This window comes from Chiloscyllium plagiosum, unplaced genomic scaffold, assembly GCF_037043375.1.
Source record: "Chiloscyllium plagiosum isolate Xiang-an unplaced genomic scaffold, Cpla_swu_hap1 HiC_scaffold_42, whole genome shotgun sequence".
Taxonomy (NCBI): Eukaryota; Metazoa; Chordata; class Chondrichthyes; order Orectolobiformes; family Hemiscylliidae; genus Chiloscyllium; species Chiloscyllium plagiosum.
Genome location: NW_028270180.1, coordinates 83,169,538 through 83,241,626, shown reverse-complemented (window position 1 = coordinate 83,241,626; position 72,089 = coordinate 83,169,538). Strand labels below are relative to the sequence as shown.

General features: G+C 47.7%; 1 long non-coding RNA gene across 2 annotated transcripts; it reads right to left on the bottom strand.

Annotated features, from left to right (window-relative positions):
- Window positions 1–38,029: 38,029 nt before the first annotated feature.
- On the bottom strand, window positions 38,030–51,777 carry LOC148137966 (uncharacterized). Of its 2 annotated transcripts, none has more exons than XR_015754131.1 (3): window positions 51,095–51,777; window positions 48,967–49,090; window positions 38,030–38,146 (listed from the first exon to the last, which is right to left on the bottom strand). It is a non-coding gene; the product is annotated as an uncharacterized LOC148137966 (long non-coding RNA). The 2 variants fall into 2 exon arrangements; XR_015754130.1 differs by having other exon boundaries at window positions 51,296–51,777.
- Between the last annotated feature and the right edge of the window lie 20,312 nt (window positions 51,778–72,089).

Genomic DNA, 72,089 nt, shown 5'->3' with positions numbered 1-72,089 from the left:
ATGGTGGAAATAATAAAAGCTAAACATATAATTGACCACACCGTTATCGATCTGCCTGCTGCAGGTACACCTCTCCATTTCATATATCAGTAAGAATGGTCACTCCACAATGGGGAGCAAGGGCTACCTTCACATTTTGCAGACCCTCCTCACCATGATAAGTAGCCCCTTGAGTACTGAATGGGACAGACTTTATACAGATCAAATAACCAATGATGATGCAGCCATGAGGTGCAGAGGGACATCGGCAGCAAAAGAATCATAGTTTGTACAGCTCATGCAGTCTGCAACCTCACAGCCAGACATAGCTCCCTCTGTACAGTAACCATCACGGCCCAACATACCTCCCACTGTACAGTAACCCTCACGGCCCGACATACCTCCCACTGTACAGTAACCCTCACGGCCCGACATACCTCCCACTGTACAGTAACCATCACGGCCCGACATACCTCCCACTGTACAGTAACCCTCACGGCCCGACATACCTCCCACTGTACAGTAACCCTCACGGCCCGACATACCTCCCACTGTACAGTAACCATCACGGCCCAACATACCTCCCACTGTACAGTAACCCTCACGGCCCGACATACCTCCCACTGTACAGTAACCGTCACACCCCGACATACCTCCCACTGTACAGTAACCATCACGGCCCAACATACCTCCCACTGTACAGCAACCATCACGGCCTGACATACCTCCCACTGTACAGTAACCATCACGGCCCGACATAACCCCCCACCCCCCCCCCCCCACACTGTACAGTAAATATCACAGCCAGACATACCTCCCACTGTACAGTCACCATCACGGCCCGACATACCTCCCACTGTACAGTAACCATCACGGCCCAACATACCTCCCACTGTACAGTAACCATCACGGCCCAACATACCTCCCACTGTACAGTCACCATCACGGCCCGACATACCTCCCACTGTACAGCAACCATCACGGCCCGACATACCCCCCACTGTACAGTCACCATCACGGCCCAACATACCTCCCACTGTACAGTAACCATCACAGCCCGACATACCCCCCACGGTACATTAACCATCACGGCCCTACATACCTCCCACTGTACAGTAACCATCATGGCCCGACATTCCTCCACTGTACAGTAACCATCATGGCCCGACATACCTCCCTCTGTACAGTAACCATCACGGCCCTACATACCTCCCTCTGTACAGTAACCATCACGGCCCGACATACCTCCCACTGTACAGTAACCATCACGGCCCGACATACCTCCCACTGTACAGTAACCATCACGGCCCGACATACCTCCCACTGTACAGTAACCATCACCGCCCGACATACCTCCCACTGCACAGTAACCATCACGGCACGACATACCTCCCACTGTACAGTAACCAGCACAGACCGGACATACCTCCCACTGTACAGCAACCATCACGGCCCGACATTCCTCTACTGTACAGTAACCATCACGGCCTGACATACCTCCCACTGTGCAGTAACCATCACAGTCCAACATACCTCCCCTATCGCGAGGGGCATGGTAGCTCAGTTTTTAGCACTGCTACCTTACAGTGCCAAGGTCCTGGGTTCGATTCCGGTCTTGGGTGACGAACAGTGTGGAGTTTTCACATTCACCCCGTGTCTGCATGGGTTTCCTCCCACAGTCCAAAGATGTGCAGGCCAGGGGAATTGGCCATACTAAATTGTTAAGTGTTTTAGTCAGAAGGAAATGGGTGTGGGTGGCTTACTCTTCGGAGGGTTAATTGGACTGGTTAGGCCGAAGGGCCTGTTTCCATACTGTATGGAATCTAATCTACTCTCCAAGGTTCATGTGAGGAATATGATGGAATAATCACTTGTCTGAATGATTGCAGCTCCAATAGTAGTCTAATCTGGATTTACTAGCAACAGGCAACACAGTTGTGTGGGGAATATCCTGTCTCGCAAATTTGATTGATTATTTTGAGAAAGTGACAAAATTGATTGATAAGGGCACGTGGCTGGATGTTGGCCGTTTGGACCTTAGCAAGGCCTTTGATATGGTTCCTTATGCAGGGCTCATATAGAAGATGAAGTGAAAGGGGATCAGCGGTCAGTTAGTAAGATGGATAGAGAACTGCTTGGTCATTGAAGACAGAGTAGTAGTGGAACAGTGTTTTTGTGACTGGAGATCTGTAAATAGATTGGCGGAGTTGCAGATTTTGAGGATGATTGCCAGAGAATATAGCAGCATACAGGTCCCCTGCAGACTTGGGTAGAGAAAACACAGATGCAACTTTATCTGGACAATTGCGACGTGATGCGTTTTAGAAGGTCTAGTGCAGCAGAGAAGAATAAAATGGATGGAAAAACTACTGATTGCATCAACATCCGAAGGGATCTTGGTGTACAGCTCCACAGTTCCCTGAAAGTGGTAACTCGGGTGGATAGGGTGATCAAGACAACTGACGGCAAACTTGCAGACAGGCATCGGAGCATGCAGTATGAAAATTAGCAGGTCATATTGCAGCTGTAGAGAAACTTAGTTCGAGGTACATTTATAATATTGGGTACAGTATTGGTTGCCACATGAAGTTGAAGTTTTGGCGAGAGTATGGAAAAGTTTTACCAGGATGTTGTCTGGTTTGCAGGGTATTAGCCAGAAGGAGAAATTGAACACACATGGTTTGTTTCCACCTAGGCATCATTGGCTATGGGGCTACCTGATAGATATTTACAAAATTATCAGAGGCATAGATAGAAGGACAGTTAGAGACTTTTTCCCCCCAGAGTAGAAATATCAATTACTCAGGATTGTAGGTTTTAGGTTAAAGGGAGAAAGTTCAGGAGATGTGATAGGTAAGTTTTTTTTTGCTTTTGGACAGAATGTGAAAGTGCCTGAAGTGCATTGATAGAGGGGAAGAAGCCAATTAAGAGGGATCTTGGCACAAGTATGAGTAAGTAGAAAATAGAATGACATAGAGGGTATTGGAGCAAAAACTTTTGTTTTAACTTTAGAAAGGCATCATGTGTCAGTGCGGACTTGCTGGGGTGAAGGGCCTGTTCCTGAACTGGACTGTTCTTTAAGTCAATATTTGAGTGCGGAAGAGGCGAGATGCTTACTGAATGATTACTGATGATCAATAGCCACATTATTGTGGATCCCTCCCTCCCAACTCATCAACTTGCAGCTTCATATCCTCCCCCACTGTGGGGGAAACTCAATATGGAGAATTTGACATGAATGTCAAAGCTGGTACCAGGTGACTCCATCTCACCGCTCGCTTCTGCAGACTTCTAGCCTGGACACCAACTTATCGGGGGGTGCCGCATGAACAGAAGCTGCATGTACTCCACACCCACCAATGCTGGTATCTGTCATATGCCAGCCTCACCATGCCATTCCAGCACATCTCCAACCCACTATCAATACGCTTCTGTACTTCAATGCTGCAGCTCAGGGTGCACTGACAACTCTCATTACAATGCTGCTGCAAGGACACTGTGCTCAGGGACACACACCCAGCTCATGCCCTATCCCGCTGGGCTGCTCACTCCGTGTTTGTACACACTCAATGCTGCTGCAAGGACCCTATGCTCAGGGACACCCACCCAGCTCATGGGCTGTGCCTCTGTACTGCTCATACCGTGTTTGCACACACTCACTTTGAGCTGACTTGAATGCTCACAGAATTATTGCCTTGCCTTACCCTGCCCTCAACTGTGTTTCCCCTCAGCCAAATCTACCAGACTCACCCGCCTGCTGTATTGTGTTGGTGTTTAGCACTGACACAAACTCAGAAAGCTGAATATAATTGTCAACAGTCAGTCACGGTGCCCAGCGCAGTGAGTCAGGGGGAGTCTCAGATCCCAGTCCGGGAGCTTGGACACGGTCAGTCAGCCTCTCGTGGTTGTTAGGGTCAGGATCCTTCTCCTGTTAGGGAGTGGGGAGCTGAATGTTGGGCTGTCTCATACCTCTCTTGGCTCTTTCTGCCCTTCTGGAATGAGAGAATTATCAAGAGGTATTAGGGAGATGGAAGGGTTGGTACAGCTGTTAGTGCTGGAAAAGCTGAGGGAAAGGTGGGGAGGTGTCCTGAGTGAGTGAGTAGGCAGCACAGACACCAGGCAGTGTTGGCGAGCGGGACAGAGAAGAGGTTAGAGAGAGACCGAGAGGAGGTGCTGCATTCAGTGAGAGTGGGAGAACATGAATCTTGGTGGGAGGTGGGTGCAGTAACAGAGAGAGAGAGAGACACACACACACACACACACACACAAACACACACGGGGGGTGGCAAGGTCACAAACTGCAGATGGTGGCACTTACCCTGGTCACTGACATCCATCCTACACTGTTGGGCATTCACCCAGAAGGCTGGCACCTCACTGGCCCACGGGTCAATCTCAGACAAGATAGCAGATATGGTTTCATGGCTTCCCTTGCCAGTCATAGAGTCATAGAGATTTTCAGCATTGAAACAGACCCTTCGGTCCAACCCGTCCATGCCGACCAGATATCCCAACCCAATCCAATCCCACCTGCCAGCACCCGGTCACTATCCCTCCAAACCCTTCCTATTCATATACCCATCCAAATGCCTCTTTAATGTTGCAATTGTACCAGCCTCCACCACATCCTCTGGCAGCTCATTCCATACACGCACCACCCTCTGCGTGAAAAAGTTGCCCCTTAGGTCTATTTTATATCTTTCCCCTCTCACCCTAAACCTCTATTTTCTAGTTTTGGACTCCCCGACCCCAGGGAAAAGACTGTCTATTTATCCTGGAGGAAGATAATGTCCCTGTCCTGCAACATGCCATCCACCAGAACCTCAGAGGCTCAGCCACAAAGTGGGGCCCTCAGTTTACTACCTTTCCCAATCACCCCCACCCCACCTCTGCCCTGATGTCATGTCCAGGGCAGTTTCTGATTGTCAATCCAAGAGTGTAATGACTTTTTTAAAATGGCATCTGTAGCAGGGAATCCGGTGCATTCTGGGACATCTGGGCAGTGGGCAGTTTTTATACCTATAACAAAGCGAAAATCAATCATTGGGCTCGTATCAGGTGAAAGAATGGACATAGAGGCAGGGAAGGTAGTTAATGAGGCAGATTGAGGATGTTGTTATTATGAGAACATTCACTTAGACTTGGGGAGACAAACCCTCCATGAAACTAACAGAAATGAGATTGGCCAAATCAAAAGATTCAGGCCCTTGTCTTGTGCAGATTTTGTTGTGCAAAATATCGTAAGTTATAAACTTAAAGAGAGAGAGATAGGACCTATAAAGGAGATTCACATCCTTAAAAGAAGCTGTGAGAAAAATCCCCTGCCATGCTTTCACATTGTTCATCATTTTCGGTTCCTCACTGAATAGAGGCAAAGTGTATTGTAGCTTATTTTATTATGAAACAATGGGCTGACTTAATACTTACAGATCGGAATAGGGAGGCAGGAAGAATGGACCCTTAGAAAATCCCAAAGGAATCCAGGGCTGTCAGCCTGAATTTCTGCAGGGAAAGCTGTATGCAATTAATCTGGCTGTTTGGTTTTCATGCAGAGAATCGTACAGTTGATGTGACTTACTTGATTTGATGAACGAACACATAGCAGTCTGCTTAAAAATGGAAGCTAGGAGGTCCAGTTGAATGTACCAAGCAACCTGGAGAAGTGCAAGTCATTTAGGGATAGCAATCAATAGAAAGAATACACAATAAATGAGTATACTGTCAGTGTGGACAGATCCTAATATAAATAACTCCCTATTTCTCCCTTGTTTTTGATTTGACAAAGGGTCAGTTAGACTCTAAATGTCAGCTCTTTTCTCTCCTTACCAATGCTGCTTCACCTGCAGAGATTTTCCAGCATTTTCCCTTTTCGCTTCAGATTCCAGCATCCACAGTAATTTGCTTTTACACTGAAGGTAGCTGGGCTGGTCAATAATCTAGATAAGGCAGCAAATGACACCATTGCCTGTCTCAGTTCAAGTGCAGAATGTAAGAGCAGAAGCGTATACAAGAACTGTATAAATAATTAGTTCAGTAACAGCCTGTGTGCTGCATGCAGTTCTGGTCACTACATCACATGGAACGATGGAATTAGAATGGAGAGTGTACAGGAAGAATGTGAGGATTGCAGGTGCTGGAAATTAGAGTCAAAGAGTGTGGTGTGGGAAAAGCACAGCAGGTCAGGTAGCATCAGAGTGCCAGGAGAATTGACGTTTCGAGCATTTTTCACTCTTGGAGGTGTACAGAAGAGATTTGTTATCCTGGGAAAGTGATAATGCAGTTATGAGGAAAGGTTGAAGTCGAGGATGCTGAGAGGAGATTTGATTAACCTGCACATATTGTCAAGAGCCTGGATAGAGAGGGAGAGACTGTCTTGTTCTTATTGGAGAGCCCAGTTACCAGCAGCAAATATTTAATGTAATTGGTGGAAATATTAGAGAATTAGTGAGGGAAGTTGTTATTTCACCCAGAGTAAGGCAGGGATCTGGGAGTGATGCATAGAAGCGGATTCGAGGCAGATACTCTGGAAAATTTTAAAAATGTGCCTAGATCTGAACCTGAAGTCCTACAGTCTCTGTGGTACCATAACAATGATTGTTTTTTTTTTAAAGGATGAAGCGGGTGGCACCTTCTTTTTAATCAGTGCGGACAATGTCGAGAGTAATCTCCTCTGTATTGTAGAAATTTCTGATATTTAGACAATATCTATAGAATCAATGCAAAGGGCTCAGGGAGAGGACAGAGAGGAGTAGTGTGTAAATTAATTAGCATCACAAAAGTACTGATCCCTGCCTTTATACACCATTCTCCTTCACTATGGTGGTCTTTTTATCCTTCTTGTATAAATGCTGAAAGCCTTTGATTATTCGGTTCTCAGTCTTGGTCATATTGCAGTCATATCTGTCTTATTTCATTCTATTTTTTCAACTGTTTCATTGGCCTTGTTCAAAAAGCAGGACGGAATTTGGGGATGACAGCAAGTACCAGAAACCATGATGAATGTAAATTTGGGGAAAATTTACAGAGATAGGAAGGTGTGCGAAGACAGCAGGATATTACAGAGATATGGATTGTTCTAGGGGCTGAAGGATATTACAAGGACAAAGATAGTTTTAGGTTTTAGTTGAAGTGAAACGTGAGCTGGACCAGCCTGATCAATATTTTGTCGACAGTAAACTTGCAAAGAAAATGTCTCCACGAAACCTGATGAAAATGATACCATCTGTCTGTATCAGAAAAAGAATCCAACGGAGATGGGAGATGGTGGGAGGGCTAGGTTGTGTTGTGAGATGTGGTTAAGGCACAAAAGGCCTACAGAAAGAGCCCACACTGTGACAGGTGAACTGATCTGTCCTACCATAGAGATATGGCTCAATGATGCAGACTGAATTCACACCAGATGAAATAAGAAACAGATGAAATAAAATACTTTTCAATTGTAACATTTCAGGAAGTAAGAACTTAATCTTATCTGAGGCTCTGTTGAGTACACCCTGGTCAAGTATTCCTACCTGGGAATTGCCGTCTTTCAGCAGTCACTTTTGCTGGAACAATGTAAATTCGGAGTCACATGCAGATATGGATACAGAATAGGTAAGTACTTTCAGAACTGGACCAGCCCAGTGCGTTAGGTATTTATAGCTACTCGCATTCATTATTGAAATGAGTCCCACAATCAGATGAGGAAAATCTCATGCTTCCTGCCTTGCCTGAATATTGTCAGCTGCTCTCACCTATCCTGGAAGTGATCTCCCAAATATGATTTGGAAGATTACAGACTATACCCAGCCTTTGCGGGGTCAGCTGCTCGCACCCATTTCGGTATGGAGTCCCACAGTTAGAACAGGCAGATCCCAAACTCAATAATAGGCCCATACATTTGCAATTTAATAACATTTTACTCTTCAAATTATAGCCAAACAGGCAAACCACAGATTATTTTCTCTGAGCCTACAAATATCAGTCTCTTTGACACCCCTCATGTTCTGTCACCCTTCCCATCTCTGAAAATCCTCTACATTCTACAAACAGTCATACATTTATGACATCCTTCTAACACAAAATCTCCCCCTACTCCCGAAAAGCCGTTCCTTCTCCTGGAGAAGGTCACAGACATACAGGCCGATCAAGTTTTTGAATGAGATTAGAGATAATAAGGACGTTATATGTGAAGGGGTTTGTGATAGAGAGCTTGCAGAAGACAAAAGAAAACCTTGTCTTGGCACTGCAGGAGATTCATAAGAAGAGGTTCTCCTGAAAAGAATGTGACTTTTCTTGGAAGATTTCATAAAGAGCATTGCAGTAGCGGGAGGAATTTCAGAGACAGTGATATTTGAAGGGGATAATGAAGGTTTGAGATATATAGAGTGTTGTTTTGATCTGGTGGAGATTTCAGAAATAAGGAGAGCTGGAGGTATTTCCACAGATAGGGTGGGATTAAGAATGTGGACACTGTAGAAATAGAGAGCTGTGTAGGGACAGAAGGTGGTTACAGAATCGGGAGTGCTGAAGAGACTAGAGGATTTTACACAGCAGATCACACATTGTAGCGCGTCAGACACTAGGGAACATTGTAGGGACATGAGGAATTTTAAGAGATGGGCAGAGTTGTAAGGGACTGCGAAAGGTGCACTGCATAATGAACAGTTTAATGGCTGGAGGAGGTTATGGTGATCATGAGATTTGTCAGGGCGGGAGGGAGTTAGTGACATTGATAGACCGATGATTGTGTGAGCTGGAGGAGATTGTAAAGATTTGGAGCTTTCTATGAATCGGAGTAATGACGGACAAAGGGAAAGCTGTCAGGCCTGGAGAATTATTACATAGAGAGGGAGTGTTTAGAAGGCATTGTAGAGAAAGAAGATTTATAAAATGGCCTGCATGAGTTACAGAGATAAGGAGGGATGCTTTGACTGATGGATGTTTCAGAGGTAAGAATGGATCGCACAGGATCCATGAGGTTATGGAGACACAGTATCATTAGAGTTGGAGAACTCTTGAGACATCGCTTCAATCCATACAGAAGTCTTAAGGCACAGAAGGATGTAATTTGACCTATGATGTTTGCACCAGCTCTTCATCTGAGTCCATTACAGAGTAGTGATCTCCTGCTTTCCCCCATATTGTTACAGATTTATTTTATCGCAATAATCATCCAATCCCCTCTTGAACATTTCCATTGAATATCCATTTACAACATATCCAAGTGTAACCTAACTACTCGCCAAATGAAAAGGTTCTTACTCCTATCATATTTCTCCTGCTGTACATAACCTGAAATCTGTGCCCTCTCGTTTTTGCCTCCTTTTGTGAGTGGGTAAAGTTTTATCCAAACTAATCTATTCAGTCTGCCTATCAGTTTGAAAAAGTGCATCCGATCTCCTCTTTGCCACCTTCACTTCAGTGAGAACAGGTGCAACATTTTCAGTCTGACTTCATAACTGATCTTACTCATCCCTGGAAATATGCTTTCAGATCAGTTCGTCATCCTTTCTAATGTGTTCATATCCGTCAGATCATATGCAATACTCCAGTTGACGTCGAATTTATTTGATTCAAGTTCAACATCACCTCCTTACCCTTGCACTATCAGTATTTATAAAGATAGGAACACTGCATGCTTTGTCTATGTTTAATGTCCGACAAACTTCAATGATTCGTTGCACATCCTCTGCTCCTGTATTCCGGCCTATTTTATATTATGTTTGAATGCTCTTGCTGGAAGTTTGCATTGTCTTATGATTCAATGTGCCAAACTTCATCAATCACTTTTCTACCCTTTCTAAGAAGTTGGCAATGTAAGTTTTTGAGTTCTATAATGTTTTCCTCACAGTTTACAATTTATTTAAGTGCTGTGTGAACTGTAAACTTTTAATGGGTTCCTGCACATCAGATGTACATCGTTCATATATATGAAAATCAATGAGGTCCCCAAAACCGAATCCTGCTGAACTTCACTGAAAATCTTTCTCCAGCCTGAATTAAAAATCTAGTGACCATTCCTCTCGATTTCCTATCAATCAGTCAATTTTGTATACAAATTGATACAGTCCCTTTTATTCCATGAATGAATGAATGAGTGATTTAATGTCACATACATTGAGGAAAAAACAGCGAAACATATTTGTTCCCTGTGGCTCAAAGATATTCCTCATCAATGTTGTACCTTTCTAGTGACAGTGTTTCCTCCTCTGTCACCATGGCCTGGGTGGGTTTGCCCACGTTGGCAAAGACAGAGATGAAGGCTTCAGCTCACACTCTGCCATTCCCCTTCTTCTCAGTTTCAATCATCTTTCAAGTGTTGAATCAGCCTTACTCCACCTTTTCGCACGCTCCCTTAGAGGTGTGACAACTTTATGTTGTCTCTCTGTTTTCTCATAAATCCCTCCGCTCTACCATCTCTACCCTAAACCTTCAGCATTTCTCCTGGTTCACAATTCTGTTCTCTATCTGACAGCTATTCAATTGTTCTTCTTCATCTTAACCTTTTGCTCCACTGTCACCGAGGCAGCATTGGGCTTGTTTACCCTGGTCTTTCCTGTGTGAGGAAATATTCCTCGACTGGTCCCAAACCATTGAAGGGAGCCCATTGTTCTTTTTTTCTATTTCTGACTAACTTGGTGTTCCGGCCATACCTTCCCAGATTCATTCTTGGCCCACTGAAGGCAGCTCTCAGTTGATTGATTTTTCTCAAACATAGTCAATGCATAGCATTCTCTGTCATCATCCTGAGCATTACAATAAAATGATCATCGTGCCTGAACATGTTCCCACATGGATCCACTTTCCCAATCTCCTTTCCAAGGTTCAACAGTACATGGTCCCTTGGGGGGGCACATACTCCTGCAGTAAGCTCTCCTCCATGCAATCCGTCACTGCCCAGACACGGTCAGTATCCCAGTCTGTATCTGTATAATGCAAGTTTCTCAACATTATCATTTTCCATCTCTGTACCCTTTTCACTAGTTGGTAGCCCATAGACGGCCCCTCACAGCGTAACCTTATAGTTTTTGTTCTAAAGCTCCAGCTAAATTCATTCTGAACTTGGAGGCATCCACTTTCTCTCAGACTCATTAACTAACACTATCCTGAACCAATACTTCTACACTTCATCCTTTGCTTTCCTTTATATCATTTCTGAATGCGTTATACTTTGGGCTCCACACTTTAGGTAGGATGCATTGGATCTGGAGCAGGTCCAGAGGAAGTTCACAAGAAAACACACCAGGAATGAAAGGCGTAACAGATGAGGAATGTTTAAGGGCTCTGGGACTATACATGATGGAGTTTAGAAGGACAAGGGGGGATCTGATTGAAACTTACAGAAGACTGAATGGCTTGGATAGAGTGGACGTTGGGAAGATGTTTCCATTGACAGGAGATACGAGTAACCAAGGGCACAGCCTTCGAGTAAAGGGAAAACCTTTTAGATCGGAGATAAAGGGAAACATCTTCACCCAGAGAGTGGGGAATCTGTGGAACGCATTGTCACCGAAGGCTATGGATGCAAAGTCATTGAGCAGATTTAAAACACAGATAGAAAAGTTCTTGATTGCCATGAGATCAAAGGGGGAAAGAAGGAAAACGGGCTTAAAACACCGATCAGTCAAACGTGAATGGTGGAGCAGACTTGGACACAGTGACATTCTTGATACCACGATCCTGGAATTACATTGACAGTCACAGAAACACTGACACCTTCTTCAATTTCCTGACTCCTCTGTGACTATCGCCCCTCCTTCCTTCTCCCTCCCCTCCTGTACAGTCAGGCTGCTTGTGGTGCCACAGATATGGCTCTGACTGCACTCCCCTGAGCAGCTCGCATCTTCATCAGCTTCCAAACTGGGAAACTTAATGGGGAGGGAGGCTCCCCTCCCCTCCCCCCCAGAGTAATCTTCTATTCCCTGACTGTATCTCTTGACTGATCACCCATTCCCTTCCTTCTTTCAGGCCGTTATGACAGCAGTGTGATCCCCTCCCTGTATGTGTTATCCACCTAACTCTCAGCATCATAGATGTCTCACAGAATCTCCAGTCATTAACTGAGCTGCATGACCCGGTGATCGTCTCGAACACCGGCAGGGGCTATGACTTCTCCCAATGTAACAGAAAATGTTTTCCATTTGACCAACCCACTGTTCCTTAGAAAGACAGCAATTCCAGGTGCACGGGAACATCATCATTTCCAAAGTGCCCTCCAAGCCACGCTCCATGCTCCCAGCACTTTGTCTGTGCCTCCTGCTCTGCTGTTTCTCCAACTCCAAGTCCCAGTCGGCCTCGATCCTCGCTGCTGATTCTCCCGCTCTTTGCTGCTCGCTCTCAGGTTCTCTCCCTTTGTGAGTCCCAAGTAATTGTAATCCTCAAGCCTGAGCTGAGATTTATAATATCCCATTCCGCACTGCTCCCTCACAGGATCGCCGCTGAGCCTGGTAAATAGTGAAAATGAGGAGGATTAGAGGCAGCAGAAGGTGTTACAGTGATTGAGCGAGCTGTCGGGGATGGAACAGGCTATCTGGACAGGTAGGCAGATCTGCAGTGCCTAAAGCAGGTTACTGGAAGACACAGCGAGAGTTGCAGGCACTGAATAAGGCAAAGGAAATAGAAAGATGGTGGTTTGTTGGTGACGGAATTTTGTCGAGTCTAAAGGGCTTTTTGTGAGCTGCTTACAGAGATAGAAAGACTTCAATGAATGCAAATTGACAGCCAGGAAGTGTGGTAAGGTACTGGACACTGTTGGATGTCACAGAGTTAGAAGACTTGCAATAACTGGGGTGGGGGGAATATAGATCATTGGAGCACGGGTGGTCTTCAAGGACCTTCAGGCCATGAGGTGGTGCAGAGAATGGGAACATTCTGAAATGGTGGGATTGTAGGAGATGGAAGAGGTGAAATGGATAAGGAGGGTGAAAAGTGTGAATTAAACACATCCAGCCGCTGTAATTCATAGAGATTTAGGAGCTGTAATTTGTAACAGTGATATGGAGGGATACAAATACTGAGAGTTTGCAAATTTAAAAAGGAAGAGTTGAATGCTGATCAGAAGTTTAAACAGGAATAAAAACAATTTGCAAGATCAACAGCGCAGATGGGAATGGAGGAGGTGAGATATTGTGAGGAACTATAAGAGTTGTACATAGAGGAGTATGTCACCTATAAAGGGAGAACTGCATTGTCTGTACGCAGTTACAGTGGCACATGTGGGATATGTTACAGACATGAGGAGTGTTGGAGCGCCTGCAGGAGGATACACAGACAACAACAGTTCCAACGGCTGGTGCAGTCACTCAAGAAGGCAGCTCACTACCACCTTCTCAGGGACAACTCCAAATCAATTTTTAAAAAATGTTGACTCAGCCAACAATGCACATGTCCGCGAATGAATGAATGAAGGAAGGTATATGTAGAAGAATCAACAAGCAGCACTGAAGTCACTCAGGAAGGCTCTTTCAGCAGCCCTTCACAAACCCGGAACCACTATACCCTGGAAGGACAGCAATTCCAGGTGCACGGGAACTCCAGCATTTCCAAGGTGCTCTCCAAGCCACGCTCCATCCTCCCAGCACTGTGTCTGTCCCTACACCGAAAGGACTGCAATGCATCAGGAAGGCAGCTCACCGCCACCCTCTCCAGGGAATTACTGATGGAAGGTAATGATGGTCGAGCGAGAGACGACCACATCCCATCACTGAACTTTAAAAAAGGGAAATTCACAGACTGTTCATGTTCTCTTTGTTTTCCCCATACAACCCACATTCACAGCTCATTTTGTGTCACCAACAAATGTGAAACATTAGATTTTGTCTGACCATCAAGTACATCAAATCCATTTGAGATTAGTTGGATGTCAAGCACTAATCCATTTTCTTCCACTTAGTTTTCTGTCTGTTAAAGAATTCTCAATCCATGCCATTACATTCCCTCCATTCCCACATGTGCCAATTTTGCTTATCCACCTCTTCAGTGGGACCTTGTTAAAAGGTTTCTGAAAATCCCAATAAACCATTCCTCGGTTTTATCTACTCTGCTGTCTACAGCCAGACAGGAAAACAAAGCCAGCAATGTTTATGAAATGACATCTCGCTTTCAGAGCAATATGCTTGGCACTGTCAGAAAACAGAGAGCAGATATAAAGGAGTCAGCCAGTGACAAGTGGAGTTCCACAGGGGACAACGTTGGGATCACAATGTACATGCTACACATTAACAGTCTGGACAAAAGATGCGAGGGGGTACGGGAAACAGATTTCTCTGAAACATCCCAGAGATGAAATGATTGTCACATGAGGAGCAGTTGGAGATTCTGTGTCTGCACTCGATGACGTTTAGGCAGAGGTGGCAGAATCTGATTCAAACGTACAGAATACTGAGGGACCTGGATAGAGTGGGCATGAGGAAAATGTTTCCCATGATTCGGAGAGACTCGGGCCCAAAGAGAGAGCTTCATAGTGAAGGGACACCCCTTTAGAATGGAGATGTGGAGCAATTTATTCAGCCAGAGAGTGATAATCTGGGGAGCTCGCTGCCTACGGGGGGCTGTGGATGCGAAGTAAATTAGTGCATTAACTCAGAGGTAGATAGGTTCTTGTCAGGGGTGTGGTGCTGGAAAAGGACAGCAGATCAGGCAGAATCCGAGGAGCAGGAGAATCAATGTTTCGGGCAAAAGCCCTTCATCAAGAAAGGACTGATGAAGGGCTTTTGCCCGAAACATTGATTCTCCTGCTCCTCGGATGCTGCCTGACATGCTGTCCTTTTCCAGCACCACACTCTGAACTCTAACCTCCAGCATCTGCAGCCCTCACTTTCGCCTGACAGATAGGTTCTTAATGAGTAAGGGGATGAAGGGTTACAGGGACTAGGTAAGAGAAACAATTCTACCATCATCGAATAGTGGAATAAACTCGATGGTCCAAGTAGCGTACTTCTATATATGATCACAGAAACCCGACAGTGTGGATAATGTCCCATGGCCACCTCACTTAACCTGCACATCCTTGGACTGTGGGAGGGAACAGGAATACCTCGAGGAAACCAACATAGACACAGGAAGATCTCCACACTGCCAATCGCCAGAGGCTGGAATCGAAGCCTGATTCCTGTTGCTGTGAGGCAGCAGTGCTAACTACTGAGCCACCGCGTTGCCTCCGGGGGGCTGTTTACGAGATGGGTTTACGAGACGTGCTTATTCATCTGCTTTCGAATTGTGCAGTTATCATTTCTGTCATATCGCTTACCATACATTCCAACACTTTCCTGATTAATACCATCACCTCTTGGATTCAGATAGACTGCAAAAAGCTACATCACAAAGTAACTTGGGAATTCTTGTGTATAAATCTCAGGAAGGTGGTATACAGGATCAGCAGGTCATAGAAAGGGCAAATGGAATGCTGGGATTGACTCCAAAGGGAATGGAGAATAACAATAGGGAAGGCTTGTAATAACTAGAGAGGGTTATAATCAGCTCACAATGAAAATACTGTAAACAAGCTTGGTTCCCTATCTAGAGGGATATGTTCTTGCTTTGGAGGCTGATGTAGATTGCAGAGACAGTGTGGACTGATGAATGTCAGAAGTTCATACTGAGAGGGAGGTCTGTAGGAGAATGAGAAGGTAACAGAGACAGTGAAGGTTTCAGTGTTGGAAGTGGATTCAGTGTGTGGGCTAATGTCACAGAGGCAGGCGCCGCCATAGTGATTGGAGGAACACATAAACGGAGGGATGCTATAGGATATGATGTACCATAGATAGGGAGTGTTCCAGCGGCTAACGGAAATTACGAAGATAGGCGGGGTTATCGGGCTGCAGGAGGAATCAGATTTGGAGGGTTGGTGAGGCTCGAAAAGATTGGACAGTTGGGGAGTATTCCACGGTCTGAGAAAATTCCAGTGATTGGTGATAGTGTAGTTTAGGAGAAAGTGAGGACTGTAGATGCTGGAGATCAGAGCTGAAAATGTGTTGCTGGAAAAGCGCAGACGGTCAGGCAGCATCGAAGGAGCAGGAGAATCGACGTTTCGTGCATGAGCCCTTTTTCAGGAATAGTGCAGTTTACACAGTTAGTGGGGATAGTGGAGACTGACAGTGATACAGAGCCAGGGATTTCTACACAGAAATATAGGAAATCAGAATCAAGAGTGTGTTGCTGCCTGACCCACTGTGTTTTTCCAGCATCCGAGGATCAGGAACATTTTGAGCCGGAGCCCTTCATCAGGAATGAGTAGTAGGGAAAGGATGGTGGACAGAGATAGGGAGGAACTGGAAGAATTTACTGCGATAGTGAGGTTTGTGGTGATGGTTTTTGCGATTAGATAAAGTTAGTAATATAGAGCGGTGTAGACACTGGATGGTTCTTCAGACTGAAGGAGGTTACAGAAAGTGAGAGCTGTAGGGACTGGGCTTTGATACAGCAACAAAGAGATGTTTCATGTACATGGATGTAGCTTTAGTGACCACATGTGCTTACAGAGATAGGAAGGCTGGTAGTGACGGCAGGGGGTAGAGTTATGGAGCAGTGTCGTGACGGGAGAAGGTCACAGCGATCGAGGAGATTGCAGACATTGGGAGGGTTATTGTGGCTTCAGGACACTGTACACAAGGAGGGCCGCCAGGATAGGAGCAGGTTACACAGGCAGGAAAGGCTGTAGGGACTGGAGGATTTGAAAGAGATAGGGAGGTTTGTAAGGATGGTGGATGATTAGAGGTCCTGTGGTGGTTTAGGATGGGAGGCAGGAATGTTATAGGGATTGAAGTTTACAGTGATATCATGTGCTCTAGGAGCTGGAGGAGAGGACATAAATGATCGAGGTTGGAGGATATTACAGAGACAGGGTAGGCTGGAGGTATTGTGCAAGATGACAAAAAGAGAGATTATTGTAATGACGGGAGGAGGAGATTCCTGAGATTTGGCATGTCATCCAGTCTGGAGCATTTTACAGTCACCGGGAGATAGTCAGCATTGAAGTACATTTTAAATTTGCAGAGGGATTGTAGGGAGGGTGTGAGGTTAGAGATAGAAACTGTTCTCAGAGTTAGAAGCATTCAAGGCACTAGCTCAGATCAGTTTGACTGAAGAGTCTGTTTCCTTGCTGTATGAATCTATGATGCGACAATAGATAATGTTGGAGTGTAGAGAACAAAAAGATCCCAGGCTTCAATAGGAACTTCCCGTGTTCGGCCTGCTTTCCCCTCCATTGTCCTGATGCTCAGTAAGACAGTATAGGTCGGGATTGATAACTGTGACACACCTGATGCTGTCTCAGGCAGACTAAGTACAGCAGAGCTGAAAGTAATCCTCTCACAAAGGGTGGGGATTGAGCATGGGATCTTTATGCTCTGTGTTCACCATTCAGCACTGTATCTACGTCTTGTCTTGAGGGCCGACGTTTCGAGCTATTTAAATGCTCTCTGCTCTGTTTCCTGTGAATGATCTTACCACACTGCAGGATTTATTGAGGATTACAGGTCTCCCTGCCCTGTGTCTCTCTGGCTGACCAACCATCTTCAATGTGGTGTTTGATGAGACACCCAGCAGTTGGCAAGTCTATTGAATCAGGAACTTCCTGAGTACCTACAGGAGACAGAGAAATAGACAGAATGGGAAACTAAACTGATGCAGTGAGGGTTACACAGGGAGAATGGTACTGAGTGCCACAGAGATCTGGAAAATCCCTGTTTCAACCCCTGGCCTGTGCTGCTGCGTCTCTCTGGAGTGGAGAATCCTGTTGGCTCAGGATCTGGAATAGCTGCAAGAGTGAGAGACACTGACAGAGGCAGCAATTAGACCCACACAGCGAGGGATACCAAATGAAGAGATACTCAGTGATATCACCAGAGTGCAAGAATGATTTCAGGATCAAGCAACGGGCATGGTGAAAGGTTTTTGATTCATGATGCAGTAGGATCAGTACTCAGCGACAGTTGAGCTACGAGTGGGAGAGGTGATGGCCTTGTGTTATTCTCACCAGACTGTTCATTCAGAATTTAATGCCGGCGTCAGTTATAACGATCTAACTTCCTAATATCATTGAAGGAAGGAAATCTGTTATCGACAGCAGGTCTGGCCTACATGTGACTCCAGACACAGAGCAAGTAGGTTGACTCTCAACTGCCCCCTGAAATGATCCAGCAAGCCACTTAGCTCAAGGGCAGCTCGGGGTGGCAAATACACGCTGACCAGCGATAGAGAGCAACATCCCACGAGTGAATTAAAATCAACGCTGCTGGGAGCAGTGTCCTGGCCAATCATGTCGATAGGTTTATGGACAGGGCCTTAAACTGACATGAAGGATGCAGGGACAGGGTTCAGGTGCAAGGAGCTTTCCAAATCCAAAATAGAAAAGGGGTGAAGCATCGGTACAGCATGGAATGTGGCTAAAGACAACCAGAAAGGAACAGGATAGGGCAGAGTTTTAACTAAAACTGGACATCAGTGAATTAGGCTGTGACAGGAAATTCTGGGAAAAAATCAATAACAATGTTCTTTCTTTGGATGGACAAAGTATCTTCAGTAAGGTAGATGGACTTGTGTTACAGAGATAAATAAGATTTGGTCACCAAAATATTTGAAGAAACAAAAGGTGGAATATAAATATTCAATTCCGCACATCCTTGAGAGGTCTCAGGCAGACTGAGAGTGCAGGATGGGTAACCCTGATAGTAATGGGTAACAAAGGCATTACAGAGAAAGCATTTGGTCTCAGATTATGCAGCTGAATCAGGCTGAATGCAAATTCTGGGCAACACGTGTCAAAAACACAAGCAGGAGAATGTTTTTTAGGATGCCTGACAGCATTGCATTGCTCAACACTGTTACACATTCCAATGAATTCCAATGTAATGCAAAGACACTGTGATAATTGTGGGAGACTTCAATCATTGGAATGTTTTTGTCAGTGTTTCTTTGAATAACATATTGTGCAAATGGCCAGGGACATGACTATCTCAGATCGACCGTTGTGTGAGGATGCTGAGTGAAGGAGTATCATCACAATGCGATATCCTCTGGGAAATTGTAGTGTAGTTGGAATTCAGCGAGATGATGGATTTTTAAATTGACCATAAAGCACACCTGACAATCACAACCAAATCCATTTACATGTGTTTGAGAGGAGAATTGAACAAGGTTAACAGAGGAATCAGTGATGTGTGTGGCTGTAAATGGACAGTGGAAAACATTTACAGTCATAGAAGATGTACAGCACAGAAACAGAGCATTCGATCCAACTCATCCACGCCACCCACACATCCTATCATAATGTCGTCTTATTTGCTAGCACTTGGCCCAAATCACTCTCAATCCTTCCTGTTAGTATACCCATCCAGATGCCTTTTAAATGCAGTAATTGTACCAGCCTCCACCACTTCCTCAAGCAGTTCATTCCGTACACAGACAACCCTCTGCCTGTAAAAGTTGTCCCTTCAGTTCCTTTCATATCTTTCCCTTCTCACCCTGAACCTAGGTTGTCCGGTTCTGGACTCCACTATGTCAGGGAAAAGACCGTGTCTGTTAAACCTATCCATACCTCTCTTATAAACCTCTATGTGGTCTCCCCTCAGCCTCAAATAGCCCCAGCCCATTCAACCTCGACATGTAGCTCAAATCCTCCAATCTTGGCAACATTCCTGTAAATCTTTTCTGAAACCTTTCAATTTACACAACATCCTTCCGATCAGAAGGAGACAGGAACTGCATGCAATATTCCACAAGTGGCTTATCCAATATCCTGTACAGCCAGAACATGACCTCCCAACTCCTCTCGGGAGAAAGTGAGGTCTGCAGATGCTGGAGATCAGAGCTGAAAATGTGTTGCTGGAAAAGCGCAGCAGGTCAGGCAGCATCCAGGGAACAGGAGAATCGACGTTTCGGGCATAAGCCCTTCTTCAGTCCTGAAGAAGGACTTATGCCCGAAACGTCGATTCTCCTGTTCCCTGGATGCTGCCTGACCTGCTGCGCTTTTCCAGCAACACATTTTCAGCTCAGTCCCAACTCCTCTACTCAATGATCTGATCAGTAAACACAAGCATACCAAACACCTCCTTCACCCTCCTATCTATATGCAACTCCACTTTCAAGGAGTTATGAACCTGCATTCCAAAGTTTCTTTGTTGAGCAACACTCCCCAGGAACATACCATTAAGCACGGACGTCCTGCTGAGAGGTGCTTTCCCAAAATACAGCACCTCACATTTATCTAACTTAAACTCCATTTGCCACACCACAGCCCATTGACTCATCTGATCCAAATCCCGTTGTATTCTGAGGTAACATTCTTCGCTATCCACAATACCTCCAATTTTGGCGTCACCTGCAATCTTACTAACTACACATCCTATGTTCACAACCAAATAATTTATATAAATAACAGAAGTAGTGGATCCAGCACCGATCCTTGTGGCACTCCACTGGTCACAGGCCTCCAGTCTGAAAAACAACCCACCACCACCACCACCCTTTGTCTTCTATATTTGAGCCAGTTCTGTATCCAAATGACTGGTTTTCCCTGTATTTCATGAGATTTAACCTTGCGCACCAGTCTCCCATGTGGAAACTTTTCAAACACCGTATTGAAGTTCATATCGCTCACATCGACAGCTCTGCCCTCATCAATCCTTTTTGGTACTTCTTCAAAAACTGCAATCAATTTCTTGAGACAGGATTTCCCACGCACAAAGCAATGCTGATTATCCCGAATTAGAAACCCCTTTTCCAAATACATGCAAATCCTGTCCCTTATGATTCCCTCCTTTAACGTGCCCACCACTGACGTCAGGCGAACCGGTCTGTAGGTCCCTGGCTTTTCCTTACCATCTTGCTTAAATAGTGGCACCACGTTAGCCAAACTCCAGTCTTCTGTACCTCACCTGTGACTATCGCTGATACAAATATTTCAGCACGGGGCACAGCAATCACGTCCCTAGCTTCTGACAGAGTTCTAGGGTGCACCTGATCACGTCCTGGTAAGGCCCGAGGGAGTGTTGCTGAACAAAGAGACTTTGGAGTTCAGGTTCATAGCTCCTTGAAAGTGGAGCCACAGGTAGATAGGATAGTGAAGAATGCATTTGGTATGCTTTATTTTATTGGTCAGAGTACTGAGTACAGGTGTTGGGAGGTCATGTGGCTGTACAGGACATTGGATAGGCTTTTGGAATATTGAATTCAATTCTGGTTTCCTTCCTATCAGAAATATGTTGTGAAACCTGAAAGAGTTCAGAAAAGATTTACAAGGATGTTGCCAGGGTTTGAGGACTTGAGCTAAAGGGAGAGATTGAAAAGGCTGGGGCTGGTTTCCCTGGAGTGTCGGAGGCTGAGGGGTGACCTTATATAGGTTTACAAAATTATGAGGGTCAAGGACAGAATAAACAGGCAAAGTATTTTCCCTAGGGTCGGGAAGTCGAGAACTAGAAAGTATGGGTTTAGGGTGAGAGGGGAAAGATATAAAAAAGACCTAAGGGGCAACGTTTTCACACATAGGGTGGTACGTGTATGGAATGAACTGCCAGAGGAGGTGGTGGAGATTGATACAATTTCAACATTTAAGAGGCATTTGGATGGATATATGAATGAGCTGGGAATTTGTGTTACAGACGTTTCGTCCCCTATCTAGGTGACATCCTCAGTGCTTGGGAGCCTCCTGTGAAGCGCTTCTGTGATCTTTCCTCTGGCATTTGTAGTGGTTTGAATCTGCCGCTTCCGGTTGTCAGTTCCAGCTGTCAGCTGCAGTGGCCGGTATATTGGGTCCAGGTCGATGCTTATTGATTGAATCTGTGGATGAGTGCTATGCCTCTAGGAATTCCCTGGCTGTTCTCTGTTTGGCTTGTCCTATGATAGTAGTGTTGTCCCAGTTGAATTCATGTATACTGGGAGGACTATCTGTAGTTGGGTTTATATTTGGAAAGTGGGAGTATGTTAAAGTGATACAGTAAGAGTTCAAGGCCAGTGAGTTCCTGACGTGGGAATAGTAAAGACAGCAAGTCCAGCAAATACTGATCAAGTAATATCGTGAGTTTGATAAAGAAAATACAGTACAATAAACTCAGGTGAAGCATTTCACAAAGATAAGAGAGTGCAAGGGGATCCATAGAAACGGGGGACACACAATGGCCATGAAATATGCTTGTCAGATATTATTAAGGAAAAGTCACAAGGTACTTTATCAGTATAGTTAGAATAAGAGGGCAACTGAGGAAAGGGTGAGGCCTGTTAGAAACCAAAGGGATAATCTGTGTATGGAGCCAGAGGAAGTAGGTGAGGTGTTCAATGAATACTTCCCATCTGTATTCACACAGGAGAAAGGCATTGTAGCCGGGGATTTCAGTTGGGAGGATAATGTTCGAGAACATGGTAAGATCAATACAGAGGTGAAATTAAATGTTTTCACAGGCATAAAACGTGATGAACTCCCCAGTGCCCAATGAAATGCAACCCAGGCTGCTATGGGAGGTAAGGGAGGAGATTTCTGGGGCCCTGCTGGATATATTTAATACTTTGCTGGCCACAGGTGAAGTGCCGAAAGCCTGGAGGATCGCTAATGTGGTTCCTTTGTTCAAGAAGTGCAGCAGGAATAGGCCAGGTAATTACAGAGCAGATGGTCTGTCAGCAGGGGGAGGGAAATTGGGAACAATTCTGAGGGAAAGGATGGATCAATAACTGGAAAGGCAGGGATCGATTAGTGTTAGTCAGCATGGATTTGGTAGAGGAAGATAATGGCTGATGAACTCAGCTGAGTTTTCTTTGAAATTACGATTGAAGATATTGATGAGGCCAGTGCAGATGATGTGTGTTCCATAGAGTTCAGTAAGGGCTTTGACAAGGTCCCACATGGAAGGCTGACCAAAAAGGGAAGAACCTATGGCATCAAAGGCAAGTTGGCAAATTGGATCCAAAATTGTTGGAGGGTTGTTTTTGGGATTGAAAGCTTTTACCCAGCGGGTGTACCACAGGGATCTGTGCAGGAGCCATTTCTGTTCCTTATGGGCATTAATCACTTGGATGTGAAAGCAGAAGGTATCATTAGTAGGTTTGCAAATGATATGAAAGAGGAGGGTGTTGTCCACAGTGAGAGGGATGGTCTCAAGCTACAGTCTGAAAGTTGACAGAATTTCAAGAGAGTAATTTCAATCAACAAGGCAGACACTAGCACAGCAGGCAATGAGGGAAAACTGATCAATTAAACTACTTTATTTCAACATAACAGGCCTAAATTGTAAGGCAGATGGACAAGAACATGGGACTGAGACACCACAGGTATGACAGAAACACAGCTGAGGAGGGACAGGACTGACAGCTCAATGTTCCATGGTACAGATTCTACAGGATGGAGAACACAGGAGGTGAGACAGGAGGGGGAGTGGAGTTTTTGATCAGTGATACATCACTGCAGCACTTTGAGAGGATATTCCTAGGGATCACCCAGTGATACTGTAATGGTGGAAGTAATAATTGAGAATGGTCATCACTTTGATATGGTTGCATTACAGGCCCTCAACAGTCAACGGGAAATTGAGCAGCAAATATGTTGGGAGATCGCAGATATCTGAAAGAAGGATAGGGTTGTAATGGTCAGAGATATTAACTTTCTAAACCTACACTGGGACTGCCAGACTATGCAGAACTTGAGTGGGAGGGATTTGTTAGGCATGTTCAGAATGTAAATGGTCGGACAGCAGGAAGGGGTAAAACCTGACTTCCCCTTGGGAAACAAGGGAGGGAAATGGACAGGGGGTGTTCGTGGGAAAACTCTTTGGCAAAGTCACCACAATTCTATCAGTTTGAAAATAGCGATGGAAAAGCACATGGTCCACAAGTTAATGATCAAAACTGGCCTTGCCTGAATCCAGAAGGTATGAGTCAAGAGCTTTTAACAACTGATTGTGGAGGTTATTTGCAAGTAAAGGGACGTCAGGCAGATGGGAAGCTTTCAAAGGAGAAATAAAATGAGAGTTCAGGGTCAGCATATTCCTGTTACGGTGAATGATAATGCTGACACAAGTAGGAAACACTGGATGACTGCAGGTATTGAGGTTCTGGTCAAGAAAAAGGAGGCACATGTCACATGTAGCCAGCTGGATTAACGGAATCCCTGCAAGAATATTATGGGTGGAATAGGACACTTATGTGGGAAATCAGGAACTAACAAAGGGGACCACAGAAAGCTCTGTCAGATCAGGCTGAGGAAAATGCAAGTATATTAACAACAGATAATTAAATACGGACGGAATATGGTTCCTTAAAGATCAATGGGGCCATCCAAATGTGGAAGCAGAGGAGATGGCTGAGATCCGAAACGAAAATTTCACGTTTCAACATATTGTGGAGAAAGACTGGGCAACTCAGGGAAATAAACAATAATGTCTTCAAAAGACTCCACGTAACAGAACGGGAGGTACTGGTGGTTTTAAAATGAATAAAAGGTATAAAAAGCCCAGGGAAATAATCAAGGATATCCCAAGATATTGTGGGAAGCTCAGGAAGAAATTGTGGGGTCCCATAAAGAGATTTTTCTATCACTGATAACCAGCAGGGATGAGTTGGAAGCCTGGAGGATGGCTAATGTAGTGCCATTCTTTAGGAATGGCTGCGAGGGAAAGCCAGGGACATCAACACCAATAAGCTTGACGTCAGTGATGCATATGTTGTTGGAAGCGATTCTGCTGGACAGCAGTTACATGCATTTGCACAGGCAAGGATTGATTAGGGGTAATCAAAACACATTTGGAATACTGCATAGAATTCTGATCATTCTGATTTAGGAAGCATTTCCTGAAACTGTCAATGCATCAAAGATTGACGAAGATGTCACTGATACTGGAGGGTTTGACAGAAATAGGGAGGGTGGTTAAGCTGGAAAACAACATGGGGGGATAAGATAGATTTGGCAGGCAATGTTAAGGAGAATGCAAAGAATTTTCCACAGCACACAAGGACAAAAAAAAAACAACTCGACAGACACTAGGGCTCCTCAAAGATCAGCGAGGCCATGCAAGTGTGGAACCACAGGAGATGTGCGAGAGCCTAAATGAATATTTCATGTCAGAACATATTATAAACAAAGACTAGAACACCAATAGAAAGAAACAGTGATGGCTTGTAAAGAGTCCCTATTACAGAAGAGGTGGTGCTGGAGGTCTTAAAACACAAAGATTAAGAAAACCCCAGGTCCTGAACAAGTGTATCCCAGAACATTGTGGCAAAGTAGTGGCAGGGACACGAGCAGAAATATTTATATCATTGTCCTTCGTATTTCCATTAGGCGTGGGTGGCTGAGGGGTGACCTTACAAAGGCTTATAAAACCATGAGGGATACAGGTAAGTTGATTAACCCACGTCTTTACACCAGAGCAGTGAGTCTATAACAAAATGGGATTCAACTGCAGAATGAGGATGTGTTCGCAATTCTGCAAAGTGTGAAAATAGGTAAGTCGTCTGGGCCGGATGGGATTTATCCTCGGATTCTCTGGGAAGCCAGGAAGGAGATTGCCGAGCCTTTGGCTTTGATCATTATGCCGTCATTGTCTAGAGATTGTACCAGAAGGCTGGAGGATAGCAACTGTTGTCCCCTTGTCAAGGAGGGGAGTAGAGAAAACCCTGCTCATTCGAGAGCTGTGAGCCTTACTTCAATTCTGGGTAAAGCATTGGAAAGGCTTATAAGGGATTGGATTTATAATCATCTGGAGACGAATAAGTTGATTAGGGATAGTCAACACGGCCTTTTGAAGGGCAGGCCGTGCCTCACAAACCTTATTGAGTTCTTTAAGAGGGTGGATGAGGGTAAACCAGTTGACGTGGTGTATATGGATTACAGTAAGGCGTGTGTTACGGTTCCCCACGGTAGGCTATTGCAAACAATACGGAGGCATGGGATTGCAGTTTGGATCAGACATTAGCTCGCTGAAAGAAGACAGAGTAGTGTTTCATGGGAAATACTCATCCTGGAGTTCAGTTACTAGTTGGTTACGCCAGAATCAGTTTTGGGTCTAGTGTTGCTTGTCATTTATACAAATGACCTGGATGAGGGCATTGAATAATGGGTTAGTAAATTTGCGGATGACACTAAGGTCAGTAAAGTTGTGGAGAGTGACGAAGGATGCTGTCGGTTACAGAGAGGCATAGATCAGCTGCAGAGCTGGACCTAGAGTTCTCAAATGGATTTTAATGTGGAAAAGTGTGATGTCATTCATTTTGGAAGGAGTAACATGAACACAGAGTACTAGTCTAGTGGTAAGATTCTTGGTAGTGTAGATCAACAGAGATATCTCTGTGTCCATGTACATGTACACAGATCGTTGAAAGTTGCCACCCAGGCTGATAGGGTTGTTAAGAACGCATTCAGTGTATGAGCTTTTACTGGTAGAGGGATTGAGTTTCGGAACCATGAGATCATGCTGCAGCTGGACAAAACTCTGGTGCTACATCATTTGGAGCGTTGGGTACAGTTTAGGTCACCACATTACAGCAAAGATATGCAAGCTTTGCAAAGGGTTCAGAGAAGATTTACTAGGATGTCATCTGGTATGGAGGGAATGTCTTACGAAAATGTCTGAGGAACTTGAAGCTGTTTTTGTTCAAGAGAAGATGTTTTCAGGCCTACTACTGAGACGAATAAGATAATCAGAGGGTTAGATGGGTTGGACAGTGAGAACTTTTCCTTCGGATGGCGATGCCTAACACGAGGGGAGATAGCTTTAAATTGATGGGTGATAGATATAGGACAAATGCCAGAGGTAGTTTCTTCACTCAGAGTGGTAGGGGCGTGGAACGCACTGCCTGCGACAGCAGTGGACTCGCCAACTTTAAGGGTATTTAAATGGTCATTGGACAGAATTGGAATCGTGTTGGTTAGATGGGCTTCAGATTGGTTCCACAGGTTGGCGCATCATCGAGGGCAGAAGGGCCATTACTGCACTGTCATGTTCTATGATCTAGAGGGCATAAATATGAGGAGAGAGAGGAAAGACATAAAAGGAATTGGAGTTGAATATATTTCACGAAGAGGATGATGCAGGTATGAAATGAGATTCCAGGAGGAATGGTAGAGAAAAGCACAATGACAACATGGAAAAACCATTTGGGCAAGTATATGGAAGGGAGAGGGTTTGAAGGGATTTAGGTCAATGCAGGAAACGTTCAGGGACTCTGGTCAGCAAAGACTAGTTGGATCAAAGGAACCATTTCTGTGCTGCATGACTGTCTCAGATTATTGGAGGAGGAGACTACTGAGATAAGGCATGTTGCAAACTTTGAAGCAAGTTACAGACATCGGGATGGCAGTCTGGAAAGCAGTAAATTTCAATTATATGGAGGGACTATAAGGAAGAGAGGAGGTTACAGAGATAAGACTTATTATAGCAATTACAAATTACTGAATAAACTGGCCCACAAGACATGCCATAGATACAGTGTTGCAGAGTAGTGAGTCTCAGTACTTTGTAGTAAGTCTGTACTCTGCTCCCCCTCCAACACTATGTCATGTCTTGTTAGCCGATGTTTGGAGCCCTCTTATTGCTCTCTGCTTTGTGCACTGCGAATGGTCTTACCTCGCTGCAGGATTTATAGAAGGCTCCAGATCTCCCTGCTCTTTGTCTCTCTAGCTGACCAACCATCTTCAATTTAGTGATGGATGAGACATCCAGCAGCTGGGAAGTCTATTGAGTCAGGAACTTCCTGAGTACCTACAGGAGACAGAGAGATAGACAGAATGAGAAATTAGACTGATGTAGTGAGGGTTACAGATGGAGAATATTCCTGAGTATCACAGAGATCTGGAAAATCCCAGTCTCCATTCCTGTTCCTTGCTGCCTTGTCTCACCAGGGTGGAGAATTCTGTTTTCGGAATCTGGAATAGCTGAAAGTGTGTGTGTGTGAGAGAGAGATAGAGACAAAAGAGAGAGAGAAAAAAAGAGAGAGAAAAATAGAGAGAGAGAGAATGAGAGAGGCAGGAATTAGACTCACACGTGAGGGATAACACATCGAGAGATACTGAGTGATACTGCCAGAGTGCTGAAAGATGTCAGGGTCATACAATTGGGTCGGAAGAACGGGTTTACCTTCATGATGCACTGGTATCAGTGTTCAGGGATGAGCAACCAGTGATTAGGCGAAGTGATTGCCTAGTGGTATTATTGCTAGTGAATGTATCCCATGCCTCATCTAATGCTCAGGGGAGGCAGGTTTGAATCCCACCATCAGAAATGGAGAAATTAGAAACCAACAATCTTAAAAATAGTAATGAACAATCCACAAATAAGTATGAAACCATTGCTGATGTACAAAACATCCAAATACTTGTACTTTCGAGAAGGACATCTGCCAATCTTCACGTGGTCTGCACGACGTACCCACAGCAAGGTGTCTGCCTCTCAATGACCCTCTGAAATGGCCGAGCAAGCTACTCAGCTCAAGGGCAGCTAGGACTGGGCAAGAAAGGCTTGTCAGCCAGAGACACCCACAGCCCATACCTGACTTAAAAAAATAATCCACTGGAACCGTGCTGGGAGCAGTGTCCCGTCCTATCATGTCCGTCGGTTTATGGACAGGGCTTAAAACTGACAGAGAGGATGCATGAACAGGGTTCAGGTGAAAGGAGCTTTCCAAATCCCAATAGAAAAGGTGAAATATCGGAACACCATGAGGATGTGGCTGAAGACAAGCAGAAAGGAACAGAATGGGACAGTGATTAACTGAAACTGTACATCAGTGAATAGGGTTGTGACAGGAAATTGTGGGAAAGCTTAAATTATGCTTTTGTTTAGAACGGATAAAGTTTCTACCCTTTCGTCATTTATGTGCATGCATAAAATCCATTTGCATTCTCCTTAACCCTATTTGCCCACGCTATCCCCTGTCTGCTTTTCGCTCTTAAGTATACTCTTACTGCCCTTATACTCTAAGGATTCACTGGATTTCTCCTATATGTACTTGACATATGCTTCCTTCTTTTTCCTAACCAAAACATCAATTTCTCTAGTAATCCAACATTTCCTGGAACTATAGCCTTTCCTTCACCCTAACAGGAATGCTGTTTACTGTCTCTGAACTCTCGTTATCTAATTTTTGAAGTCTTCCCATTTTGCAATGATAAAGGTTTCATTCTCTCAAAATCAAAACTCTCCAATTCTTGCGTCTCGTGAAACCGCCGCTGAAATATAATGGAAAAGAATCATTCCAATCGAAGGCTTTGTTGAGATGAGCTCTGGTCAGTCATTCAGATCTGGAGGGCCAATGAGCAGCACCAGGTCAGTGTCAGGCACACAGACAGAATGGGTAAATAGATTCACAACTGAACTCACATCTCCCAGCCTGGGAACCTGAAGCTGTGTTCAGCCATTCTGATAAAAATCTCCAAACTTAGGTCAACAAGATTGTACCACCAGGTTCGGCAGCCCTTCCTACCTCCGTAACATGGCCTGGACTTTACAACTCTTCCTTCCTCTGCAAAGTTACCCAGAAGGGTACTGGAGGATGGTGGAGGTTACGTGGACAGGGAGGGATACCAGGACAGGAGGGTAATGCAGATATCAGGAATATTGCAGTGGTAAAAGGAGGCTTCAGGAATTTTGAGTGTTGATGCTAATAAAGGAGGTTACAGAGCTAAGGAGAATTGTAGGGACGTGAAGAGATTTCACAGCTCTGGAGTGTTGTCGGCACTGGAGGAAGTTACCAAAATTGGGAGGGTTTAAGATTGGAAGGATTTCAAAGAAAACCTTGACAAGGTTAAAAGCAGGATTCTTGGTGAGTGTCGAGGAACAGCGGGATCTTGGGATTCAATCCATGGATCCCTCAAAGTTGCCAACCAAGTTGATTGGGGTTTTGAGAAGGTGTATGGTGTGTTGGCTTTCATTAGCAGGGAGAATGAGTTTAAGAGTCACAAAGTTATGCTGCAGCTTTATAGATCCCTAGTTAGACCACACTTGGAATATCATGTTCAGTTCTGGTTGCCTTATTATCGTAAAGATGTGGAAGCTTCAGAGAGAGTGCAGAGGAGATTTATCAGGATGCTGCCTGGACTGGAGGGCAGGCCTTATGAAGAAAGCCTGAGGGAGCTAGGGTTTTTCTCCTTGAGGATGATAGGTCACTTGATAGAGGTGCACGGGATGATGAGAGTCTGAGATAGAGTGGATAGCCGGAGAATTACCCCATTGTGAAGATGGTTATCAGAAGGGATCATAATTTAAAGGTGATTGGAGGAAGGTTCAGGGGCGTTGTCAGAGTAGGTTCTTTACACAGAGAGTGGTGGGTGCATGCAATGCACTACAGAGGTGGTAGTAGAGTCAGTTACATTAGGGATATTTAATTATCTCTTCGATAGGCACATGGATGATAGTAAAATGTAGGGTCTGTAGATTATAGTTTGATCACAGAGTAGGAAAAAAGGTCGGCACATCGTTGAGGGCCAAAGGGCCTGTCATGTGCTCTACTGTTCTATGTTCTGTGTTCTGAATCGGGCTGGGTACAATGGCACGCAGATGTTTCAGAAGGCTGGAGAGGATGAGATCTGGAGGAAGAGACACAAATAGGGAGGGTTGCTAGGAATGTCAGAGGTAACAGAGACAGCAATGGTCTGATCAGGTGCAGATGATGCAGGCTCAGAGGGTTCTGGGGATTGGACGTGGTTTCACTAGGAAGGAGGAACATAGAGTCACAGCAGGTTACAGAAATGCAGAGAGCTGTAGGGCCTACAGATGTTCATGGAGATGGGGAGGTTGGGAGTGATGGAGCAGTTTACAGGCATAAGGATATCGTGAGGATGGAGTGGTTTACACAGACAAGGAATGCTTTAGGAGCAGATCACAGAGATAAAGTGGGTTGTACAAATTGAAAGAACAAACAGACATATGCAGAGTAGTCAGACCAAATAATTTTATAGACATGGGAAGGCTAAGGTTCTGGAGTTTTTTTGCATTGGAGGGTGTGGAGTCTGACAGATTTTCTGAGAGATAAGGACAGCAATTTTGGTTGGGGACAGTTTCACAGAAAAAAAGGGAACATGAGTAAGCTCCTACAGTTTGGTCAAGGGAAGGATTGTAGGGGAGGGTGACATTTACACAGATTGGGATGTCAGAGCTGGAGAAGGTTATGGAGAAGAGTAGATGGATGGAGAGACTGGAGGAGATTACATTGACAGAGTGTGTGCTAATGACAGGAGGATGTTACACAGACGGTGGGTCTTGTAGAAACTGGATCGGGAGAGCCACCGGCATTGGAGTGAGTTCTACAGATCGGGAGTGCGACAGGGACCTGAGAGGATTGTGGGGTCTCCAAAGATTGATCGTATCTTTAGGACTGGAAGAGGTAGATACAGAAACCTTAAAGCCAATGTATTGCATCTTCTTTTTCCCGAGTAGAGCCTCAATATCCCTCATCAGCCAGGGATCCCTGAAACTGCCAGCTTTTCCCTTCACCCTAACAGGGACTCTGGATTCTTGAGATCACACTTTTCAAAGCCTCCCATTTGCCAGTCGTTCCTTTTTATTCAAACAGACTCACCCAATCGATGGTAGTCATGATTTGGAGATGCAGATGTTGGACTGGTGTGGGCAAAATTAAAAGTCACACAACACCACGTTCAGCAGGTTTGTTTGGAAGCGCTAGATTTCAGAGCGTTGCTTCTTCATCGGTGGTTGTGGAGCACAGTCATAAGGCACAGAATTTATAGCAACAGGATAGCAGTGTCATGGAATGTAATATTAAACATATTTAGATGAAGTATTTCAACTTTTGGAATGATCAATAGCTCTTCCAAATCTAGTTGGAGTATAAACAGCTGCTGTGTGATTTTTAGCTTCACTCAAACAACCTCTGCTAGATCCTGCCTAATGGCACGAAAACTGGCCCTGCTCCAATTTAGCATCTTAGTCTGTGGACCTGTTCGATGTTTTTCCATAACTGGGTGAATTCTCAGACAGTTGTGGTCACTGGACCCAAAGTGCTGTCCGACTGAGACTTTAGTCACTTGCCTGACCTCGTTTTCGGAGGGGGCGGTCCAGTGTTGCACCCGCCTGAGTAGAGTTATGCCGTCTAGATCTTCATTTAGGAAATGTTCTTGGGCATATGTGTCAAATTTTACTCCGTACGGGTCTTTTACTCTCTGGGTGGCCCAGTCAATCCAGGGGAAATTAAAATCTTCAAACAATAATACTCTATTATTCCTACTGTTATCGCCCATCTCTCAACACATCTGCTCCTCCAATACCCGCTGGCTGTTTGAGGGTCACAACACAGTCCCAACAGTTTGACCATCCCCTTTTTGTTTATAACTTCCAAACATGTGGCCTCATTTGATAACCCCTTCAGAGTATCCTATCTAAGAGTATCTTCTGTTGTTATGTCCTCCCTTATCAAAAGGACAGCACACCCTCTTCACTTACTTGTCCTTCTATCCTGCCTGTAGCTTCTGTATCCTGGAACACTGAGCTGCCAGTCATACCCTTCTCTCAGCCATGTTTCTGTTATGGCTATAATATCCCAGTCCACAGAGCCATTCCATGCTCTGAGCTCGTCTGCCTTAGCAGCCATGTCTCGTGTTGAAATAAATGCTCGTAAAACCAGAAATCTTTTCTGTTCCTTTACTGTACCCCTGGATATCCTGAATAGGAAACTTGGTCTTGGTGGCTGATGTATCTTCCCCTGAATGGTCAATGGCCCCTTTCTTATTCAGTGTCCCAAATCCCTGCCAAACTAGTTTAGATCCTTCCAGGGTAACACTAGCAAATCTCGCTCCAGGATTACTGGTGCCCTTCTGGATCAAGTCCAACCCACCCTTCTTTTACAGGTCACCTCTACCCCAGAGGAGATCCCAATGATCCAAGAACCGGAAACCCTGCCCCCTCCACCAGCTCCTCAGCCACACATCCATCCGGCCTAACTTCCTATGTCTATCCTTACTGGCACGTGGCACTGGAAGTAATCCAGATATGACTAGCCTTGAGGTCCTGCTTTTTAAATTCTTACTGAAATCCCTGTACTAATTTCACAGGACCCCATCCCATTGTCTATCTTGGTCAATCGTACAAATGTGCACAACGGTCTCTGGCTGTTCACCCTCTCCGTTCCGAATGTTCTGCAATTGTTCAGAGACATCCTTGACCCTGGCACACAGGAGGCAGCACACCATCCTGGGGTCTCTTCTGCAGCCACATAGTCTCATGTCAGTCCCCCTCACATCTGACTCTCCTATCAGTATCAAGGCCATTGGACAGGATGTGACAAACATGGGCTGGGAAGAACCATCTGCGTTTGGGTCTATATTTGCAAAATGGGAGCATTTTAAAGTGATACAGTGAAAATTCAGGGCCGGTGTGTTCATGAGGATGGAATGGCAAAGGCAGCAAATCCAGCGAATACTGATCAAGTGATATCGTCAGTTTGATAAAGAGAATACAGTGCAATAAAAACAGGTGAAGCCATTCACAAGTATAGAGAGTGCAAGGGGGTCCTGAAAAATGAGGGACAAACAATGGCCACAAAATATCCTTGGCCGATAATGTTAAGGAAAAGCCACAAGGTATTCTACCAGTACAGTGAGAGTAAGAGGATTACTGGGGAAAGGGTGGGGCCTGTTAGAAACCAAAGGGACAATCTGTGCATGGAGCCAGAGGAAGTAGGTGAGGTCTTCAATGAATACTTCCCACCTGTATTCACACAGGAGAAAGACATTGTTCCCAGGCATTTCAGTCGGGATGGTGAGGTTCTCGAACATGTTAAGATCAATAAGGAGGAGGTATTAAATGCTTTCGCTGGTGTAAAGGTGGGGAAATCCTCAGTGTCCAATGAAATATATCCCAGGCTGCTTTGGGAGGCAAGGGAGGAGGTTGCTGGGCCCAAGCAGATATATATAATACTCTGCTGAGCACAGGTGAAGTGCCGAATGACTGGAAGATAGAGAATGTGGTTCCTTTGTTTAACAAGTGCAGCAGGGATAGGCCAGGTAATTACATAGAACACAGAACATTACAACGCAGTACAGGCCCTTCGGCCGTCGATGTTGCGCCGCCCTGTTATACTAATTTGAAGCCCATCCCACCTACACTATTCCATGTACGTCCATATGCCTGTCCAATTACAGAGCAGATAGTCTGACTGCAGGGGGAGGGAAATAATTGGGAAAAATTCTGAGGGACAAGATGTATCAACATTTGGAAAGGCAGGAATCGATTAGGGAAAGTCATCACGAATTTGGTATAGGAAGATTCTGTCCGATGAATTCAGAGGAGATTTTTGAAATGGTGTCTAAAAATATTGATAAGGGCCGTGCAGATGATTTGGGTTCCATGGAGTTCATTAAGGCCTTTGACAAGGTCCCACATGGAAGGCTGGCTCAAAAGGGAAGAGCCCATGGGATCGGAGGCAAGTTGGAAAATTGGAGCCAAAATTGGAGGATTGTTTTTGTGATGAGAAGCCTTTCACCAGTGGGTGCACCATAGGGATCTGTGCAGGAACCATTGCTGGTTATTATGTACATTAATAACTCGAATGTGAAAGCAGAAGGTATCATCAGTTTTGCAGATGACATGAAAGGTGAGGGTGTTGTTCACAGTGAGGGGGATGGTCTCGGCTACAGTCTGAAGGTTGACGCTGGGACAGAATTTCAAGACAGTCATTTCAATCGACCAGGCAGGCACCAGCATAGCAGGCAATGATGGGAAACTGATGAACTAAGCAGCATTTATTTTGATGGAAAAGGCCTGACAGGGAAAGCACATGAACCCAACGCATGCATCGAACATGGGACTGGAATACCGTAGGTATTACAGTAACACAGCTGAGGGAGGGACAGGACTGGCAGCTCAATGTTCCAGGGTACAGATTCTACAGGAAGGATAAAAGGAGAGGCAATTGAGGTGGGGTAGCGGAGGTTTAGATTTGTGAAAACATAACTGCAGGACTTAGAGAAGATATTCCTGGGAATCGCCCAGTGAAGATATGCGAGTGGAACTGAGAAATAAGAATGGGTCATCAGTTTGATATAACTGTACTACAGGCCCCCAATAGTCAGCAGGAAATTGAGCAGCAATTTTTTCCGGACATCTCAGATACTTGTAAGCATGATAGGGCTGTAACGGTCAGGGATTTTAACTTACTAAACCGAGACTGAGACTGACGAAATGTTCTGAGCTTGGATGAGAGGGATTTGTTCAGTATGATCAAGAAAACTGGCTCAGTCAGTATGTAAATGACCCAACTGGAGAAAGAGGTGAAACCTGACCTCCCTTTGGGAAGCAAGGTGGGGAAAAGTGCTTGAGGTGTTATTGGGGGAGCATTTTGGAAAAGTGACCACAATTATATTAGTTTGAAAATAGCTATGGATAATTGGTAGGCCTAGTCCACAAGATAAAGATCAAAATTGGCCTTACCCCAATTCAAAAGGTATTCGTCAAGAGATTTTTAAAAGTTGATATTTGGAGGGACCTCAGACATGTGGGAATTTTTCAAAATAGAGAAAATGAGAGTTCAGGGCCAGCATATTCCTGTTAGTGTGAAGGACAAGGCTGATCACAAGTAGGAAACACTGGATGACTGAGAATATTGAGGTTATGGTTAAGAAAAAAGTGGGCACATCATTGTATAGACATCTGGATTAAGTGAATCTCTTGAAGAACATTGCGGGTGTAGTAACACTTAAGAGGGAAATCAGGAGAGCCCAAAGGGGACCCAAGAAAGCTTTGGCAAACAAGGTTGAGGAAAATCCATAGATGTTCCACAAGAATATTCATTAAAAAAATTAACTCAGGACAAAATGTGGCCCCTTAAAGATCAATGGCGCCATCAATGTGTGGAATCACAGGAGATGGGTGATATCTTAAATAAAAAATTCACACTACAACTTACTGAGGAAAAAGGCTAGGGAAGTCAGTGGAATAAACAGTGATATCTTCAAAAGAGTCCACATTACAGAGCATGAGGTGCTGGAGGATTTAAAATCCATAAAAACAAGACAATATCTGGGAACTAATCAAGTTTGCCCCTAGATATTGGAGGAAGTTAAGGACGAAATTAAGGAGTTCCTCACAGAAATATTTCTATCACTGACAGCCACAGGTGATGAGCTGGGAGCCTGCAGGGTGGCTAATGTTGTGCCAGTATTTAGTAAAGGCTGCAATGGAAAGGCAGTGACCTAAAGACCAATTAGCTTGGTGTCAGTCGTGCAAATGTTGTTGGAAGTGATTCCACGGGACAGCAGTTAAATGCATTTCAGAAAGTAAGGATTGATTACGGACAGTCAGGACAGCTTCGTGCATACAAAGTCGTGTCTCACAAATGAATTGAATTTGTTGATGAGGTGACCAAGAAGACAGACAGAATATCGGAGTCATTGTTAGTAGGTTTGTGGATAATAATATCTGTGTTATAACGGGCAGGGAATACAGTTATCAAAGGGGCTCTTGAATAACAGGGACAGCGGGACAAGGAATAAAAGATGGTGTTTAATTCAGGTGTTGAACTTTGTTAAGACAAACCAGGGAGGACTAACACAGTTCATGGTAGGGACCTGGGCAGTGTTGTCAAACGAGAGAGACCAAGGGGTTCAGTTACACTGTTCCTTGGAAGTGGCATCACAGTGGGATAAGGTGGGGAATCCGCATTTGGCACACTTGCCCTCATGGGTCAGAGCATTAATGACATGAGCTGGTACATCATGATACGGCTATACAAGACATTGCTGGGTCCCCAGTTGGAGTACTGCGTATTATTCTGATCCTCCTGCTTTAGGAAGCATGTTCCGAAACTGTAAATGGAGCAAAGAATGATCAAGATGTTACTGATCCTGGAGGGCTAGACTTATAAGGAGAGGCAGGATAAGCTGCAAAGTGAAACCGGGGGGAAAAAGATAGATTCTCAGAAAATGTTAAGGAGAGTCCAAAGAGATCCTACAGCATACAAGTACAAAACAGAGACAATAGGGCCCCTCCTGTGTGAAACCACAGGAGATGGGTCAGATCCAAAACGAATATTTCATGTCAAAGCATATTGTAGATAAAGACCAGGAAATAAAGGGAAAGAAACAGTGATGTCTTGTAAAGAGTTCCCCATTACAGAAGAGCTGGTACGAGAGGTCTTAAAACAGAAAAGGTAGATAAAAACCCAGGTCCTGAACAGGTGTATCCCAGCACATTGTGGCAAAATAGTGGCCGTTACGACAGCAGAGATATTTGTATCATTGTCCTTCATATTTCCTTTGGGTGTTGGTGGCTGAGGGGTGACCTGACAAAGGTTTATAAAACCAAGAGTATACAAAAGATGAATTGCCAAGATCTTTACCCCAGGGTAGGGGAGTCCACAACTAAAGGGCATAAATGTGAGGTGGATAGGAAAGACTTAAAAGGGACGGGAGGAGAACATTTTCCACACAGAATATGGTGTACATATTGAAGGAACTGCCGTGGCAATTGCAGAGAAAAGTACATTAAAACACGTGAAATAAACTTGGGCAGGAAAATGGAGAGGAGAAGGTTTGAATGGATATGGGTCAAATGCAGGCAAAAGCAACTCTTTCAGGGACACTGGACAGCATGGACTAGTTGGATCAAACCAAAGGTTCTGATTCAGTTCTGTTTGGTTCTGTCATTGGAGGAGGGGACTACTGAAATGAGGCATGTTGTAGAGACTGAAGCAAGTTACAGAGATAGGGATGGTAGTCTGGAATGCAGTAGATTTCAAACATGTGGAGGGACTATCGGGAATGGAGGAGGTCACAGGGACAGGAATGGTTATTTGAGTTACAAATTATCGAAGACATCGGACCATGAGACATGCCATAGATATAGTGTTGGAGATCCCAGGCAGCATTCCCACACTCTCAAGGGAGGCCTGCTTTCCCCACTGTGCTGCTGATGCTCACTAAGACAGCACAGGCCTGGATTGATAACTGTGACACTCCTGATGCTGTCTTAGTACAACACAACTAACAGTAGGGGTGGTGATTGAAACTGGGGTGTGTCTGTACTGTGCTCCCCCACCAGCATTGGTTCTATGTCATGTCTTGTTAGCCGATGTTTGGATCCCTCTCATTGCTCTCTGCTCTGTGCACTGTGGGTGATCTTACCTCACTGCAGGATTTATTGAAGGCTTCAGATCTCCCTCCCCTTTTTCTCACTGGCTGATCAACCATCTTCAACGAGGTGATGAACAAGAGACCCAGAAGATGGGAAGTATACTGAGTCAGGAACTTCCTGAGAACCTACAGGAGACAGAGAAAGAGACAGAATGGAAAATTAAACTGATGTAGTGAGGGCTACACACTTCGAATGGCACTGAGTCCCACAGAAATCTGGAAAATCCCAGTTTCCATCTCTGGCCTGTGATGCCTTATCTCGCTAGAGTGGAGAATTCTGTTGGCTCAGAATCTGTGTAGCTGCAAGAGTGAGAGGCACTGACACAGGCAGCAATTAGACTCTCACAGTGAGGTATACCACATGGAGAGATACTGAATGATATCACCAGAGTGCTGGAAGGTATCAGGCTCAAACAATTGTGTGGGAAGAAGGGGTTCTGTTTCATGATGCACTGGTACCAGTGCTCGGGGACAAGCAGGTGAAGTGATGACCAAGTGATATTATTGGTAGAGCATAGATTCAAGCCCTCAGCTAATATTCAGGGGAGGCTGGTTTGAATCCCACCATCTGAAATGGTGGAATTTGAAATCAATAATTTTAAACATAATAATTAATAATCCATAAATAATATGAAACCACGGCTGATGTACAAAAAATCCAAACACCTGTCCTTTCGAGAAGGACATCTGCCATTCTCACGTGGTCGGCACGACATAACCACAGCGAAGTGTGTGCCTCTTAATTACCCTCTGAAATGACCGAGCAAACTATGCAGTTCAAGATCAGCTAGGGCTGGGCTCGAGCGGCTGGTCAGCCAGAGACACCCACATCCCCCGAGTGAATAAAAACAATCCCATTTCACTGGGCCCCAATGGAACTGTAATGGGACCAGTGTCCTCCCCACACATGTCGGTAGGTTTATGGACAGGGGTTTAGACTGACAGAGAGGATGCAGGGACTGGGTTCAGGTGAAAGGAGCTTTCCAAGTCCAAAGGGAAAAAGTGAAGCATCGGAACAGCATGGGGATGTGGCTGAAAGACAAGCAGAAAGGAATGGGAAGGGACAGAGTTTAAGTAAAACTGTACATCAGCAAATCGGTTTGTGATAGGAGATTGTGGGAAAGAGTAAATCATGTTTTTTTTTGAATGGACAAAGTCTCTGCAATAAGGTCGATGGATTTGTGACACAGATGAAAGAGCTTTAGGCACCAGGGAGACCTGGTTACAGGGCGAACAAAAGGTGGAACATGAATTTTCAATCGTTCAGAAATTCAGACAAAATGGGCAATGCTAACAATAATGGATAACAAAGGTATCACAGAGGAAGTATTTGGCCTCAGGTCATGAAGTACAGTCAGTCTGAATGTAACTTCTGGCTACTACTTGCCAAGGATACAAGCAGCAGAACAGTTTTAGACCACCGAACAGCATTCCATTGCTCATCACTGCATTAAGAAGGAAAACATTGGAAATTTTTAACAAAGACATTGTGATAATTTTGGGATATTTCAATATTCGCATAATCTGGGATTGTCACACTGACCCAAGAGTGATATTGGAAGAGGAGTTCAGAGAATGTTTTTCAGTTTCTTTGAATAACACATTGTGCAGTTGGCTGGGAATGTAACTATCTCTGATTGACCATTGTGCGATGAAACTTAGTGAATGAGTAATGTCACCTGGAGAGATCCTCTGGGAAATTGTGATTAAGTGCAGTTTAAAGAAATGGAGAGTTTTCAAGTGAATCACAGAAAGGACAAGCCACAACTAGAAATAAAAATCACCGTTTACATGAGTTTGAGAGGAGAACTGACAACGGTAAACAGGCTAAACAGACTGAAACATATGTCTGTAAATGAACAGTGGAAAACATTTGAAGGAACAGTGTAAATCACTCAACAAAAGGATATTCCGTTCAAAGACAAAACCTCAGAAATAATTTCCCACCCCGCTTCGGACAAAATGGATCAAATTAGTTATCAGGCTTAGAAGATCACCGAACGTTCTTAAAAACCTGAAGTGAGAGTATGAATTATGAGTACGTTTTAAGGGGATTGCAAAGGGTCTGCGAGCAGGAGGAGGGCAGTGGGAAGGGGAATCATTGTCAGGGTTTATTGACACGATAGGAACAAGGGCAGCTGAAGGTGCTGGAGGTGGTGAGAGCATTTCAAAGAGTGGTCAGGGCCTGAACGGTGTTACAAAGCCAGGACGAATTGCTGCAGCTGCAGCTGATGCAGAGGTAGGGAGGGACATATGTATTTTTATTTATTCATTCATGGGATGTGGGTGTCACTGATCGGAACATCATTCTTTGTCCCCACAGATAATCGCCCAGAGGATAGCTCAGACTCAGCCATATTGTTGTTGGTCTGGAGTCACATGTAGGCCAGACCAGGTTAGAATGTCAGATGTCCTTCCCTAAAGCAGGTAAGTGAATCAGATGAGTTCATCCGATTGATCAATAATTCGTTTATGGTGATCTCACCAATGTCTTGTACAGCCAAACCTGACAACCCAACTCCTACTCTCAATGCTCTGCCCAATGAAGGTAACCATCCCAAACTCCTGTTTCACCAGCCTGTCTACCTGTGACATCACTTTCAAAGAACTGTGTACCTGCATCCCCGGGTCTCTGATTGACAATATTTTCAGGGCCCGAACGTTAACTGTACAAGTCCCACCCTGTTTTGTTTCACCAAAATGGAACACTTCACCTTTATCTAATTAATTTCATCTGCTATTCTCCAGCTCACTTTCGCAGCAGTAGTGTCCATCCTGTTGTATCACAGATAACCTTATTCGCTGTCCACTTTACCACCAATTTCAGTGTCACTCAAGAAACGTACTTATCAGGAAACCAATATTCCCTTCCAAACCATTTATCCAAACATGCATCCAGTTAGAAAAACAACATGTCTCCCATCACCCGCTGTCTCTTACCATCAAGCCAATTTTGTATCCAGTTGACTAGCTCCTCCTGAATGCCATATCCTTTTGCATTGATCTGAGCTTATTATCCAGTTTACCACATGGAAGATAGAAGTCAGAACAGTACAGCACAAGACCCTTCGGCTATGATGTCATGCTAACCTTTTATGCAACTATAAGATCAAACTAACTACGTACCCTTCATTTTACTGTCATCCATGTGCCTATCCAAGAGTCTACTAAATGTACCTAATGTATCTAATTTTACTACCACTGCTGGCAGTGCATTCCACCCACCCGTCACTCTCTGTGTAAAAGACCTACCTCTGACATCTCCCCTTAACCATCCTCCAAACACTTTAAATTATTCCCCCTCATAATAGCCATTTATGCCATGCAAAAAAGAAATCTCGCACTATTCACTGTCTATGCCTCACACCATCTTGTTCACCTCGACCATGTGACCCCTCACCCTTCTTCATACCAATGAGAAAAGCCTTAGCTCCCTCAAAATTTCTTCATAAGACATGCTCTTCAGTCCAGGCAGCATCCTGGTAAATCTCCTCTTTACCCTCTCTAAAGCTTCCACATCCTTCCTGTAATGAGGGAACCTGAGCTGAACACAATATTCCAAGTGGGGTCTAACCAGGGCTCCATAGAGCTGCAGCATAACCTCACGGCTTTAAAACTCAATCCCCCAGCTGATGAAAGTCAACACAACAGATTCCTTCTTAACAACTCTATCAGCTTGGGTGGCAACTTTGAGGGATCTATGGGCATGGAACCCAAGAGCCCTCTGTCCCTCCACATTGCCAAGTCTACCGCCTTTAACCCTGTAATAGAAAATTAAGTTCGACTTTCCGAAATGAATCAATTCACACTTTTCCAGGTTGAACTCCATATGCCACTTCTCAGCCCAGCTCTGCATCCTGTCAATGTCCTGTTGCAACCTACAACAGCCCTCCACACTATCCACCACTCCACCAACATTCGTGACAATGGCAAACTTACTAACCCACTCTTCCACTCACACATCCAATTTATTTATAAAAATCACAAACAGCAGAGTTCCCGGAACTAACCCATGCAAAACACCACTGGTCACCGAGCTCCAGGATGAATGCTTTCCATCCTTCATCAGCTTCTGTCTTCTGTGAGGCACGAAATCTGTATCCAGACAGACAGGTTTCCCTGTATCCCATGCCTCCGTAATTTCTGAATGAGCCATAAACGTGTTGTCACGTTCTCGAAGGATTCCATAAGATTTGTAAGGCATGACCTGCCCCTTACAATGTCAAGCAGACTATCTTTAATGAATCATAAATCATGTCTCTCAGAGTCCTCCTCAATAATCTGCACACCACAGACATAAGACTGACAGGTCTGTAATTCCAAAGATTCTCCCTATTCCCTGTCCTGAACAAGTAAATAACATTTTCCTGCCTCCAATCATCTGGTATGTCTCCAGTGGACACTGAGGGTGCAAAGGTCATCGCCAAAGGCTCAGCAATCTCTTCCCTCGCTTCCTGTAGTAACTTTGGACACCGCTTCGGGTGCAGCAGATTTATCTATTCTTATGTTTTACAAAATTCTCAGCACATCCTCCTTCTTAACATCAACCTGTAAAGATGTATCAGCCCTTTTCATGCTGTCCTCACAAATGACAAGGTCCATCTCAGTCGTAAATACTGAGGCATAGTATTTATTAACCATCTCCCCTACCTCCTGTGACTCCAGACACAAGTTCCCTCCACTAACCCAAATCAGCCCTACCCTCACTCTGGCCATGCTCTTGGTCCACATGTAAGTGGAGAATGCCTTACAGTTTTCCTTAATCCTTCCCGATAAAGCTTTTTCATGCCCCCTTCGAGGTGTCCTAAGTCCATTCTTCAGTTCCTTCCTGGTACCTTCAGAGAATCCCTACAGTGTGGAAACAGGCCATTTGGCCCAACACCTCCAAACCAAACCTCCAAAGAATATCACAACCAGACCCATTCCCCACCATATTACTCTACATATTCCCTGACTCAAGTGCCAAACCTACACATCCTTGAACACTCTGGGTAATTTAGCATGTCTGAGTCACCTAATGTGCACATCTTTGGGCTGTCAGTGGATAGTGGAGCACCGGGAGGAAACACACGCAGACGATGGGAGAACATGCAAACTCCACATACAGTCACCAGGGGCTGGAATTAAAATCAGGTCCCAGGTGCTATGAGGCAGCAGTGTTAACCACTGAGACACCGTGCTGCCCCATGTAACCATCTAGAGTTCTATTTGATTCTTGCTTCCCCAACCTTAAGTCAGCTTCGTTCTTCCTCTTGACTAGACATTCTACATCCCTTAGAGCCTTGTCAAATGCTTTGCTGACGTCCATGTGGACAACATTGACTGCTGTGCCTTCATCTATCACTTGGCAACCTCCTCATTCCTGATGAAGGGCTCTGGCCTGAAATGTCGATTTTCCTGCTCCTCGGATGCTGTCTGATCTGCTGTTCTTTTCCAGCAACACGCTGTCAAGTCTGATCTCCAGCATCTGCAGACCTCACTGTCTCCACTTCTTTAAGAGTCAATCCGGTTTGTGAACCACTTATCCACTCACAAAGCTATGCTGACTATCTCTAGTCAGCCCTTGCCCTTCTGAATATACTTAACTCCTTTCTCTCAGAAGCACCTCCAACAACTTACCCATCACTGGGCTGTCACTTCCTGGCTTTTCCCTGCAGCCTGAAGTGATGGAACAGCGTTAGCCGCCTTCCAGTCTTCCGACACCTCACCGTGTCTGTTGATAATGTAATTATCTATGTTAGGGACACTGCAATCGCTTCCCTAGCTTCCCACAATGTTCTAGGATCGATCTAATGAGCTACTGAGGATTGATCGACCTTTATTTGTTTTAAGATTACAGCGCTTTCTCTTCTCTGTTGAGCATTCTTGCCAGGATATCACTATTTATTTCCCAAAGTTCCTGAGCTTCCGTGTCTTTCTCCACAGTAAATTCTGACAACACTATTTTGGCTAATATCTCACCCATCTCCTCTGGTTCCACACATAGGTGACTTCATTGAGCTTTAACGGGCCCTATTCTCTACCAGGTTACTCATTAGCCCTTCTGGAAACTTGTGCAAAGGCATCTGAAAATTCAAATAATCCATAACCTCCGTACCAACACACTTCTCCGACACCCTTATCTACTCTGCCATTATTTTTCACACCAACAAATAAAATCCAACAGGCTCAATAACAAATTCTCTTGTAGGAAAATGTGTTTCTAAGGGTCCAGTTATTGTTTATTGACATATCCTTTCTCACACATTTCAGCATGTTTCTGACTTACTGTCAGGCTAACACTATTTGGTTTCCGACTGACAGCAGAAAGGGTTGTGGGAGTTCTTGCTTATCAATCTGAAAAATGTAGCTTAGTAGCTCTTCAGGTAATAGAGGAGACAAATCAAATGCTGGTATTTATTACAAAGGAAATGGCGTCTAAAAAAGGGAGATCTAGGGTAAGGTACAATCAGACCACACCTAGAATATTATGAGCAGTCTGAGTGCCCTAAGGAACGACATTGTCACATTGGAGGCAGGCCAGAGAAGGGTCACTCGGCTGATCCTGAAAAAAGCGGGATTTTCTAATGGGAAGAGATGGAGTAGACTGAGGTTGAACCCATTGACGTTCAGAAAACATGAGAGCGAAGTTGAATGAAACATTCAAGATTCTGGGAGGCTTTGACAGTTTAGATGCTAGGAAGTTAGAACACAGAACAGTACAGCACAGTAATAGGCCCTTCCGCCCATCATGGCTGCGCTGTCCAGGATGCTATTCTAAATTCGTCCCATCTACCTGCACATGGTCCATATCCCTCTATTCTCTGCCTGTTCATATTTCTGTCTAAATGCCACTTCAATGCTTTGCTCATATTTCTGCTTGTCCGACCTCCCTCAGTAACTTCCACTCTCTACGTTAGAAAAACATGCATCACACATCTCGTTTAAACTTTCTCTTTCTCACCTTAAATCTATGTGCTCAGCTATTTGAAACTGACACATTGGAAAAGACTTTCCGACTAACCACATGATCTGTCCCTGTCCTAATGTTGATTTCCTGCACCTGGTCGCCTGTCAACCTCTGATACTCTCACAAAACAATCCAACTTTGTTAAATTTCCTCTTACACCTAACACTCCCTTCAAAAACCTAACACAGGCAACGTGCTGATAAACCCCTTTTGTACCCTCTCCAAAGCCTCCCCATCCTTCCTATTGTGTGGAGATGAGAACTGCACACAGTACTCCAAATGTGACCAAACAAACATTTTATAAAATTACAACATCAGATGCAAACCACTGTACCCAACGTTGTGACCGAAGAAGGGCAGTGTTACATTTCCTTTCTTTCCCATCTAAAACATTTGTGTTGCCATTTTCAGGGAGTTACTGACTTGCACCAAGATCCTTCCGTACATCAATGTCCCTCAGGATGCTAACTTTCTTCTTGAATTTGACATGACCTCAGACTTGTCCAGCTTAAACTCTATTTGTCATTTCTCTGCACATCTTTCCAACTGATCTGTAACCTCCTGCAACCTTGGATCACCTTGATTATTAACATCGACTCCACTAATTTTCATGTCATCTGCAATAATGATCTCTGTCACTTCCTTTTGTCTCAATGGTGTGAGAATCTGTACCCAAAGAGCATAAAATCCCAGCAAGGGCTCACCCATTTAAGATGGAGATGAGGAGGAATGTATTCATTCAGAGGGAGTGACTTTCTGGGAATTCCTGACTGCAGGGGGCTGTCGAGGTTGGGTCATTAAGAATATTTACAACAGACTTGGTCAGATTTTAATGAATCAGGGAGACAAGGGTTTTGTGGAAAAGGCTGGTAAATAGAGTAGAGGATCATCAGATCAGCCATGATCTGACTGAAGGACAGAGCATACGCAATGGGCCAAATGGCCTAATTCCGCTCCTCCATCTCATGGTCGGAACTCAAACTCAGTATGTCCTGCATAACATTATGGGGCTCAGCTCACGAAATACCTATATAATGGGATTACTAGATATTTATTATTACACAGCATTTGATCTATAAAAGACAATTTTGTTGATGGCTCCTTGATGTGATGTTATAGTAAAACATTTCGTATACAATCCAGGATTCCATCCCGGCTCTGATACTCATTAGTTATCCAGTCGGGATGGAGACTACTGTCACACACAGTTACTGTACTGCCCTTGCTACAAGTACATTCAGTATCCTGACTGTAACCATAATGACATACCCATCACTGTCTGGTTCTTATAAAAGACTTCCTGCTAAGAGCTGCTGCTGCTTGCTTATTCTCAGCTCCACTCAAATAAGACTCCAAATTTTGATCTTCACTTCCACATGAATGGCTCATTTCTGCGTTCACCTCATCCTTTCTTCACAACATGTTGCCTTTTGGCTAGCCTGCCTCGATCCCACAAAACCCTTCAGTATTCACTTCCATGCGATGGCCATTCTGCAGCCACATCTCAGGAATGACAGGTCAATCATATCTGTGCACTGTCATTCCATCTCATTTATGGCGAATGCAGGGAGTCATTCCTCAGTAGTGGAGAGTTGAACAGATGGAGAGAAGTTACAGGGAAAGGGAGGCTTGCAGGGGCTCGAGGATGCTCGAGTTAAACAGAGTTACATCTGCTCAAGAACGTCAGAGGGACAAAGAGGTTTGGGGATTGGAGGAATTTACAGAGAGAGAGGGAGCTGGGTTAGATTCTGGAGATAGGGATAGGGATGGATATAGGTTAGCGGCAGGAAGACTGATAGGCACAGACAGAGGGTCATAGACATAGAGTCATAGAGATGTACAGACTGGAAACAGACCCTTCGGTCCAACCCGTCCATGATGGACAGATACCCCAACCCAATCTCGTCCGACCTACCAGCACCTGGCCCATATCCCTCCAAACGCCTACAATTCATTTATCCATTCAAATGCCTCTTCAATGTTGCAATTGTACCAGCCTCCACAACTTACTCCATACACGTACCACCCTCTGCATGAAAAAGTTGCCTCTTAGGTCTTTTTTATATCTTTCCCCTCTCACCCTAAATCCATACCTTCTAGTTTTGGACTTCCCGACTCCAGGGAAAAGACTGTCTATTTACTCTGTCCATGCCCCTCATAATTTTGTGCACACCTCAGCCTCCGACGCTCCACGGAAAACAGCCCCATCCTGTTCAGCGTCTCCCTATAGCTCAAATACTCCAAACCTGGAAACATCCTTGTAAATCTTTTTTGAACACTCCCAAGTTTCACAACATTTTTCTGATAGGAAGGAGACCAGAATTGCATGCAATATTCCAACAGTGGCCTAACCAATGTCCTGTACACAACATGACCTCCCATCTTCTGTATTCAATACTCTGACCAATAAACAAAAGCATACCAAACGCCATCTTCCCTATCCTATCTACCTGCAACTCCACTTTCAAGGTGCAATGAACCTGCACCCTAACGTCTCTTTGTTCAGTAACTCTGCCTAAGAGCTTACCATGAAGTGTATGATTCCTGCTAAGATTTGTTTTCCCAAAATGCAGCACCTCGCATTTATCTGAATTAAACTCATCTGCCACTTCTCAGCCCATTGGCCCATCTGGTCAAGATCCTATTGTAATCTGAGGTAACCTTCGTCGCCGTCCACTACGCCTCCAATTTTGGTGTCATCTACAAATTTACTAACTGTAGTTCTGATGCTTGCATCCAAATCATTTATGAAAATGACAAAAAGTAGAGGACCCAGCACCGATCCTTGTAGCACCCCACTGGTCATAGGCAACCAGTCTGAAAAACAACCCTCCACCACCATCCTCTGTCTTCTACCTTTGAGCAAGCTCTGTATCCAGTAACTAGTTCTCCCTGAATTCCATGAGATCTAACCTTGCTCATCAATCTACCACGGGGAACCTTGTCAAACGCCTTACTGAAGTCCATATAGATCACATCTACTGCTCTGCCCTCATCAATCCTCTTTGTTACTTTCTCCAAAAACTCAATCAAGTTTGTGAGACATGATTTCCCACGCACAAAGCCATGTTGACTATCCAGAATCAGTCCTCGCCTTTCCAAATACATGCACGTCCTGTCCCTCAGAATTCCCTCCAACAACTTGCCCACCACTGACGTCAGGCTCACTGGTCTACAGTTGTCTGGGAGTTTCAGGGCGTTTCAGGGAGAAGAGTATTTTATATACTAACAGAGATATGGAAGGTTGTACTGACTGAAGACGTTTAAAGATGTAAGTGGACTTCTAGGCTCTGGAGACGACGGAGATAGGAAAACAATGGACAATGCCAGGTTGCTGGGTTGGAGACAGTTACACAGATGGGGACGATTGCTCAAACTGAAAGAGGTTCCATTGTCGGAAGGGTTGGTGGGGGTAGGGGGTGGCGGGGTTGAGGGTGAAGTTTACATCGATTAAGTTCGAAGAATTGGAGAAGGATAAGGAGATTACATTTTTTTCACAGCTAAGGAAGGATTGTAGGAGCTGGAGTAGTTTTCACAGATAGGGAAAGACGAAGAGGTTAAAGTAAAATACATTGACATGGAGGGTGGTGTTGGTAGGAGGAGTTTACAGGGATAAGCAGCACTGTCAGGGTTTACAGGGATGTAGTAATTTAGTATCTACTGGAAAAATGTAGGGATTAGGGTGTTAGGGATTGGAGAACCTGAGAGAGCATTGTTTGAAATCTCCTCTAATGCACACAGAGAGAAGATTATTGGGACTGGAGGATATTACAGAGATCACTAATATAGCATGGGGCAGGATTGATGCCTGGGATCTCTGTGCTGACTCAGTGAGTACCAGTACAGCAGAGGTGAGAGCAGGACTCTCACAAGATGGTGGGAATGAAGCATAGAATGTAGCTTCCTTGCTAAGCTCTGTATCTATGTCCTGTCTTCCGGGTCTGAATAGAGAAGGCCACTAACTACTCCCTGTGCTGTTTACGGTGAGTGATCTTACCAGCTGCAGGATTTACTGAAGGCTCCAGATCTCACTCTCCATCTCTCTCTGGCTGACCAATTGTCTTCAATGTGGTAATGGACGAGAATTAGGAATTCGGCTAAGTCCGGAGTATCCTGATTACCTACAGGAGACAGAGAAACAGACAGAATGGGAAATTAGACTGAGACAGTTAGGATGACTCATGTAGAGTAGAACTGAGTCCAACAGAGACCTGGAAAATCCCAGTCTCCATCCCTGGCCTGTGCTGCTGCGTCTCTCTGGAGTGGAGAATTCTGTTGGCTCAGAATCTCAGACCAGCTGCAGGAGTGAGAGGCGTTGACAGAGGAGAGATACTGAGTGATATCACCAGAGTGCAGCAGGTTTACTGAATCAAACAATGGTGTCAGAAGAAGTGAGTCTGATGCAGTGGGAACTGCTACCAGTTCTCATGGAGAAGTCAGCTATTTTATTGGGATGGTACAGTGGTGGAACCAGTGCCCTGGTTAATCATATGACCAGGATTATGCAGAGTGCTTTAAACTGACACACATGAGGAGTACAGAGCTCAGCTGAAAGGAAATCCCAATTCTATGGGGAAAGGTTAAAATATTGAAACATCGGGACGTGGCTGAGGAGAAACAGAAAGAAACAGGAAGGAAGTGAGTTTAATTAAAATTGTACATCAGCAAATATGTTTGTAACCGGAAATTGTGATAAAAAGTAAATTACTGTTTCTAAATTTCGATGAAAGAAGTATTTGCAATAAGGGATATGCACGTCTGACTTGTGAATTCTACCTAATCACATGCAGGGAGACATGGTCACAGGGTGAACAAGAAGGTGGGGCATTAAGGCCCCTTTTCAGCATTACATTGTGAGACACTGGATTAACAGGGAATTATTTGAATTTGTAACAAAGGCATTGGGATAACAGTGAGGGGATTCAACTTTCCTCTCTCATCATCGCATTGGTGATGGGTCACAGACGAGGCTGACTATCTCCCACGCTCAGGGGGTGTGTGTTGGTGGCTGTACAGACCAATGTGGCTTTCCACAGACTCTGTTACACTTGGGGCAGAAGGTGGCCATGTGAAGGGGGTGGGTGCGGCTTTGGGCTGACAGTGCGCTCCTTGTGCTGTTTTCTCCTGATTCCCCACAGTAAATCCTAACACTTCTTTTTCCAGATCTCCCCCATCAACTGTGATTCCACATAAACCGCCTCAGTGACCTTTCAGGGGCTCTTTTCTCTCCCTCGCTATACTTTAGCTCCTGTTGAAACTTGTCAAAATGCTTCTGGAATTTTAAACATCCACCACCACCAACAGCCTCCCACACCCCTATCTATTCTGCCACTTATGCTCATACCAAAATTTTAATACAACAGATTTGAAAATATTGCGCTTCTACAAAACCATATTTTTCCCATTGTTCCTAAGCGTCCGGTTATCATTTATTGTCGTATCATTTATAATACAGTCCAGCATGTTCCCAACTTGCAGTCAGGCTAACACAGTTTGGTTTCAGGTTGACTGCACAAAGGGTTTTGGGCGGCATGTTCAACACAACATCGTTGGCCCGTTCCTGTGCTGCATTGTTCTACGTTCTATGTAACTCTTTAAAAATTATCTCGATCGTGAAAAGGATCTCGACCGTGAAAAGACTTGCGCCTCTCAGGGATGAAAGAGAAATGAAAGGGATTGTGGGGGAGGTGGATTGGTCAGGACAGGGAAGGGGAGATGGGGTGGTAAGAACAGGGAAGGGAAAACAGTGTGTAAGAAGGAGCATGAAGAATAAAAGCAAGCAGGAGCATAGGGAAGTCTGAGTGATGTTTGTGAGGGAGGCCACATATACGATTGGAATAAATTAACAGCACATAGCTTAGGGACATGCAGTGATGAAACCCTCATTTGAACATGACTGGACGGAATAACAATAAACTATCACATCTGGTTAAAATCCACATCATTAAAGGTGACACATGTTGGACAATGGAAAAGAGATTGTCATGCAGGACAGGGATGAAACAGAGCATTGGATGGACATGGATTCTGATCCCCAGTAAAGGGATCACACCAGGGCCTGACCAATGAACCACAGCAAAGCAAGTTCAGTATTGAGTTATAGTTGAATGCTCGATAATATTCACCACTGAACCAATTTCATTGTCCTTAATGTAAACTCTTAGGCTGGACCTTGTAGCTGAGAAGATAGCACAGAACTGGAATCAGAGAAAAACTTCAGTTTTCATTACTTCCATTTCTCTGCAAAATGACATGACAAAAGACACATGTTGAGACACATTCAGAATAAACAAATATATCTCTTGGTTTGAGTGCTAAACGTCCACCTGTTAAAGGAGTTTCCAAAATCCACCACCATCAACTCAGGACGGGAATTTACAAAGGCTTTGAGAGATCCCGTACTTTCATGACAAGATTATGTTGTAGAGACAATTGAGAGATTCGATAGATGCATCCCACTTTAAGGTATTTTTTTCTAACCGCCGATTTTGTTCTTCCAAAGATTATTTTAAAAACAAAAGGTTGTAATACAGAGAAAAAAAAGTTATTTATGAACAGAATCAATCTTCTGAAATCACTGAATTGAATGGCGGGTGTAGCTACCCAGCATGCGCCGCGGTACTCAAAGCCCACTATACACGCGACAGGCGAGGGCAGCACATTGGCAGTACCGACTTTATCTCCGTTGAAAATGGGGAGAGACGCGCTTTTCCACACGGTAAGGCTGCAGGAGCTGGAGAGCGTTTATAAACCATTTCAGCGAGAAGCGAACACCTTGAAAAGTAACTTGCAGTTAAATGTATCGCAGTTCCGAGGTGAACAGCCGCCATCTTGTCCGGGGATGTGGACGCATGCGCAGACTATCCATTACGTCACAGTGCCGGGCGGGTCCTCAGGGTGACTCATGCAGATGCTGAAAATCAGAGAGTCAATCAGACAGTGCTGGAGGAGGTCAGCAGTGTCTGGCAGGAGATGTTAACGCAGATACAGAGTGAACCATTCCAGTATTGTGTGCACCTTCTTCAGAACCCATTACCCGGGTGCTGCAGTGTCCTCGGCGGTAGCTTTAAAACAGCTTCGCCCTCAGGTGATCTTTGAAACAAACAGCAGTCTACCTGAATCTCTGGATTTTTCTACAGGTGATATTTTTAACCAACCTGTTCAGATGTGTAATGTCCCATTTGTGAAACAGGCCTTCTTAGTTAGAGGGGAGTTCCTCAGGGTCGAGTCTTTGGCCCAACCATCTTCAGCTGCTTTACCAATCAATTTCCCTTCAGAAGTCGGGATGTTGGTTGACGATTGGACAACATTCAGCATCATTTTCTACTGCTTAAATACTGATGTAGCGCATATCCATATGTTCAGGTTATAAGTTTGCTTTCTGAGCTGTGTTCAAATTAAGAACAATCTTACAACCTGAACCTTAACCTAAGCTAAAAATGTTCTCAAAACTCGCATACTTACATGTAGCAAGACCTGGACAGCATCTAAAATCTGCACAAGTGGCAAGTAACACCTGTATCACATCCGTGCCTGGCAAAGTCCATCTTCAACAAGAGAAAATCTGAGTATCCCTTGTTGACATTCAACAGCAATATCATTGTTGAATCCTCCATGAGCCGCACTCCGGGGTGTAATATTGATGAGAAGCTGAACAGGACTGACCATACAACTGTTGGTGCAGGATCAGGGCAGAGGCAAAAAGTCTTGCAGTGCTCAACTCACTTCCTGACTCCCCACCTTACAAGATGTAAGTCAGGTGTGATACGGAATCCTCTCCACTTGCCTGGTTGAATGCTGCTTCAACAATGCAAGAAGCGGCACGGTGGCACAGTGGTTAGCACTGCTGCCTCACAGCGCCAGAGACCCACATTCAATTCCCGCCTCAGGTGACTCTCTGTGTGGAGTTTGCACATTCTCCCATTGACTGCGTGTGTTTCCTCTGGGTGCTCCAGTTTCCTCCCACAATCTAAAAATGTGCAGGATAGGTGAATTGGCCAAGCTAAATTGCCCATAGTGTTGGGTGTAGGGGAATGGGTCTGAGTGGGTTGTGCTTCGATGGGTCGGTGTGGACTTGTTGGGCCGAAGGACCTGTTTCCACACTGTAAGTAATCTGAGCTTGTCAACATCTGGGACACAACAGCACTTTTGATTGTCACCAACCTTCACCATTGCCTTTCGTCACCATTGATGTCTAGGAGCAGCAATGGCTATCATCTCTTGTGTAATATCATTCTGTGTAGGGGGCTGTGCTCTCCACCAGTTGGCGAGGTACATTCTGCAATAGGTTTGCACCTCAGAATACACAATGTCTCACGTTCCTTTTTGCATTTGATGGTGCTTTTTGCATCTTTCGAGATGATTGGATCATTTGTTTGGGAGGCGGTGTGGAATAGAGAAAGGAAGTCTTTCTGAAATTGGATTTGTTTGATCTGAGAATTTACACTGTATGGACCGCGATAATATTTGAAAATCATTTCACAGAGAAATAGTTTAAAAGAACTGGAGATCAGTGGGACAAATCAAACATAACATAAGGATCCAACAAGTCACTAAATTCATTTGGACATAAAGGGAACATGTTTATCTGGTATGTCAGTGCGCAAAGGTTTCCAACAACATTGTATGTGGTCACGCACCAACACAGACAGACAGTCAGACAGACAGGCAGACACACACACGCACACACACATATAAGAGTGTGAATGTTCCAGTGAACTGACTGCAGAAATTATTTAACATTATCCAGTTAACAATCTAAAACAATTCACAGACAGAGAAGCCATAAATATGTTGTGTTTATGGGAAAGGATTCACCAGAGCATCCAACTTGGAGATATGTGAGGAGATCAGCACCATGGAAATGTCTAGATGGTGAGAAGAATTGCAAATTCCCAGACCAGCTGGAGACTCCTCGACACAGACATTCCAGGGAGAGATCGTTCACCTTCTCAATGTGTGGGAAGAGATTCATTTTGTCATCCAGCTTCATGTCACACCAGTGGCTTTACACTGAGAAGAGACCTTTCCCCTAACTGTGGGAAAAAGATCTTTAAGATCTGTAAAGATCTTAAATTCAATGGTCATTATTTAACATTAGCCTGTTCACATGGAGGAGAAGTCATTCAACTGTTCCATATGTGGGAAGGTATTCACTTGTGAATCCAGCAATGTCTTTCTCTTTCTTTCTTGATAAGAGACTGAAGATTTTCCCCACTACAGATGTTACACTAACTGATCTATAATACCCCATCTTTTGTTTACCTTACTTTTTAAACAGTGGCGCCACATTTACTATATTCTAATCTGCTGGAATTGCCCAAGAGTCCAGCAAATTTGGAAAATTACTGACAGTGCACCTGTTCTATCCCCCGCTGTCTCTTTTAGCACCCTGGGATGCATTATACCAGGACCAGGAGACTTGTCTTTTTTTCGCTCCATGAGTTTGCCCAACACTAGCATCTCCGTAATAATGTTTGTTTCCAGGTCCTCACCCACTCCATCTCTTTGTCAATCACTGGCATGTTATTCGTGCCCTCCACTGTGAAGACCGATACAAAATACCTGTTCAGTGCCTCAGCCATTTCATCACATCCCATAACTAAATGCCCCTTCTCATCCTCTGAAAGACCAAGATTTACCTTAGCCATTCTTTTTCATTTAAAGTTTTCATAGAAACTTCTTCGATCTGTCTTTAAATTCTGTGATACATCTTTTCTCTCCTGTTCTTTCTTATGGTTCTTTATCGCTCTTTTTGTGGCTTTCTTTTGACCTTTAAAGCTTTCCCAATCTTCTGCTGTTTTTGACCACTTTGCGTCAACGTTCAATGTGATCGCCTCCCTTATTTTCAGATTTGGAGATGCCAGTGTTCGACTGGGCTGCACAAGATTAAAAGTCACACAACACCAAGTTATGGTGCAACAGGTTTAATTGGAAGCACACTAGATTTTGGAGGGACGCTCCTTCATCAGGTGATAGTTGAGGGCTCAATCCTAACACAGAATTTATAGCAAAAATTTACAGTGTGATGTAATTGAAATTATACATTGAAAAATTGATTGTCTGTTAAGCCTATCATCTGTTAGAATACAGTGATAGTTTCACTTCTTTCATGTATAAATCACAAAACCTTTTTTTAAAAGTCGCATTCTCGGATTAGCTCTTAACAATGGTGATAGCTACATAGTATGTTGACGGTGTTGGCCCCCTGTGTTCTCTGCCTATGCCATGATATTTTGATGGATTCTAATCTAAAAAGTGAGACAAAGGAGTTTTACATAAATTCATGCAGTTTTTGAGCTCAGAATTTACATGAATGCATGTAGTTTTGGAGTAAAATACAATGTAACCCTAAAAGTACAAAGAGGGCATAGGAGAGGGGATAAGGAGAAGGGGCAAGGGGAGGGGAAGGAGGGGGAATTGGAGGGAAAGTAGGCTGAGAGTGGAGGGAGGACAGAGGAGGGAGGAGGGGATTAGATGGGAAAAGGACAACGGTTGACAAGGACAGGGAGAGAAGGAGGAGCAAAAGGCGGGGGGAAGGCGAGGGGAAGGGGAAGGAGAGGATCTGGAAGGAGAGGGGGAAATGGGGGAGAAGGACAGGTGGGAAAGGCTGGGGAGGAGTGTGGGTGGATGGAGAGGTGGTAGGAGATGGGACTGGGGGAAGGAGAGAGGGAAGTGGAGGGGGATGAGGCTGGGGAAGGTGTGGGGAGAAGGGAGGGAGAGGGAGGAGAGAGGAGGGAGGACGTAGTGGGGAGAAGGGGTGGGAGGAGAGCGTGGCGAGGATAGGGAATGGGGAGAGGGAAGGAGATAGTGGCGGAGAGGAGGGCGGAGGAAGGAGAGTGGGAAGGAGAGGGGACGAACAGGGGTAGGTAGAAGGCGAAGGGGGTGAGGAGAGAGGGAGGAGGAGGGGTGGAAAATGAGAGAGGGGAAGGGGAGGGGGAAGGAGAGAGGGGTAAGGAGCAAGGGGGAAGGGGAGGGGGAAGGAGAGAGGGAAGGAGAATGCGGCAGGTAGTAGATGGCTTGGGAAGGAAGAAGAGGGGTGGAAGGAGAAGACGGAAGAACAGAGGAGGTGGGTGAAGGAGTGGGGATAAGGAGGGGGAAGGAGAGGGTTTGGAGCGGATGGGGCAAGGGGAAGGGAGAAGGAGAGGGGGAAGGAGGGCGAAAGGAGGGAAGGTGCGGTGGGAAGGAGGGAAAAGTGAAGGAGTGGAATGTAGAGCAAGGAGGGAAGGGTGGGGTAAGGGGGAGGAGGAAGAATAGGGGAGGGGAAGGGGCAGGAATAAGGAAAGAGAGGCAGGGGAGCGAGGGGCGAGCAAACGGGGCAATGAAGGGTATGGAAGGAGGGGGAAGGAGAGTGGGAGCAATGTGAGAGGAGGAGAAGGTGGGAACAGATGGGGAGGAGGGGTGGAAGCGGGTGACAAAGTGGGGGAGGAAGGACAGGGCAAAGGGGGGGAAGAAGAGGGTATAAGGATGGGGAAGGAGAGGTGCTGGAAGTAGAGAAAGGACGGGGGGAGGTGGGGTGGGAAGGAGGGGGAAGAAGAAGTCAGGAAGCGGGGGGGTGGAGAATGGGGAGGAGCGGGGAGATGGAGGGGGGAATAAGAGGATATGAGGAGGGAGGGAAGGGGAGAAGGGAGGAGGAGATAATTGAAGGAGATTGGGAAGGGGAGCGGGAAAGTAGAGTGGAGAAAGAGGGGGAAAGGAGAGGGGAAGGTGGGAAGGAGGTGTGGGAATGAGGGGGACGGAGGTGTGGGAAGGAGGGGGAAGGGGATGAGGAAGGGGAAGGAGGGTGGAGAAGGAGAGGGGAGGAGAGAGGGGGAGGAAAAAAGGTGAGTAGAGGGAGAGAGGAGAGGGAGAGATGGGAGAATACGAGGGGAAAAACAGAGGGGGTAGGAATGAGGGGAGAAAGGGGTGGAGAAGAGAGGGAGGAAAGGGTGGGGAAGAGGGGGAGAGGGAGATGGTGAAAGAGAAGGCGCGAGAGTGCGGAGAGCAGAGGTCGGGAGGTGGAAGGAGAGGAGAGAAAGGGGGGAGGTGGGATGAGAGAGGGGAGGAGAGGGTGGGTGAGGAATTAGGGGAGGAGTGAATGGGAAGAGGGGTGGAGGAGGGAGAGGAGTGGGGGCTATGAGAAAGGGGGAGGAGGGAGTGGGTGAGGTGTTAGGGGAGGAGTGAATGGGAGGAGGTTTGGAGGAGGTGGAGGAGAGGGGGCGAGGAGAGGAGGGAGGAGGGGTGGAAGGAGAGGAAGGAAAGACAGGGGGGTTGAGGTGGGAATGAGGGAGATAAGGAGTGGAGATGGAGAAGGGGTGGAATGGGATGGCGGCAAGGAGAGGGGGAAAGAGATGGGGAAGGACGGGGAGTTTGGGAGAGAGGGGTGGGGTGAAGGAGGGGTGGGAAGGAGGGGTAGGGGGAAGAATAGGGATGGCGAAGGTGATGGTAGGGGAGAGGTGAAAGGGGTGAGGAAGTGTGAGGGAAGGAGGCAATGAGGGGGCAATAAAGGATGTGGAAGAAGGGGGTTGGGGGTTAAGGAGAGATGGAAGGAAGGTGGGGGAAGGAGAGTGGGAAAGAGGAGAGGGAGGGCGGAGTGGGGTGGAAGGAAAGGGGAGGTGAGGGATGATGGAGATGTGGGGAAGGAGCGGAGCGGAAGGAGAGGTGTGGAGGACAGGGGAGGACGGGTTGAAGAAGCTGGGGCATGCAAGGTGGAGGAGAGGCCAGGAGGACAATGGGAAGTTGTGTGTTTGGAGAGGAGGTGGGGGAAGAAGTGGGGGGTGTAGGAGGGGAATGGGAGGAGCGGTGGACAGACGTGGATGGAGGAGGAGGAGAGGGAGGATTGAGAGTAGGGGCAGGATGGAGGGAAGGAGAAGGGGATGGAGGAGGGGGTAGAGGTGGAGGAGAGGGAGGATGCGAAGGGGATGGAGAGGGGGTGGGGAGAGGATACAAGGGGGGAACAGAGGAGGTGGGAATAAGGGGGAGAAGAGGGGGAGGAGAGGGTGAGGAGAAGAGAGGAGAAGAGAGGTGTGAAAGAGGGGAGGAGAGGGCGGGAGAGAATTGGAGAAGAGAGGGGGAGAAGAGAGAAGGGGAAAGAGAAGGCTGGAGATGGAGGAGCAGGGAGGTGGGGAGGTGGAATGAGAGGAGAGAAGGAGAGGAGAGAGGGGGAGGAGAGAGGGGAAGGAAGTGGGACGGAGAAGGGGGAATATGGGAAGGGGGTGATAGAGGGGAATGAGATGGTGGGTGCAGAGAGAGAAGGGTGAAGGGGGAGGAATAAATGGGAGGAGGGGAGGAGGGAGAAGAGACGGGGAAGAGAGGGGGAGAACAGGGAGGAGAGGGGAGGAGAGAGGGAGGAGGAGAGTGGGGAGGGAGGACGAGAGGGGGAGGGAGGGAGAGATCGGGAGGAGAGAGGGGAGAGGAGAGGGGACGGAGAGAGGGGGAGGGAGAGTGGGGAGAAGGTTGGGGGAGAGAGGGGGAGAAGAGAGGGTGAAGGTGGGGAGGAGGCGGGGATAAGGGGATTGGGGTTAAGAGACAGTGCAGAGGAAAGAAGGAGTGGAGAGAGGGCTGTAGGAGAGAGAGTGTAGGAGAGAGCTGGTAACGGGGGCGTGAATGGGAGGAGAGATGGGACGAGGGGTAGGAGGAGTTGGGTAGGAAAGGGAGAGATGGGTGAGGGGAGGAGAGAGAGGGGAGAGGGGAAAGAAGAGAGGGGAGAGGAGAGACGGGAGGGGGAGAGGGGAGAGGAGAGCGGGGAGTGGGGAGAGGGAAGAGAGGAGAGGGGAGAGGAGAGAGAGGAGATGTGAGAGGGGAGAGGAGGGAGGGGAGGGGGAGAGGGGAACGCGGATAGGGGAGAGACGAGAGGGGAGGGAAGAGAGAGGAAAGGAGAGAGGAGAGAGCAGAAAGCAGAGAGGGGAGAGGAGAGAATGATGAGGAGTGAGGTGGAGGGTAGAAGAGAGAGGGGAGAGGGGAGAGGGGATGGGTAGAGGGGAAAGGACAGAGGAGAGAGGGGAGGGGGAGAGGCGAGAGGAGAGAGGAGAGGGGGACAGAGGAGAGGGGAAATGGGAATGAGGAGAGAAGGGAACGGGAGAGGAAAGATGGAAGAGGGGAGAGGAGACGCGGAGAGGAGAAAGGGAAGATGTGAGGGGGAGAGGAGAGAGGAGAGAGGGGAGTGGGGAGAGGGGAGAGGAGGCAGTTGAGAGGGGAGAGGAGACGCGGAGAGGAGAAAGGGGAGATGTGAGGGGCAGAGGAGAGAGGAGAGAGGGGAGTCGGGAGCGGAGAGAGGAGAAGGGAAAGGGAATGAGGGGAGAGGGGAGATGGGAGAGGAGAGAGGAGAGAGGGGAGTGGGGAGAGGGGATGAGGAGAAAGTGGTGAGGAGAGAGGGGGAGAATATGGGGAGAGGGGAAAGGGGATGAGGGGAGAGGGGATGGGAGAGTGAGAGGAGAGGGGAGAGTGGGAGAGAGGGTAGAGGGGATGAGGAGAGAGGAGAGAGGTGGAGATTTGAGAGGAGAGGAGAGAGGAGAAGGGGACAGATGAGAGGGCAGAGAGGATGAGGAGAGATTGGAGAGGGAAGAAGAAATAGGGGAGAGGGGAGGGGGAGGAGAGAGGAGAGAGTGGGGTGGGGAGAGGGGATGCGGGGAGAGTGGTGAGGAGAGAGATGAGAGCGGAGACGGGAGAGGAGAGGGGAGAGCAGAGAGCAGAGAGGAGACGGGGAAAGTGGATGAAGAGAGAGGAGAGAGGGGGAGTTGAGAGGGGAGAGGAGAGATGGGCGAGTCGAGTGCGCAGCGGAGAGAGGAGAGAGGGGAGAGAGAAGAGAAAAGAGGGGAGAGGAGAGAGGGGGAGAGGGGATAGGGGAGTGGAGGGAGGTGAGAGGAGAGAGGGGAGTGGGGAGAGGGGATATGGGAGAGGGGAGAGGAGACTGAAGAGAGCAGAGAGGAGCAGGAGAGAGAGGAGAGGGGATAAGGAGAGAGGGGAGAGAAAAGAGGGGAGAGGAGAGAGTGGTGAGGAGTGAGAGGAGACTAGAGAGGAGAGAGGAGAGGGGAAGAGAGGAGAGGGGAGAGGATATGAGGAGAAGGGGATAAGGGAGCGGAAAGAGGGGAGAGTGGACAGTTGAGGGGAGGAGGAGAGGGGTGAGGAGGGAGGAGAGGGGAGAGGGGGAGAGGGGAGAGCGGAGAGCGTAGTGGGGAGAGGAGAGAGCAGAGAGGAGCAAGGAGAGTGGGAGAGGGGGTAGGGGATAAGGCGAGAGGGGAGGGGGAGTGGAGAGGGGGAGAGGTGCGAGGAGAGAGGGGAGAGTAGTGAGGAGTGAGAGGAGTGGGGCGAAGTGAGAGGGGAGGGGGAGATGGGAGAGGAGAGGGAGTGAGGGGAGAGGGGAGAGGAGAGGGGAGAGTAGAGAGGCGAGAGCAGAGAGTAGAGAGGGGAGATGGGAGAGGAAAGTGGGGAGAGGGGAGAGGAGAGTGGAGAGAGGTGAATTGGGAGAGAGGATGAGGAGAGAGTGGTGAGGAGAGAGGGGAGAGGAGATGGGGAGAGGGGAGAGGGGATGAAGAGAGAGGGGAAAGGGGAGAGGACGAGTTGAGAGGATAGAAGAGAGAGGGAGAGGAGAGACGGACGAGCGCAGTGCGCAGCTGAGAGAAGAGAGCGGAGAGAGGGGAGAGGGGGCGGAGAGAGGGGTGAGGGGAGGGGGAAGAGGGGAAAGGAGGGAGGGCATATTGGAGAGGGGAGAGAGGGGAGGTGTTGAGGGGATAGGGTAGAGGCGAGAGGGGAGAGGGGAGGGGAAGGAGAGAGTGGTAAGGAGTGAGAACAGAGAATAGAGGAGGGAGGGGAGACGGGGGAGTGGAGAGGGTAAGGAGAGAGGAGAGCGGGGAGGGGGAGAGGAGAGGGGAGAGAGGAAAGAGGGGAGAGGGGAGAGGAGAGTGGGGAGAGGGGAGAGGGGAGAGGGGAGAGGAGAGAGGAGAGGGGAGAGAGGAAAGAGGGAAGAGGGGAGAGAAGGGAGGAGAGAGGAAAGAGGAGTGGGGCAAAGTGTGATGGGAGAGTGGAGAGGAGAGACGAGAGTGGTGAGAGGGGAGGGAGACAGTGGAGAGGGGAGAGGAGAGAGTGGTTATGAGTGAGAGTAGCGGGGAGAGGGGAGAGGAGCGAGGAGACAGTTGTGAGGAGAGAGATGAGAGCAGAGAGAGGATGGGGAGATGAAGGAGTGGTGAGAAGTGAGGGAAGAGGCGAGAGGAGAGTGCAGAGAGGGGAGAGGAGAGGGGCAGAGGGGAAATGAGCGGGGAGAGGGGAAAGCGAAGAAACGAGGGTGAGAGAAGGTGGAGGGAGTACAGAGCAGACAGGAGCAGGGAGGGCGGAGTTGTGAGGAGTGAGAGGAGACAGTGAGGGGGAGGGGAGAGAGGGGAGTGGAGAGGGGAAAGGATAGATGAGAGAGGAGAGATGGGAGAGGGGAGGGGAGGGAGGAGAGGTGGATAGGGGAGTGGGGAGCGGAGAGAGGAGAGAGAAGACACGGGAGAGAAGAGGGCGTGAGGGGAGAGGGAGAGGAGAGACTGGAGAGGAGTGAAAGGGGAGAGTAGAGGAGAGAGGGAGGGGGAGAGGGGAAAGGAGAGAGGAGAGAGGGGAAGAGTGGAGAGTGGACAGGAGAGAGTAGTGAGGAGTTAGAGGAGTGGGTAGAGGTGAAAGGGGAGAGGGGGAGGGGAGAGGAGAGAGGGGAGTTGGGAGAGGAGAGATAGCGGAGGGGACGGGGAGAGGGGAGAGAGGAGCGGAGAGTGGAGAGAGGGGACACGGGAGAGGAGAGGGGGTGAGGAGAAGAGGAAAGAGTGGTGAGGAGTGAGAGGGGAGAGTAGAGGGAGAGAGAGGACAGGGGAGAGGGGAAAGGAGAGAGAAGAGAGGAGAGAGGAGGAGAGGTGAGAGGAGAGAGGGGAGGGAGGGAGAGTACAGGGGAGGGGGATGAGGAGAGATGGAAGAGAGGAATGGAAAGAGGGGAGAAGGGAGGGGGAGAGGAGGGAGGGAACAGGTGAGAGGAGAGAGAGGAGAGAGCAGAGAGGAGAGGGGAGAGGGGAGAGGGGAAAAGGAGAACGGGGACAGGGGAGAGAAAAGAGGGGAGCGGGGAAAGGGGAGAGGAGATGAGGAGAGAGGGGAGAACGGAGAGGAAAGAAGTGAGACCGGAGATGGAAGAGGAGAGAGGAGGGAGGGGAGGGGGAGAGGGGAGTGGGGAGCAGAGAGAGGAGAGAGGAGGGAGGGGACACGGGAGAGGAGAGGGGGTGAGGGGAGAGGGGATAGGAGAGAGGAGAGAGGAGAGAGGAGTGAGGAGAGAGGGGAGTTGGCAGAGGGGAGAGGAAGAAGGGGACGGGGAGGGGGAGTGGGGAGCGGAGAGAGGAGAGAGGTGACACGGGAGAGGAGAGGGGGTCAGGGGAGGGCGAGAGGAGAGAGTGGTGAGGAGTGAGAGGGGAGGGTAGAGGAGAGAGAGGAGCGGGGAGAGGGGAAAGGAGAGAGGAGAGGGAGAGAGAGGAGAGGGAGAGAGAGGACAGGGGAGAGGGGATGAGGATAGAGGGGAGAGAGGAGAGGAAAGAGGGGAAGAGGAGTGAGGGTAGAGAGTAGAGAAGGGAGGTGAGAGGGGCGTGAGGACAGGGGATGAGGAGATAGTGGTGAATAGAGAGCGGTGAGGTGAGAGGAGAGAGCAGAGAGGAGAGGGGAGAGGGGAGAGGGGATAAGGAGAGATGGGACGGGGAGAGAAAATAGTGGAGGGGGAAAGGGGAGAGGAGAGACTGGTGAGGAGTGAGAGGAGAGGAGAGAGGAGAGAAGGTGGAGAGGGGAGAGGAGATGAGGAGAGAGGGATGAAGGGAGAGAAAGAAATGAGAGGGGAGAGGGGAGAGCAGAGAGGAGAGAAGAGCGAGGAGAGGGTAGAAGGGAGAAAGTATAAGCAGAGAGAGGAGGGGGAGAGGAGAGAGGGAGAGGTGAGAGGAGAGAGGGGCGAGGGGACGGGAAGCGGAGAAAGTAGTGAGGAGTGAGAGGAGTGGGGCGAGGTGAGTGGTTAGTGTGAGATGGGAGAGGCGAGGGGGAAAGGTGAGAGAGGAGAGGAGAAGGAAGAGAGCAGAGAGCAGAGAGGGGAGAGGAGAGAGGAGAGAGTGGTGAGGAGTGTGAGGAGAGGGTAGAGGAGAGAGGGGAGAGGAGAGAGGGGAGGGGAAGGGAAGAGGAGATAGTGGTGAGGAGTGAGAGGGGAGAGTAGAGGGAGAGACAGGACAGGGGAGAGGGGATGAGGATAGAGGGGAGAGAGGAGAGGAAAGAGGGGAAGAGGAGTGAGGGTAGAGAGTAGAGGAGGGAGGTGAGAGGGGCGTGAGGACAGGGGATGAGGAGAACGTGGTGAAGAGAGAGCGGTGAGGTGAGAGGAGAGAGTAGAGAGCAGAGAGGAGAGGGGAGAGGGGAGAGGGGATAAGGAGAGAGGGGACGGGGAGAAAAATTGGGGGAGGGGAAAGGGGAGAGGAGAGACTGGTGAGGAGTGAGAAGAGAGGAGAGAGGAGAGAGGGTGGAGAGGGGAGAGGAGATGAGGAGAGAGGGGTGAAGGGAGAGGAAAGAAATGAGAGGGGAGAGGGGAGAGCAGAGAGGAGAGAACAGCGAGGAGAGGGTAGAAGGGAGAGAGTATAAGCAGAGAGAGGAGGGGGAGAGGAGAGAGGGAGCGATGGGAGGAGAGAGGGGCGAGGGGACGGGAAGCGGAGAGAGTAGTGAGGAGTGAGAGGAGTGGGGCGAGGTGAGTGGTTAGTGTGAGATGGGAGAGGCGAGAGGGGAAAGGTGAGAGAGGAGAGGAGAGGGGAGAGAGCAGAGAGCAGAGAGGGGAGAGGAGAGAGGAGAGAGTGGTGAGGAGTGTGAGGAGAGGGTAGAGGAGAGAGGGGAGAGGAGAGAGGGGAGGGGAGGGAAAGAGGAGATAGTGGTGAGGAGTGAGAGGGGAGAATAGAGGGAGGGAGAGGACATGGGAGAGGGGAAAGGAGAGAGGAGAGTGGAGAAAGGGGGAGAGGTGAGAGGAGAGAGGAGAGGGAGAGAGAGGACGGGGAGAGGGGATGAGGAGAGAGGGGAGAGAGGAATGGAAAGAAATGAGAGTGGAGGGGGAGAGGAGGGAGGTGAATGGTGCGTGAGGCCAGGGGATGAGGAGAGAGTGGTGAGGAGAGAGCGGAGAGGTGTGAGGAGAGAGGAGAGAGCAGGGAGGAGAGGGGAGAGTGGAAAAGGAGAGAGGGGACAGGGAGAGAAAAGAGGGGAGCGGGGAAAGTGGAGAGGAGATGAGGAGAGAGGGGAGAACGGAGAGGAGAGAAGTGGACGGGAGAGGGGAGATGGAAGAGAGGAGAGGAGGGAGGGGAGGGGTAGAGGGGAGTGGGGAGCAGAGAGAGGAGAGAGGAGGGAGGTGATATGGGAGAGGAGAGGGGGTGAGGGGAGAGGGGAGAGGAGAGAGGAGAGGGGAGACGGGTGAGGAGAGAGGGGAGTTGGGGGAGGGGAGAGGAAGAAGGGGACGGGGAGGGGGAGTGTGGAGCGGAGAGAGGAGAGATGGGACACGGGACAGGAGAGGAGGTGAGGAGTTCGCGGACTGGGGAGAGGTGAAAGGGGAGAGGGGAGAGGGCAGAGGATAGGAGAGAGGGGAGAGGAGAGAGGTGATTTGGGAGATGGGAGAGGAGGGAGGAGAGAGGGGAGTGGGGAGCGGAGAGTGGAGAGAGGAGACACGCGAGAGGAGAGGGGGTGAGGGGAGGGCGAGAGGAGAGGGTGGTGAGGAGTGAGAGGGGAGGGTAGAGGAGAGATAGGAGCGGGGAGAAGGGAAAGGAGAGAAGAGAGGGAGAGAGAGGACAGGAGAGAGGGGATGAGGAGAGAGGGGAGAGAGGAGAGGAAAGAGGGGAAGAGGGGAGAGGGTAGAGGAGGGAGGTGAGAGGTGCGTGAGGACAGGGGATGAGGAGAGAGTGGTGAAGAGAGAGCGGTGAGGTGAGAGGAGAGAGGAGAGAACAAAGAGGAGATGGGAGAGGAGATAAGGAGAGAGGGGACGGGGAGAGAAAAGAGGGGAGAGGGGAAAGGGGAGAGGAGAGACTGGTGAGGAGTGGGAGGAGAGAGGAGAGAGGGTGGAGAGGGGAGTGAAGATGAGGAGAGAGGGGTGCAGGGAGAGGAAAGAAGTGAGAAGGGAGAGGGGAGAAGGGAGAGGAGAGAGGGGAGAGGGGAGAGGGGAGATCAGAGAAGAGAGAAGAGCGAGGAGAGGGTAGAAGGGAGAGAGTATAAGCAGAGAGAGGAGGGGAGAGGAGAGAGGGAGAGGTGAGAGGAGAGAGGAGCGAGGGGACAGGGGAGCGGAGAGAGTAGTGAGGAGTGAGAGGAGTGGGGTGAGGTGAGTGCGTAGGGTGAGATGGGAGATGCAAGAGGGGAGAGGTGAGAGAGGAGAGGATAGGGGAGAGAGCAGAGAGGGGAGAGGAGAGCCGAGAGAGTGGTGAGACGTGAGAGGAAAGGGTAGAGGAGAGAGGGTAGAGGAGAGAGGGGAGGGGAGAGGTGACAAGAGAGGGGAGTGGGAGAGGTGAGAGGAGAGATGAGAGGGGGAGAAAGAAGAGGGGACAGGGGTGAGGAGAGATTGGAGAGGGAAGAGGAAAGAGAGTGGAGAGGGGAGAACAGAGAGGGGAGAGTGCAGAGGGGAAAGAAGAGAGGAGAGAGGGGAGAGGGGAGAGGGGAGAGGTGATAAGGAGGGCGGTGACGGGGAGAGAAAAGAGGGGAGGGGGAAAGGGGAGAGGAGAGACTGGTGAGGAGTGAGAGGAGTGAGGAGAGAGTGTGGAGAGGGGAGTGAAGATGAGGAGAGAGGGGTGAAGGGAGAGGAAAGAAGTGAGAAGGGAGAGGGGAGATGGGAGAGGAGAGAGGGGAGAGGGGAGAGGGGAGAGCAGAGATGAGAGAAGAGCGAAGAGAGGGTAGAAGGGAGAGAGTATAAGCAGGAGGGGAGAGGAGAGAGGGAGAGTTGAGAGGAGAGAGGGGCGAAGGGACAGGGGAGCGGAGAGCGTAGTGAGGAGTGAGAGGAGTGGGGCGAGGGGAGTGCGTAGGGTGAGATGGGAGAGGCAAGAGGGGAGAGGTGAGAGAGGAGAGGAGAGAGGGTAGAGGAGAGAGGGGAGGGGAGAGGTGAGAAGAGAGGGGAGTGTGAGAGGTGAGAGGAGAGATGAGAGGGGGAGAAAGAAGAGGGGACTGGGGTGAGGAGAGATTGGAGAGGGGAGAGGAAAGAGGGGGAGCTGAGAGTGGAGATGGGGGAACAGAGAGGGAAGAGTGCAGAGGGGAAAGAAGAGAGGAGAGAGGGGAGAGGGGAGAGGAGAGAGGCCAGAGTGGAGAGGGGTGAGGAGAGATTGGAGAGGATATAATATTGCGGGGAGTGGGGAGAGGGAATAAGGAGAGAGTGGTGAGTAGAGAGTGGCGGGTAGAGGAGAGATGGAATAAGGAGAGAGGGGAGAAAAAAGGGGGGTAGAGGTGAGAGGAAAGAGGAGAGAGGAAGAGAATAGAGAGGGGAGAGGGGAGTGGGGAGACGGGAGTGGTGAGGAGAGAGGAGGGAGCAGACAGCAGAGAGGAGAGGGGAGAAGGGATGAGGAGAGTCGTGAGAGGGGAGTGGGCAGAGGGAATGAGGAGAGTGTATTGAGGAGAGAGGGGAGAGTAGATGGAGTGAGGGAAGAGGGGAGGAGGAGAGAGGGGATAGGGGAGTGGGAGTTGAGAGGGGAGAGCGAAGAGAAGAGAGGGGAGAGGAGGGGAAGTGAGGAGAGAGCAGAGGAGAGAGGGGAGGGGGGATTTGTGAGTAGTGAGAGGAGAGGGGCGAGGGGAGAGGAGAATGGCAAAGCAGAGAGGGGAGATGAGACAGGAGAGTGTGGAGAGTGGAGAGGAGAGAGGTGAGAGGAGAGTGGGGTGGGTAGAGCGAATGAGGAGAGAGGGGAGAGTGGAGAGTAGAGAGGAGAGAGGGTTGGGGGAGATGGGAGGGGAGAGAGTGGTGAGGAGAGAGGGGATAGCAGAGAGCAGAGTAGGGAGAGGGGAGAGGAGAGAGTGGTGACGAGTGAGGAGTGAGGAGAGAGGGTAGAGGGTAGAAGAGAGAAGGTACAGGGGAGAGGGGAGAGGAGAGAGGAGAGGGGAAGAGTGGAGAGGAGAGCGGTGAGAGGAGAGAGTAGAGAGGAGAGAGGGGTGGGAGAGAGGAGAGAGTGCTGATGAGAGAATGGAGAGAAGAGAGGGGAGAGGGGAGAGGAGAGTGTGGTGAGGATTAATGGGAGAGAGTAGAGGGGAGAGGGGAGAGGGAAGAGTGGAGAGGAGAGAAGAGCAAGGAGAGGGGAGAGAGGAGAGGAGATAAGGAAAGAGGAGAGGGGGAGAGGGCAGAGGGGAGAGGGATAGGGGAGAGGAGAGAGGAGAGAGGCGAGGGGAGAGAGGCGAGTGCAGAGGAAAGAGGCAAAAGCAGAGAAGGGAGGGGGAGAGGCGAGCATGATGAGGAGTGAGAGGAGAATGGAAAGGGAAGGGGAGAGAGGGGAGGGGGAGAGGGGTGAGGGGAAAGGAGAGAGGACAGAGGAGCGGATGAGAGTGGAGAGTGGAGAGGTGAGGGGAGAGGAGAGAGGAGAGAGTTGAGAGGCAAGAGGAGAGAGGAGAGGGGAGACAAGAGCAGAGAGAGGAGAGTGGAAAGGAGTGAGTGGTGAGGAGTGTGGGGAGAGGGGGAGAGGAGATAGGAGAGGGGCAGAGGAGAGAGGAGCGAGGAGAGAGGAGAGAGGGGAGAGGGGAGAGGAGAGAGGGGAGGGGGAGAGGAGAGAGGAGAGAAGGGAGGGGGAGAGGTGAGAGAAGAGACTGGTGAGGAGAGCAGAGAGGGGAGAGGGGATAGGAGAGAGTGTTGAGGAGTGTGTGGAGGGTGTAGAGTGGAGAGAAGAGAGGGGAGAGTGGAGAGAAGAGGGGACAGAGGAGAGAGGAAGCTGGGGACGGGAGAGGAGATGAGGAGAGAGGGGAGTGTGGAGAGTAGAGAGGAGAGAGGGGTGGGGGAGGTGGAGAGCAGAAGGTGGTGAGCAGTGAGTTAAGAGGGTAGAGGGTAGAGGGGAGAGGAGAGAGAGAAGAGCAGAGGGGTAAGTGGGGAGGGGATGAGGAGAGAGGGAGTGGAGAAGAGAGTGCAGAGAGGCGAGGGGAGTAAAATGAGGTAGGAGCAGAGAGCAGAGGGGAGATAGGGGAGAGGAGATCGTGGTGAGGACTGAGAGGAGAGGTGGAAAGGGGAGGGGAGAGAGGGGAGAGGGGAGAGGAGAGAGGAGAGGGGGAGAGGGGAGAGGGTAGAAATGAGACGAGAGAGGAGAGAGGTGAGTGGGAGAGGGAAGTGGAGATCAGGAGAGAGGGCAGAATGGAGAGGAGAGGAGAGAGAGCAGAGTGGGAGAAGGGTAAGGAGAGAGTGGTGAGGATTGAGGGGAGGATGAGGGGGAGAGGTTAGAGGGGAGAGGGGAGAGGGGAGAGGAGAGAGGAGAGAGGAGAGAGGAGGGTGAGTGTGGAGAGGGGAGGGGGAGGGGCGAGAGGAGAGCGGGGACAAGAGAGAGAGGAGAGGGGAGAAGAGACCGGAGAGAGGAGAGGGGGAGCGGGGAGAGGAGAGGGTGGTGAGGAGAGAAGGGACAGCAGAGAGCAGAGAGGAGCGAGGGGAGAGGCGAGCAGAGTGCGGGAGAGACGAGAGAGCGGAGGGAGGAGAGTTGAGAGGAGGGAGGAGAGGAGGAGGGGGGAGAAGGGAGGGCAGAGTGGAGAGAGGAAAGGGGTAGAATGGAGAGGAGAGAGGGGAGAGGAGAGAGGGGTGAGGAGAGAGGAGAGGGGTGAGGAGAGAGAAAAGGGGAGAGTGTGGGGGAGAGAGTGGTGATGGGTGAGAGGAGAGGCGGGGGGGAGAGGAGAGAGCTGAGAGTGGAGAGGGGAGGGGTGAGGAGAGAGGGGATAGCAGAGGCGGATATGGGAGAGGAAAGAGCAGAAAACAGAGAGTGGAGAGGGGAGAAGAGAGCGTGGTGAGGAATGAGAGGCGAGAAGAAAGGGGAGAGGAGAGAGGGGAGGGGGAGAGAATAAAGGGGAGAGGAGAGAGGAGGGGGATAAGGCAGAGGGGATAAGGAGAGAGGAGACCGGGTAGAGAAGAGAGGTGAGTGAGAGAGGAGAGAAGGGAGGGGAAGAGGGGCGAGGAGAGGTGAGAGGCGAGAGCAGAGAGAGGAAAGTGGAAAGGAGAGAGTGGTGAGGAGTGTGGGGAGAGAGGAGAGAGGAGAGGATGGAGGGGAGAGGGGAGGGGGAGAGGTGAGAGAGTTGAGGAGTGAGGGGAGTGGGTATAGGAGAGAGAAGAGAGGGGAGAGGGGAGAGGATAGAGGCGAGTGCGAGAGTGGAGAGCAGAGAGGAGATAGGAGCGAGGAGAGGGGAAGGGGAGAGGGGAGTGGAGAGAGGGGAGGGGGAGATGAGAAGGGAAGAGGGGAGAGAGGAGAGGAGAGAGGGGAGAGGACAGAGGCGTGAGGAGAGATGGGGAGAGGGGAGGGAAGAGAGTGGTGAGGAGAGAGTGGAGAAGGGAGAGGGGAGAGGAGAGACGATAGACTGGATATGAGAGAGGGGAGAGGAAAGGGGTCAGGAGAGAATGGAGAGGTTAGTGGGGAGAGGAGAGAGAGCAGATGAGAGAGGGGTAAGGAGTCAGGGTAGGGGAGAGTGGAGGGGAGAGAGTGGTGAAGAGAGAGTGTCGAGGGGAGAGGGGACGGGAGAGGGGCGATTGTAACGGGGAGAGGTGAGAGTTGTGAGGAGAGAGTGGAGAGGGGAGAGGGGAGAGGAGAGAATGATGAGGAGAGAGTGTGGAAGGAGAGACCGTGGATGAAGAGAGGGCGGAAGGAGAGTGGCGAGGAGTGGGGAAGGGAGTGGGTGAAGGTGGGGGACGAGAGAGAGGGGGAGGAGATGGGTGACTGGAGAGAGTTGAGAGGTGGCAGTAAGGGGAAGGAGGGGAGGAGATGGGGCAGAGACTAGGGAGATTTGGGGGAGGAGAGAGTGGGGAGGAGGAGGAGAGGGAGGAGAGAGATGCGGAGGAGAGGGGGAGGAGAGCCGGTAGAGAGGGGTTGGAGGGTAGGGGGAAGGGGAGCAGCGAAGCAGGAGGAGGTGAGGAGAGGGGGAGGAGAGAAGGGAGGAAGAGAGAGGGATGTCGGAATGAGAGGGGGATGACGATAGTGAAGAGAGGGATTTGGAGAGGATGCGATAAGAGAGAGGGAGGAAAGGTTGGGAGGATATGGGAAGGCGAGGGAGGAGACAGCGGAGTAGACAGGGGGAATGAAAAAAGGGTTGGGTTAGGAGTGGGGTGTGTGAGAGGATGCAGGGGAAGACGGAAAGAGAGGGGGTGAGAAAGTGGGTAGAAGAGTAAACCGACATGACCTTTCTCCATCTGACCAGTTCACCTAACGCTATGGGTAACTCCACCATGACCAATCCACCCTGACCTGCACACCTTTGGACTGTGTGATGAAACCCACGCAGATACTGGGGAGAATGTACACACTCCACACAGGCAGTCGCCTGGGAGAGGATTCGAACCGGGTCCCTGGCACTGTGAAGCAGCAATGGTAACCACTGAGCCAACGTGCCACCCTAACGAGAGAGAGAGAGAGAGAGAGAGAGATGAAGAGAGAGCGGGGGAGAGAGAAAGAAGAGAAAGAGGGGAGACAGAGAAGTGAGATGGGTGAGAGAAGATAGATGGGAGAGAGAAGAGAGAGGGGAAGGCGAGAGAGGGAGGAGGAGAGAGGGGGGGAGGAGAGAGAGGGTTAGGAGAGAGGGGGAGAAGAGGGGGAGGGAGAGAATAGAGGTGGAGAAGAGGTGGAGAAGAGAGAGCAGGAGAATGAGAGTGAGAGAGAGGAAACGAGAGAGGGAGAGAAAGAGGAGAGAGAAGAGAAAGAGAGCGCACGCGCGAGAGAGAGAAAAGGCAAAAAGGGAAAAAGTGACCCCCAGCCCACACTCTGTCACAGACAGGCAGAGACAGTAACAGATAGATACTCCCCCGGTCAGCCCACATGGCTTGAGGGTAATGGCTGACTGAGCTAGGTTCAAATACTCCCAGGGTCTGTCACTCAAACTTCATCTCCTCCACAACCCCAGTTAATCCAGTCAGCTCCCAGCTTCCTTTTCCTGGAACACACCTCCCCCAGGTATGGGATACACCAACAATCACTTAAGACTTTGGTACAGATCGTCAGAGGGGATATGATGGATAAATTATATACAGTGATTGGTAATGACTGAGGATGCAACACTCAATTATTTTCAGTTTCTGATGAATCGATTGATTATATCAGATTTTGATTAAATGTTTATTTGGCATTTCCTGTCTGTGAATCTTCTTCAAATATTCAAAGAACTTTAATAAAGGCAGTGTCAACCAGGTGAGAAATCAGACAGACAAATAATTCCCTTTGTTTGATGTTTTTGTGTATATCCTTTCTTGCAATCCACAGAGAAAGAAACGTCCAAAATTCATCACTATTAGGGCAGAGAGAAAAGAATAATCAAAATAAAGTAAGAAATTGTCTCTAAAAATGAACATTATTTCTCTCTCCCAAAAGGTGCCAATCCTATTGGGTTCCTCCAGCACCTTCTCTATAATTCCAGAAACTCAAATTATCCCTCCTCCTGGTCGAGGGTGATCAGTATATTCACAACAGAGATGATCACAGTTTCCACACTGTAATGTAATCTAATCTAATCTAATCACACAATGTGAAGGATGGGAGGGTCCAGAGAGGGGACAGGCTCATTCATTTACCAGAACGTTTCAGGAGTGATTTATGGTGCGATGGAGCAACTGGATTTGAAGAGAGATGCGACAGAGCTTATTGGCTTATAATTGGTGTAGATAAGGAAGATGAAAACAAGATGTTCACATTAGCTGGTGAAATGGATGATGAGATACAAAATTTAAGATTTTGGATAGATTGACAGGGAGGATTTGATGAAGTGGTTATATGGAAGGAATTCAATACCCACTGTATCTTAATGGTATACAGTTGGACTGAGCAGCCCGAACCGCTGTATTTAATCTCCAGTTTCTGTCAAGCCGTGGGCTTGAACTATCCCAGTTCCAGAGTCATAGTGAAATAGCTCAGGCAGTCACATCGATGGGCCTGGGTATCTTCCAGTTTGTGATGGTTCCTTTCCCGCTGGGTGTTTGCAGACCACTCAAGCTCTCTGACACTCTCGGTA